The sequence below is a fragment of the Triticum aestivum genome, chromosome 7A (genome assembly GCF_018294505.1).
Source record: "Triticum aestivum cultivar Chinese Spring chromosome 7A, IWGSC CS RefSeq v2.1, whole genome shotgun sequence".
NCBI classification, from domain to species: Eukaryota; Viridiplantae; Streptophyta; class Magnoliopsida; order Poales; family Poaceae; genus Triticum; species Triticum aestivum.
The window spans coordinates 373,187,257-373,259,345 of record NC_057812.1 but is presented as its reverse complement, the minus strand read 5'-3'; positions in this window follow the sequence as shown (position 1 = coordinate 373,259,345).

Sequence of the window (72,089 nt, the reverse complement as noted above, 5' to 3'; positions counted from 1 at the left end):
GAAAGGGACACCGGAGGACATAGGAGCGCCGGAATGCAAAACAGACAATGGGGAAAAAGCTCGGATGCATGAGACGAACACGTATGCAAATGCGATGCACATGATGACATGATATGAGATACAAGACAAAGACAAAAGCACATGAAGACAAAAACCCGACAACGAGGAAATAACGTAAGTTAGTGCCGAAAATGGAAAGAGTTGGAATACAATTATGGCATGTTACATACGGGGTGTTACAGCTCATGAGGTTCATCTGATCTTGCCATGTCCTGTTGTGTCAGAAGTGCTTCGAAAGTAGTGTTAGGTGTGAAGGCAGCTTGGGAACTAGCCAGTTCCGGAGTAAAAGAACGAGTAACTGGTTGAGATGCTGGTACAATTGAAGAGGATGCTGCAGCTGGTGGAGCAGGTGATACTGTGTTTGTAGATTTAGCCGGTGGACTTGGACCTTCTACTGCACTATAAGTACCAGCAGAATCTCGACGGCAGAACCTTTTCCGTTTCACCCGATGAGTAATAGCACTCCCTACTATATTATTTTCCTTGCTCTTTTTTGACTTTGCCATGTCAAGCTGTACCCACAAAATAAAAGAATAAAATCACTCTTCAGAACTCATTGATGCATGATACAGACAAGCAATACTTTGATGTAAGACAACCGTATGAGGATGGAATATGTAAGAAAAACAGGACGGCATGACATATTCACAGCTACGATCTGCAAACTAAGCAGAAGGATTTTCAAGAAAATAGAAGTAATGCAAGCTAGACACCATATGAAAGATGCAACCAATATTACTCTACCAAGTTAAAAGTGTCTTGTCATAATTGGCAATTCGAAAAATTAGAAGCAGTACAACATAGAAATCAATGCAAGATGCAACCACTATCAAACTGCCATGTTAAAAGTGTCCAATCATGAGTGACTGTTGCGGGATAGACAACAGCAGTACTTTGATGTAAGAACATGGTATGATAGATAGATGCAGTGTATTCTAGACACAGAAAGCCATGTCATATGCACATGTATAACGTATAAACTCAGCAGGTGCAATTTAATCAAAATAGAAGAAATGCAGGCTAGACAACATATGCAACATGAAACCAATTATCACACTATCAACTTAGAGCAAGCACCTGTGATGGTTGAGTACAGGAGATGAACTCATCATGTAGACTTGGGACTTCAACTTCATTAGCAGTAGCAGTGGCAAATCTAGAGAGTCTCTGTTTGCGTCGATGCGGAGGACCACCAACATCCCCTAACTTACTCTTTTCCTTCCTATTTTCTGATATTGCCTTATGAAGTCAAAACCATAAGAAGATGAATAAAATTAGCTCTGCATAACTGGTTGATTCATGATACAGACAAACACTACTTTGATGTAAGGCAAGCGTAGGATAGGAGGATGGAATATATACAAAAAAAGGCAGCGTTTCATATTCACACGTACGATAGGAGGATGGAATATGTATGAAAAAACAGTAAGCGGAAGGCATTTCAACAAAATTAGAAGAAATGAAAGCTAGGCACCATATGAACATGCAACCAATATCACTCTATCAAGTAAAAAGTGTCTCGTTGTAAGTACCATTTCAAGAAATTAGAAGCAGTATAATCTAGAAGACAATGCAAGATGCAACCTACATCACAGTCCCTAGTTAAATGTGTCTTATGGGTAAGTGATCGTTGCAGGTATAAGTTGTAAGCTACGCAGATGCAATTCAACATAATCAGAAGCAATACAAACTAGACATCATACGGAAAATGCAACCACGTATAACAGTTCCAAGTAAGAGCAAGCACCTATGATGGTGGAGTAGGGGAGATGTGCTCATCATGTACACGTATGTTCTAGAAATAGGAACACGTATCATATTCACAGGCATTATGTGTAAAGTAAGCAGATGCAATTCAAGTTAGAAGCAATACAAGCTAGACATCATACGCAACATGCAACCACATATAATAGTGTCAAGTTAGAGCAAGCACCTGTGATGGTGGAGTAGGGGAGATGTGCTCATCATCTACACAGCTATGTTGACTATCCAGCCTTGTGTTGTCTTGTGAATCTTGTTGGGAGGATGGCAGAGTAGAATCTGTAGAGACCCCCTATTTGAGTTGCTCCGAAGGACCACCATCATCCACTGTCGGACTAATTTCCTTCAGCTGTAATGATTTTGCATTGTGAAGTCAAACCGATAAGAAAAAAGGAATAAAATTCGATCTTCAGAACTCATTCATGCATAATACTGACGAACACTACTCGGATGAAAGGCAAACACATGATGTGAGGATGGAATATGTATGAAAAACAGGATGGTGTGACATATTCACACCTATGATGTGGTAACTAAGCAGAAGACATTTCAACAAATTAGAAGCACTGCAAGCTAGACACCATATGAAAGATGCAACCAATATCACTCTGCCAAGTTCAAACTATATGGCGCTTCGACAAATTAGAAGCTGTACATGCTAGAAATCATATGCAAGACACAACCAATATCATAGTGGCGACTTAAAGGTGCCTTATCATAATATATAGTATGCACCAAAAACAGGAAAACGTGTCATATTCACATGTATCATGTGTAAGCTCAGCAGATGCACTTTACAGTAATTAGGAGCAATACGAGCTAGACACCATATGCAACATGCAACCAGATATCACACTGCCAAGTTAGAGCAAGCACCTTGGATGGTGGAGTAGGGGAGCGGAGACTTGGACCTTGTAATGCACTATCAGTACAAGGAGAATCGGTATAGATGCTCCGTTTACGTTGCTGCGGAGGACCACCATCATTGCCTTCCTTACTCTTTTCCTTCCTCTTCCTTGATTTTGCCTTGTCAAGTCAAACCCACAAGAAAAAGGAATAAAATTTTCTCTTCAGAACTCATTGATGCATGATACTGACGAACACTACTTTCATGTAAGACGAACACTACATATCACACTGCCAAGTAAGAGCAAGCACCTGCGATGGTGGTGTGGGGGAATTGCGGTGATCAACTAGAGAGCTAAGTTGACTATCTTCATTTAGCCTTGCCGTTTCTTGAGAATCATGTGGGGAGGATGACACTGCACTCTTTAAACGAGTATGGCATCTCACAGAAACCCACCCGGGTGACTGTATCATCATAAGTGATTGACGAGGGATACAAAAGAGCATTAGTTTGATGTACGAACATGGTTAATAGAAATATGTAGTATGTATCAAAAACAGGAAGGCATGTCATTATCAAAGGTATAATGTGTAAAGTAACCAGATGCAATTTAACCAAATTGGAAGCAATACAAGCTAGACACCATATGCAACATGCAACCACATTTGACAGCGTGAAGTTAAAGCAAGCACCTGGGATGGTTGTGTGTGGCAATTGAGATCATCAACTGCAGAGCTACGTTTACTGTCTCCAACTGCTGACACTGCACCCGTTAGAGCGCTGGAACGCTTAGTGCTTATCTTTGAATTACACTGGAGTGACTTCTGTCTTTTCTTTTCTGCATTCATCAACAATGCGTCAGAGTCTGAAATACCCATGCATAAAAAACAATAGTGTGAGTATGGGTGAAGTGTGTGAACAATAAGTACAATGTAAAGGTAGCAAATAGCAGGTCGGTGAGAAATAAATGACGGGAGGCATATGCTAGCTCTACAACATGCATGGCACACTAAATTACTACAGGATTCTATGAAAATAATAGTCAACTGAAAGCAAATAGGTCAGTCCATTTTTCTGCACCGTCCGATGTACAAAGACCGGGCAGATCGCCTTCATCTACCTCCAGCGATTCAGTGTTGATGATCTTCCTTGAAACGACAGCGACCACCGGCCCAATATTCCTCCCCTGCCTGCGCCCTCCCCTCGACCTCACCGCACTGCCACGCTTGGCACCGCGCCCCCCGGCCATCCATTCAAGCCCCGCCGACATCCAGATCGGGCGCAAGCAGCTCCTGGGCCCCACAGCCCTATGATAGACACCGATGCGCCGCTTCCCCGGGGAACAGGCGAACTAGATGTTCCGCGCGCCTAAGCTGGTGTTGCTTCTTTTAATTGCGGTTTGATTGACCCTGAATTGAAATCCAGGAGGGCTACTGACCTCTAGCAAAGGTGAAATAGTAAGAGGGAGGAAACCTTGTGCATTTAGTATCACGAAGAAGATGCATTAAGAAGCGCTCAAATAGTTTTTTCGTGGGATGAATACGGTGTGAGCGGAGACGCAAGATTTGCACGAATAAGGGAAGATAGTACCTCTTTCTGCTGGCAGTGATGTGTCCTCCTTCTGTTTTTCCGACGATCTTCTTGTTGTTCGCTGGAAACCAGAAGTTGTGGAGGACGGTGTAGCCTTGGACGAACCCATGGCCAAGTTGTTGAGTGTGGTGCGGTGGCCGTCTGTCGGCGGCGGGGAAGCAGATCTGAGGTGGCGAACGACGGCGTAGCGGGAACAGCTCCGGTGCGGTGGATGGTTGCGACAGTGGAGACATAGCAGTGAGGCGCAGGATGGCGTGGTCGGAGTGGTTCTGGTACGGCGCCCGTCGGCGTCGGCGTCGTGGAGGCAGCTCTGCCTCGGCTTCAGCTGCTAAGTCCTTGAGGGCGTTGCGGTTGCGGTTGCGTTGGACGATGATGACGGGGTACCGGCTCCAGCGTGATGGAGGAGGGCGCCGGTGGATTGGCCGCTATGGGGTGGAGGAAGGAGGAGGCTGGGGTTTCGCGGCTGGTGGAGAGGGCATTTTCGCGCCCACGGGGAATGAATGGGGAAACGGAGGGAGGCGGGGAACTAAGGGGGAACAATGTTTCGGTTTTAGATGCGCTTGTTTGAAATTTGGGGAAAGTTACAAACTTTCCCCCCATCTAAAATTTCGGACATATTGCGGGTTGGGTGTAGGACAGTCATGTCAGGTGTCCCAAATGTGGGCGGGATAGATTTCGGCCGAGCGCATGGGTAGGCGCCCATGGCGTATGAATGCTTCTCTGGCGTCTTGGTGAAGTTACAAACCTACCCCGGTTTAGACCTTTGGACATCGGGCCGATAGGCTACACGGGCCAGAGTTAGGACAGTAATTTCCTACCATCAAAACATTAGTCTCGCACGGTTTCAGGTGACCAGAGGCCTATTTGGCGCTTCGTTCAATATTTGGGAGCAGAAGCATTAAGGTTCTCTTGAATTGAACTTTCAGGATTTGTCAAACTTCACAAATCTTTACTCTTGAAAATCCTAAAGCTATGATTATTTTGGATTGGAGGGGGTACATTTGAATATACATTGTACATGAGTATATATTAAAAAATATGTAACTTACCTCAGCTCATGCATGGTTCCAGATATAGTCTCCTTGGTTGCAAAAAAAGTTAGATATGCATATGAATATATATATAGCATGTTCAAACTCACAACAAAGACTGATGCCCCCTTTTACATCTGATTTACAAATGCATTATCTCGGTTCAAATAGATGAATGCACTTCCTATGAATTCGAATCTTCGAAACCCCTTTATGTTGAATTCAACATGTATTCTATTTCGTAGCTAGCAATTTGGAATGTATCCATGCAAGTGATAAATGTATAAAGTGCTTCACACTAACAACATGGAGTGCACTAATTAATGTTTATATATGAATTGCAAAAGCATCCATTGCCTATATTTCAAACCGCTCTCACTCTATGGATCGATAATATGAAATAAACACATGCACATGCTAGAATTCAATTGCAGTTGAAGAAAGAGCCTACTCCTGGTACTGTATATTAGTGATAGGGGTGTGTACAAAGTACACGTGAATACCAGGCATTGTGCATGTGTGTATACTATCGACGAACTAGCCCCCAAGCTTGTATAACATAGTTCAGTATTTTCCAGCGACGTACGTTCAGTGGGAGGAGACGTTCCACTCGACTACGAGGCACCTATGGTGAGTTCGTAAAATCTCAAGATCATATATGCTGGCCCACTCTCTCAAAGGTGCTCATAGGGGTAGGGTTCGCGTGTGTGCGCTTATAGTGGTGAGTGCTTGCGCGTATATATGAGCCCTTGCATCTGTACCGTGTTAAACAAATATATCATGATTATACGGTCACTCGCTCACCCGTACAACTCCGTATTTTGTTGATTACACAATCAATTGACCAGTCAAACATTCCACGCGGCGCAACTGGTGTTGCACCATTGGGGCGCGTAACCGTGGGGCCCACCTGTCAGCCCGTATATGAAAGAAAGAAATGGTAGTTTGAGTCTGTACTGTGTTAATAAAATAGGAGTACATTTTAGGGTGATCATATGGACACTGGCTCACCATACAGCTCCATAATTTGTTGATAACACGATCAATTGACCAGTCAAACGGTCCACATTCAGCAACGCACATTAGCATAGGGCCCACCGGTCAGTGCGTATATGAAGGACATAAATGGTAATAAATGAGTGGTCGGTGGGTATTCGAAGTCGTGAGACCTCTGGTTGGCAGTCACCGGCGGTTGGGGGCGTTCATTGGGCGGTGGGGTGGGGATCCCCGGAGAAAAAGCTCGGCGGGGGGGGGGGGGGGCTAGAGGGATGGCCGGTGCGGCGGCGGACCGGCGGTGGGGAGTGGTTTCGGGGAGGGCGGGCCAGCCGCAGGCGGCGGGGGATGGCGGTTCGGCCGGTGGTGGCTGGCGGCTCAAGGGGGATTGGAGTTTGATGATAAACTGGAGGCCCATGATTTCGTATCCAACGGCTGGAAAATCTAATGACCAGAGATGAAAAAGTATGTCGACTGACGTGTAGCCTCACCCCGCACGTACATATGCACGCACACATGTAGGCGTGCAACACTGACACGTACAGACGCACGCATGCTGGCGTGCAACACTGACATGTACACATGCACTCACGAACACACGCACGTACGCACCCATGCATGCAACACTGAAACGTACCCTTGCATGCACGCAACACTCGCACGCCTGCATGCACACAGCACACGACGCAAGACACACGTTCAACCTATACATGCATGCACCCTTTGTTAAGGACATGGATTGTTACAGGTATTAATCAATCTTATCTGTGATAAGCAAAACATTGATGTTTGCAGCGGTCTTTATGAATCACAACGTATCGAACGGGCTATCAACATTGTAGGCTTATCTACATGAAAAAGATGACGTCACACTCAATGAACAATCATCGGTTTATGAAATGCCCGCTTCTGACCGCCCTGGCCCACCAAAGGTTCCTCTGTTGTGCGCTGCCTGCGTTGGGTCACTGACATGCATGCCATGCACCCAAAGAGCCCACATGTCAGTGGAAGAATGGCACGGTGTCCTAGGTCAGAGTCGAGGGCGCCACTCGCGGCACGCCCGGCTGAACACGCCTCCGTGCCGCATTCAAACACCTCCATGAAACCCGCCCGTGTGGAAGCCGAGAAACCCACTCTGGACACACGTCTCATGACCGAGCCGGCGTTAAACGCAATGCCGACCGAGCTCCTCCCGTCCGCCATCTATTTAATCTCCTATTTAAACGAGGCCAAACGCCGGCCAAGAATTGCACACCTCTGCCGCTCCCCTATCTCCTCCACCATTTTGTCCACTCTTACAATGGCTTACGAAGAGTAGTTATTCCGCATCCAAGCCGGCTGGGTAGCCCGCCGGATACGAGCTATGCAGCTCGCTGATCCACCTCCCTCCCCTCGCCCCACGAAGCCAGTTGCTACCCCAAGCCGGCGCGGGGTTCAGCAACTCGTCGCTCTAGGCCAGCTCGACGAGGAGCGGCGCACGGGCATCGTTGCTGCCGTACACGCCGCCGCCTCGTACCGCGTCTCCCATTTTTGTGGCTGAGACTCCCATGCCGGCGGCCGCGCCATGCAAGCAGCGACAGAAGCCGGGTGCGCGGAGAGCGACGAGTCGGTGGCCAGCGCCTCCGCGTCCGCCGCCATCATCGAGGAGAAGTAGAACACGGGAGGCCGCCGCCGCTTGGGTCCCATGAAGGCCACTGCGGAGGCGACGCCGGCGTACACAGCAGGTGTCTTGCCGGATCCTTCTTTTGCAAGGACCTTCGTCGACCCTGCATGGGCTCCACGGAAGAGGGGAATGTTAGGATGAACTCGAGCCAGTGTCGGCCATGGCGAAGTAGTGGCCAGTGATGAACTTGAACCGGTGCCGGCCACCATCATCTTCGGCACCAGCCAACGATATCAGTTGGGCAGTGGGGAAGCGAGCCGTCCTTTGCGCTGAAGCATATACCTCCGGGGCTCCCGGCAGTCCGGTGATCGTGCTGCCGGACATGAGGAACACAAATCGATCGGCGGGCGACCATTTAGGCCAGGTATTATATACCTGTGCTGTCCAGAACTAGCACCGCGTAGTTCATTTGAATGTAATGAAATCCGTCATGTTTGTATGAAAATCCGGTATTTTATATGATTTCCGTCGTTGTTTATATGAAATATCAGTTTGTCTACGTGTTTGCGTGAATTTCGTCCGGTTGGTTGAGTTGCTGTCATAATGTGTGCGGCTACGGTTGGATGGCGTAATTTGCGGGTCGCCGGTCGGTCTGCGGGCGGCTCGGGCGGCGTTGTGGGACAAAAAACACAGCTCGTGCGAGCTCGTCTCCAACGTGCGCGCTGGAGGATGCATGACAGCATGAGCACCCGAGCCATTCCTCGTTCATCGGTGGCAAAGGCACCGGTGGACAAAAGGGTCGCCAATATTTTGGCTACCCCGGGCAAGATCCAAACAGCCCCTCCCAATAGATTCAAATCCCTCGTTCGCCGTGGAATTTTGCCATGTGTTGTTTTCATGGACTAGCAAGATGCCCGTGCATTGCACGGAACATCAAGATGCATTTTTTTACAAACTCCCGCATGCATGCAAGGGATAATTAATGTCCTCCTTTGCTAGTACCACGAGGCAAACACCATTAATATTGCATCGATTAGTGTTAGTGGCCTTGTATATCTGCAAATTGTAATTTTGATAGTGGCCCCTTGTATATAAAAATGGAGGGAGAAAGATGAGAGATAAGGTGAGGAGGAGTGGGGCGTGGTGGTGACTGGTGGTCGGACTGGGCGGAGGCATGGGGATGGACGGCGCATTATGTCTAGGTTTGTATCTCTCTCACACACACCCACGTAGGTGGGGGACGTGCACGAAGAGAAGAGGTGCACGCACGGCGCACGTACTCCCGTCTCTTTCCCAACCACACCCGCGCGGGTACACGGTGGAGCTCATTTCTGTACGAAAAAGGCAGCCCACGTGGTAATTTGGCACGTGTACTGGTTGTCCACTTGGTGGAGGGAGGATCGTCTACCACGGGTGAACAAACAAATTGCGACTTGACGCGTTATGTTAAATTAAAAAAAGAGGCAAACCATGTGGGGCCTACCTTAGAGGCAAGGCTCTATACACTGGAGTACTTTTGATGTGTCCCGTCAACTCGCAGAACGAGGAGAAGCTTGCTTAGTACGCCGTCTCCCCCGCCCACGGGCGCGGTGGCTCGCAGGATGAGGTGAAGCTTGCTTACTACGCCTTACGCCCGCTCCCTCGCCCACGCGCGCGGTGGCTCGCAGCACGAGGAGAAAATTTTACTACTCCCTCCGTTTACTCCTCGTCCCTACTACGTACTTTGGTTAGTACTCCCTCCATTTACTTATACAAGGCCACTATAAAAAATACATTTTGCATCTATACAAGGCCACAAATAGTAATCGAGACAAAAGTTACTACTCCCTCCTTTCCAGTTTATGGCTCAATTTCAAAATCTCTCCAACCAAGGTAGACGGTGAGTGGTCGAATTAATTTCGTAGTTTGCACAAGTAATTAGTACGCTCGTTTTTCTCAAGAAGTTATGTTTACCGAGGCATTAATTAGAACGAATGCATGAATGACCACTAAATTTCCATGAACTTGTACATGCATTGGTTAGTTTCCTCTTGACACTGCTTGCGTCGGGTGATCTAACGCACCTCGAAATCCAACATGTAATGGTACTACTACTAGTATAGTAGAATTGAGACTTATCAAACGGAAAAACGAATGTTTTTTAGATGAGCCCTATAAACCCTAGTGGGTACGTACTCCGTAAAAACAGATTTTTCCAAAACTAAGTCGCTCCCTTTCATGAATTCTGTAGTATACTCCTCCGTCGACGCTCCCTTTCATGAATTCTGTACTTCCTGTCGCCGACATGTGGGACATATAGCAACCGGGTCGACGTGTCAAGCACCAAATAACAGTGCAGAACAGCAGGGGGACGCACCCCACTCGTACCGGCCCAGTAGTAGTAATGAGCAATGAGACGTCAAATCACAATGCCGCACTTTCCCAGACGGACGAAGCAACCATTATTTCACACTTCGGTTCGCCATCATCTCAAACCACGTACTAGTATTGCTTCTGCCTCAAGAGGGACACGCGCATCGCCTTGGTACATCATGACACGTGGGACCGCATGACAGGCCATGCTCCCCCGCCGATCGCTCGGTAAAATCACCTCATTTTTACTATACTTCCTCCGTATCGGTTTACTACATGGCATGCACGTCGTTCTAGGTTGAGAATTTAACTGGCTATATATGTGATGAACAGTACTCTAGCCTTTTAAAAAATGTATACTTTTGTACAGTAGTACTATCGATGGATTGCGCCATGGAGCAAAAATTGAAATTAAAAAAAGGTGGTACATATAGAGAGCGCTCGTCGCCAAATTATGCATATAGTACTATTAAAAAAGCTAGTACGTGCTTAATTGGGGTGCTAAATTCTATTAAAGTAATACTAGTAGTATGTACATACTGAAGAGTTAAAGTAACGAGAAGAAACATAACATAGTTCTGCTGGGGGCTCAGCACAACACACCCCTCAAATTAAACTAAGCACACCTGAAATTAAACTATGCAACTAATCCGGTAGACACTGCATTAGAAGTTTAGAACCACCATGAGCAACGACACTGCCACCTTACTCGGAGTCCTCGTCCACGTCCTCGACTTCGTCCTTGTCCCTATTCCTCTTGGCCGATACTTCTTTGCTTGAACCGCACACTTGGCTGTTGCTCTTCATCCAACCCTTGTAGATATTGAAACAAAGGTAGCCATCCATTGCAGCGTAGTGGATGTGGTCTATATCTAGTACATTCCGCTGCCATGCATGACGATGAAACGTGTATGGAGGTTTCTCCAGTTTACCGTACGAAGGATGAACCATGGCTCCTGCCAGGGTCAGCATTGAAGGCTGACGAGAGGGCACCAGCCGATTCTTCTGGAGGTCGAAGGGGTTGCCTACAACGAGGCCTATCCGACCCAGGACTTCTTCGTCGTTCGTAAAGTCTACAGTAACGAATTTCACTGTTTTGTCCTTGAGGAAGTTCTTAAAATCCTGGCACTCAACGTCGGCATGGCATATGTGGTAGACCAAGCAAACGTTATGTACGCAAACCTGGATCACGGCGGGCTTCTTCCTCTCTTCGTCCTTTAGATCCTTCTCTCGTCCCAGGACTGTGGTGTACTCAACATCTAGCCCAGCGACCCACTCATCATCTGAGTTTTCGAACATGCGTCTGAAGCGAGAAAGGCATCCTTTCACCGTCGCGGAAGAACGGGTGTAGATGACGTCGAACTCATCGCCGGTGATGGTTCTAACCTTGTACTCACCGCCGATCGTGGAGATTTGGGACGCCATGGATTTGGGAGGAGGGTTAGGATTAGTGGAACTGCCGTAATGTGAATGGACGGGACGACTAGGAGCGAACCGCCGTAGTATTGAAGGACGTGCGGGGACGAGTAGGAGCGAACTGCCAGCGTGCGAACGGCAGGGTAGTGGCTTTCCATTCTCCCATGATACGGGCTTCCGAGAGCCCTTGGATCTGAGATCGAACGGTTGCATGGCGTGATTCTAGACCTATGGGTGAATATCCTATCCTGGAGGGTTATTCTGCAAATTTTCAGCAACTTAGCATGCGACCGTTTGATCTCAGATCCAAGGGCTGCCAGCAGCCCGTATCATGGTCGCGCCTACCACGACCGTCGCGTCGCTCGCGCGGTCGCGCCCTTGGAGATTTAACACGGTGCGTTAGGCTATCTGATGTTGGCATGTCATACATAGTCATCACTTAGTCACTCATACTACAACAAGGTTGGCTATAAGTGTATTTTTTTACTCCTCTCTATCTCTTTCTTCGTACTCAAGGAAGAAACGGTGCTAAGCGCGTGTATTTATTGCATTTGCCAAGGAGTGACCTCTTCCAATGAAATGGTGTTGCTAAGTTTGCTTCATTTAATTAGCTATAGACTCAAAATTGTCTTTTCACCTAGGTACACGCGCTTAGCACCGTTTCTTCCTTGGGTCACCAAACTAGTCTCTCTCTTCTTGATTAACTTGCCACATCAGACTTTATGCCTATGTGGCAAGCTTAAGCACCTGTAGGAGCAAGTAAAAGTAAGTACAATAGTGCGCTTTACATGGCATTTTTGCATATGTGGAGGAAAGAGAGGCAAGGAAAAAGTGGAGAAGTGGGCTCTCATGCAAGAGCCAGCCTCTACTACATGGTGGAGCATTGGGAGAGGCACCTGTATGGAGGTGGTCAGGAATCTGGGAGACTCACGCCGGTCGTAGCGCCGCAGTTAAAATGATAATGGCAAGTCAAATCACGGGGCCCCACCTGTCCAGCAGTAACTCGCTGTCAAATCACACAGCCCTACGTTTGCAGCAGCCTACTCCCTCGTCTTCTCGCGTCTCTGTCGAACCGACTAGGCGGAACTGCCCCGCCGCCTACCGCGCAGGAAAAGCCCCGCCCTCGACTTTTAAATACAACTACATCCGCTTAAGAATCCAATGATATACTTTTTGTGACATAGTAACTCATATTTAGTTAGTCAAATGGATGACCTAGAACTACGTGCAGGCCCTATAAACCGAGACGCCTAAAAATAAAAAAACCGAGACGGAGAGGGTAGTTCAGCACGTATCTTTTTAGATCAATATAGTCGGGATTCACTAAGGAGCAAAACCAAGTGGTAGGCTGCTCCTGTCGTGTTGGCGTAGCAACTCAAGCAGGGTCAGTCCGCACACGAAATGGCGACACACTTAACAGGACCCCTTTGGCCGACATGTGGCTCATCCACCGTCTTGTTCCACGTGCGATGCACCAAATTACAGTTCGGAGCAGCGGTTGGAATTGGAGGCACCCCGGTCGTAGCACCGCAGTAGTAGAAAATGAGCGACGAGGGGTCAAATCACAAAGCCCCACCTTTCCCGCATTAAGCTGGACGGACGAAGCAACCATCATTTCACTCTAGGGCGCAAGAGCATAAAGAAAAGAGAAAACAATGATGCGTGCGGCAGCTACCTAGGGCACCCTAGGGTAGGGGTCTCCACTACAGATCCTTTTTTTGAAAGCGCCTCCACTACAAATCGGCTTCTCCCTCGTCCTCTTGAAGAAAACCGATGATGAGTGCGGCGGTAGGGTTTGTAGGAGTACTACGGCGTGCGGGGCCACGTCGTAGTAAACGGGTTCGAGCCGACGCCTTAAATATGTGTGGGCCGCTTGGTTTTACGGGAACGAGGCAGCATTTTGGGTTCGGGGACCAGTGGAGATATAGTACGTACAAAAAATTGTGGACGTAGGTTCGACCGAAAGGCAATGATGCATGGGCCCTGCATTTTGATATACCCGGGGCCGCGTGAAATTTGCTACTCTACTCAAAACTAGTAAGGTACACATGTATTGAACGCATGAGATTTCGAAACCAAATTATGAATAAATACACACTATAGCATGTAAAGCTTTGAGTCATATATGCATGATGTAGATGTTCGTTTAGTTCTTATAGTTCATCTCATTCAAAATCAATAAGTTTTATAAAAATGTTAAGATTCATGGGGTTGTGCATTGTACTCCCTCCGTTCCAAAATAGATGACCCAACTTTGCACTAACTTTGTACAAAGTTAGTGCAAAGTTGGGTCATCTATTTTGGAACGGAGGGAGTAAATCATAAAGTAAAAAACAAATAATGGCAATTCATTTAGAAAAAATAATCAATTATGATACAGAAGATTCTAGAACAAAGGAGAAGTGCTTGTGTTTTGAGGTTTGTGCATTATGCTTAAGTTCAACCATGGAGTCTTCTAAATTGTACATGTGGCAGATCTGGTGGAATGTTGATGATATCCAACGGCCAGTAGTGCTCGGATTTGCCTATCTCTGCACTGTCGGGTTAGCTTCATCCAGCGACCATCTTTCAAAGTTATTGGCACACTATATAGTTCTTGTGCCATAGTTGCATGTTTTGGAAAAAAGCTACTAGTGGGTTGTACTATCTATTTAGGAATAGAAGATGTATACATGGAAGTTGTAGGGAAAGAGATGACATGGAGCATCTCAATTCCTATGAGTAGGGATTGGAAAAGAGATGTCATTTGGTTCACATCATAGGAACTTTTCTATTGAATCTAGAGATGACATGTTTCTCAATTCCTATGAGGAGGGATTAGAAAAGAGATGTAATTTGGTTCATATCATAGGAACTTTTCTATTGAATATACGCTAATGTTTATTTTCCTTTGAAATTAAGGGAGTATAGGAATCCATTCATATGAACCAAGTGGCTCTAAAGCTATAGAAATGATATCATGTTTATTTCCTTTGAAATGTGGAGTATATGAATCTATTCCTATGAACCAATTGGCTCTAAAGGAAAAAATCCTATAAAAATCATATCATATAGAGTTCCTATGATATTCCTCGACACTAAAGGATGCTTGAAATTGCTGCGGGTGATACGATGGTCTTTCTTTGTAGACTCCTCACCCAACTTTATAGTTACCTCTCGAAGATGAATGAAATGATATATACATGGTATTCTACATGTGCAATTTGGTACACGAAAACTCGGTAAAAGTTTGCGAGGTTCGAATTTTCAATAAAGCTATATGCACTGCATTTCGGAACGGAGGGAGCATACGGCAGTTGCTAACACTCACGTGGAAGATTTGTGTGTAGGAGGAGTGGCTGTTCTGTTAAATGACATGGCAAAACTGACACTGTCGGATGCCGATCTAACGGTCCTTACGGCGTTCGTCAGGAAAAGGCTTGTGGCGAACGTTTGTCGGATAATGATTTACGGACACATGCATTGCATTGATACGTGCCCCCCTCTCTCTCACGCACACGCACCCTCACGAGTCACGACTCTCCCGAGTCCTCTCGCAGACTCGCACGTCGCACCCACCGTCTATCTGCAGGTAGACGTCACGCACATATGTGCTCTTCACACCCTACCCTCAGAACTTCTAAAAAACAAAAGACGGCGCGCACATTTTATTTTAGCTCACACGTCACACACTTGTACTATTACTCTTGCGGCGAACGTTCTTTGGGCATAGTATATTGTACTCTCACGAAGAGAAGCGGTGCACGCACGCACTAGTTCTCTCACACCCACTCGCGGGTACACGTAGGAGCGCATTTTTTTGAAGCTGGTACAACAAAATCACTCCACTATATATAAAAGCAGGAGCCTTAGCGCTTGCTTTACTAGGGTTCCTCTCGTTCACTCTCTCATGCTCTCCAGATCTAAGCAACACATAGGTGGCCACACTCTCTCTCAGCTCACGGCTGGTCACAAATCCGGCCGGACAACCTCGACCGGGGCAGGGGTGTAGGTGCATCGTTCACGCTGTCGTCGGCGGCGAGGGAGGAGACCAACGGCTGCCCGCGCGTCCCGATCGGCGGCCGTGCCGTTCTCTCCGAGAGAGCGCCGGCTCGGGAGGGCCTCCGACCCCTTCTTCCTCCCTGCGGTATTGTGGCCAAGATGCGGCCTCCCGACGCCGTCTTTGCGACATGCCGACGACCCTCAGGTATATATTCCTTCGAAACCTGCCTTGCTCTACTGCCCCAGCTCCCTTCGTGTGGATCCTTTTCTACTTCCGTCCGCTGTTCCAAAGCCACCTAGACTTCTACTATTATTAGAAGTAAAGCTATTTCATACAGTCGACTCAAAGCGTTGGTTCAAACAGGGAAGAAAGTGGGAAAGCTGTAGCATGAATCTGGGACTTGGTTCTAAGAGGAAACGGGGGAAGTAGTAATATCTGTCACTGTTTAAATAACCGTATTTCTTATTTGCGCAAACAGGGATGTCTGTCTCCATATCGTTTCGGGATGTCTGTCTCCGTATCGTTTCTATCCGCGCAATCAAAAGCACACACCTCAGTTTTAGTACAACTGCGCAAAATGAGATGGCTATCCCTCGCTGTCGTCGTCTAACCTCCCGTCTTCAAGGTATCCCTACATTGGTAGTAACTAAGGTAGAATGACCAACGCAATCTAAAAGAAGCTGATTCATACGTTTTACTTCCTGATTGCAGTGCAGGGACGAGCGAAAACAACTGCATCCTAGTCCGGAATGCACTTTCTACCAGTTCATCCATGGACCAAGGACTAGCTGGCACGGCTGCACGGCGGTTTTTTGGACAGGTGCGCGGACAAGAGGCATTGTGGTCTGCTTATTTCTGCAAATAGCGGTGCTTAAATTTAGTGGAATGCACAAGCATTTCAGCTGGTCAGTACACTGCATGGTTCAGTTCAGCATTCCAGCTGAGACCACAATTATAATTGGTTATTCTGGAATGAGAGAACCTAACCCTGAATGGTGGCAACAAGAAAAAACCAGAGTGAACTCCAGGAAATTTAAGCCTGCCGGGAGGCCCTTTGCTCAGAGAGAAGCCTTGCTTGTTTTTTCCTGATTTGTAAACCTTCTCACAACTTTGTCTTTTGCTGTGAACTAGTATATGTTTGTTATGTTCTATGAATCATTGAGATGTATAAAATTGCTTAACTTATGCTTTTCAAGTTTTTTATGAAGACGAGTTTAATGTGAGTGTTCCACATGAGCGCTGGACTAGCGTGTGAACGTTTGGAATTTATTACATTGTGGCCTCAATTAACTGCATGAACCACTGTAACAAGATACATAGTTGCTTATATGTCAGACAGCAGATTGTTGATTGTTAGCTGGTCGATAGCCTAGTGTTGAAGCGAGCTGAGCCAATGTGTCGTGTTTTGCACAACTGCTTACAAGTGGGGTAGCACCAACAGTGTTTACAAGTACTTATGTATACGTCGGCGCACGGTTCTCGAACGAGTGCTCTATTTCATCAAAACACACACTGCTCGTATGATAAACCGTGACAACTTATGTCTTACCATGCCATATTCATGAAAAAACTAGTGAGGACGCATCTGTTTCGGCAACAATTACGATGGTTCTCACATGATTCACGGGCACACAAAAGTAGCAGCAGTTCCCATAGACGGATTCAAACAGAGTACTAGCCCCAGAGGGGTCGATAACAGGCAAGGTTCGGATAATTAGACACAATCCAAACTACTATTAAACACTAGCTGGGGCAACTATTTCATGCCTCGATCTAATTTGGGCTGGACACAAGACGGACCTTGCCATGAACATCATCGAGGACGTCCCGCAGCAGCTCAATCCTGTGAACCTTCATGAAGACAACCTTGTGGCCTTGCCACTGATAAACTTGTTTGTGGAGGCATGCCACGTCATCTTCCTGCGTAAGCTTGACAAGAACAGTATTCCTCACAAACGAAGGAGTAGCTTTGAACTTCTTGTGCTTCAGTACACCCTGGACAACACGCCTGACAACAGTGAGGCTGGAATACAACTCTTCATTGGTATAACCGCAAATGGCTTCCAGGATCCAACAGCCTAAGAACTCTGTTTTCCCAGTGCGTATATTCAGGTCGTCCGCCTCATAGCGAGTGACATGTACAACCACACAATCCTTGTCTGCATCAGGGCTCTAATTGAAACAGAAACAAATTCTGAATTACTTTTCAGTATAAGAAACACAAGTTATTTAAACCACTACGTATACCATGGCATCGAAGCTAATAAAATTTTGCATTATTAATCACCACATACTTCCTTTTCTACAAAAAATCACCACATACTTAGATGAAAAACCACAATCGAGATCGGCAAAGAAGGAAATCACCTTGGGCAACTCAGCAGGGGGGGGACACATCCTCAAAGGGGGAAACTGCTCCTGCAGTACCATGGGGGCTGTAACCTCAAACGGGGCGTTGACCATCTCAGTATCTGGGGTCGCCTCGGTGGTTGCCTCCATCTTCTTGGAGCTCTCTGTCTCGTGGGGATCAGCCTCCGCGTCTGCTCCAATATCGGCAGATCTTTGCCTGGTTCTCCTTGGTCCATCATGAAACTGACGAATACTAGGAGACCACTAAAAGGAAAACACAATCGCAATGACAATGAAACAAAAAAGAGAGTGAGGATCGGTTACTGCTTTGCAAAAGTTTTTTTCCTCTGAACGAAAATATACCAACATCACGGATCCGCTTACCTTCCCTTCGTTCGGAGAGAAGAACAGTGGCAGATGCAAGTGTTGCCTTTCTTGAAGACGGTGAGGGAGAAGGGGATTCAGCGAAGAGTGAAATGATGGTTGCTTCGTCCGTCAAACTTAGACTGCGGGGAGGTGGGGTTTTGTGATACGACGGCTCGTTACTGCCGCGCTACGACCGGGGTGACTCTCCGCCTGCATACTGCCTTCTAATTTGGTGGATGGCATTTGGGCCCGCGCGCTGCATGGCCCGCATGTCGGTGAACAAAAGTATAACGACATTCAGTAGAGGGAGACGTTTCAATGACCTAGGAGGAGCCAGAAGCGGTAGAGTGTCTCCACTGTACTAGTAGTAATTGTTTTTCTGGGTAGCTGTAGAGTGTCTCCACTGTACTAGTAGTAATTGTTTCTCGGGTCCCAAGACAAAACAGCCCATCCACACTAGTAAATAGTAAAATCAATTCAAAAGCCCATATATTTACTGAATGAGAGGCGCTACCCACACCTAGCACACCCCCCCCCCAAAAAACCTGGGTGCTCTTCTTCCTCCTCGCTCCCACCCACCTCACGTCAGCTCGCTCCACTCGTACCCCCAAATTCCTCACCTCACTCCTACAGAAAACCCCAGCTCCCCTTCTTCCTCACTCCTACAGAAAACCCCCAGCTCCCCTTCTTCTTCGCTCGCACTACAACTAGGCTCGTCATTCGTTACTCTGCTCAAATCCGTGAGCGCGACGCGACGCCCTCGAGGAAAATGGAGTCGGCTGACCCCAGCGCCAAGAAGATGAGGCTCCCGCCAGCGGCGACGCCTGTTGTAGATCCCGCACCCGGCAGTGCGGGGAGAAGCGGCGACCCCGCCCCCACCGGATCCCAGGAACCCGTAGAATCTCGGGTGGACCGCATCAGCGATCTCCCGGACGCCATCCTTGGGGAGATCATCTCGCTTCTCCCCACCAAGGATTGCTGCCGCACCCAAGTCCTCTCAATTCGGTGGCGCCCTCTATGGCGCGCCGTTCCCCTTAATCTCGACTGTCGTCAGCTATCTCTCTTCAATGATTTTGAAATCCCCAGAGCCATCATCTCCTCCCACCAGGGCTCCGTTCAAAGCCTCTGCATCCCGTCATGCTACCTGAGCAAGCATACCATGCCCTGCACGGTGGACGCCTGGCTGGAATCCCCTGAATTCACACAACTACAGCTGCTTGAGTTCTACTATTCCCCTGGAAATCACATACCACATACCGAACGCCATGAACTTGTGCCCTCAGCACCGATGTCCATCTCGGGGTTTTCGTCCTCTCTCCACACCGCCACCTTTGCGCAGTGCTACCTACCAGACAATCTGGTACTAAACCTTCGACTCCCATTTCTCAAGAAACTTTCACTTGTGCGGGTTCGTATATCGGAGGCCTCATTGCACAGCATCATCCACTCCAGTTGCCCTGCGCTGGAGTGCTTGGTGCTTGTTTTCACAGTTAGAATCGGTTGTCTCCAAATAAAGTCGCCTAACCTTGTAAGAATTGGAATTTCTTTTGACGGAAGGCAGCTCATCATCCAAGATGCCCCTTCACTTCAAAGGTTGATCCTTGATTCTAGTTATTCACCGTTGCAAATAACCGTCCTCTCTGCGCCTAAACTGGAGACCTTGGGTGTAATACATGATCTCTGTGCTCATTTCAATATGGTGTTTGGCTCCACAGTTCTTCAGGTACTTTATATTATCATCTACACTTGTAACCATAAGCTGCATTTTAAATTTCTGCGCATAATTTATATATCATCTTGGAGTACACATTTTGTACTAATATTATGTTCTATGCTCAATGAAGAGTTTCTCCATGGATGGCCTATCAATGGTGCTGGATTCTGTCAAGATCTTATATATCCAAATGAATAGTTTTGATCTGAACAAGATTATTGGCTTGCTGCAATGCTTTCCATGTCTGGAGAAGTTGTATATAAAGGTGATAATTTCACGCACATTGGAAGCCCGCATATAGTGTACTAGAATTAACCGTTCAGCTGTTGCTCTTTCGACACTCTTCTTTTAGACCTTAACTGTTTTCAATCTTCATGTCTATTTAGGCAACAGGACGGGGTAAGAAAGTTATAACCAATCGGTGGATTCGTAAGCATCGGGATTTTCTCACTTCTCATGAGATTCGATTGAAGACAATAACGCTAGAACGATATGTAGCCAACCGTGCAAACACAAGATTTGTCACATTCTTCCTGCTGAATGCGAGGTTACTATTGTCCATCAGGCTTAAGTTTATCAGCAGCATGGTTTTGACGGATGGGTATGTCGAAGAGCAAAAAAAGGAGTTTCAGGTGGGCAAAAGAGCTTCTGAACGTGTCGGGCTTCTATTTACAACATATTGTGGTCATAATCCAGTAAATTTTATGACCCAGGATGTTCATTCTATGGACCTGACCGATCCATTTGACTGTGACTGCCGAAAACAGTGCTGGAGTTAGATGTTGTTGCCCTTTTCAATCTGGTTTTTTTGTAAACCTGATGAACAATTAACCCTCGTGCTTTTGTACAGTTTGTAAGCTGGAGTTAGATGTTCCTGCCCTTTTCAACTCGGCTGTGACTGTCATATTTTCTTTGAAACAAGGCAAATGGCTTGCCATTCGTTTAATTTAGAGTGAAATATTGTAACAAATCCAAACCAAGGGAAATAACATCACTCTCGCCGGCTGCTTGAGCTCACTGTGCATTACAGAAGCCAAGTGATTAGCCCCCACCAGCACCCACAAACTTATTTCGAACTAGCACATCAAATGGGCTGTAAATTTTCATAGGAAAGGCTGCATGACCGTGACAGATTTGGATTCTGACATTTGGGACCCGCGAGGAAATAGCCTATCCAAGGTGGTGTCGACTTACTAGCCAGTCAACAAACGATTCTGCCTACCAGCCGTTGGATTGACATCCAACATCTGTCGTGTATCTTCTATCTCTTGTCTTCTTCTTCCTCCAATCGCCCAAACCAAACCACCCCGTCGGCTCCGCCTGCTCCCGCCTCCCATGGCTGGTTGCGCCTCCGCCGCCCTACCGTACGTACCCTCCAACGTTGGCCAGTCCCTCCCTCTATTCCCCCACACGTCCTGTTATTCTCCGGCGACGTCAGCCCCAACACGCACCCGCGCCCGAACCAGTCAACCCTCGTACTCCCCTCCGCCTGCGACTGGACCGGCGCATCTTCAACGGCTCCTGTTCGTTCCGTCCGAGGCCTCGCCGTCGTCCTCCGCCTTGCGGCCTTGGTTCGCTCGCCGTGCGCGGTGCGCCGCCCTCTTGCGTTGTCAACGTCGTCAACAACCGAGAGGAACAAGGAGATGACTGTACGTGGAGAGGATGACAGTAGGGACCCACCAGCGTCATGGCAGTACGCAAGCAAGTGCCTCTATAGTACAAGCCCAAAAATATGGTTCCTCCTAATGGTTGGACATCTGGGGCTCACGCCATTGTCAACGTAGTCAATAAACGAGAGAATTACACTACGAGCGGCTGACACCAGGGACCCAGCAAGTCGCGCAGTTTTTTTTGAGGAACAAGCAGTTGTTATTTATACTAGTTTTAGCGACGGATCAGGGTAACAACGGGGCTGTGCGGGGGCTGTGGCCCGTCTAGCCAGGGTTTTATTTATGTTTACCACATCATGAGCCCAGTTGTGTTTTTTTCTTGCTGAAAATGGCTAGCCCAGTTCTATTTTTTTAAAGAAATACCCAAACAAGGCCTACTTGCTTTATCGGCCCTGCTGGGCTGCAAATCTTTCAAGACGAGGAGAGTTTCATTCGGTTTGCCCAGAAATGGGTTGTACATTTTTAAAACACATCAAACCGGGAATTAGTTTCAATTTTTTTCATTACAAGATCTTAAATTCCATTGATTTTTATGCGTGGACAATTATTTGGATTTTATATTTATATAAATTATTTTTCAAAATAGTTTGAATGTGAATCGATATTTCTGGATTAAAAACAGTTGACCGCACCGAAATATGCAAAATTTCGTATACTTTTTAACCGTGGCCACAATATGGGGTGTGATGCTAACAAAAAGAAGATGGACTCAAAAAAATCCTTAAGAATTAGCAAATGGGGTGTACATTATTAGAAATAATGGCAGATGGGATGTATGCTGTTTTCCACAAATTTGAGGCTGACTTGTGCGCCTACTACTGGTTGACGCGTATGCTTTCATAAAAAAAGGTTGACGCACACGCAACGCCCTGTCAACTTAGTCAACACACGAGAGCAGTGACTGTTGGATGTCCATCCAACGGCTGTCGTGCTTCTACAATCTCTACTCTTCATGCTCAAGCTGCTCAAATAAGCGTCGGCAGGACTGCCTGCTCCCTCCTCCCGCGGCCGGCTATGCTGCCGCGCAGGCCTCACGGCCCCACCGTACTCCCATCGATGGCCTAGCCATCCCTCTACTCACCCACACATGTTGTTATTCTCCGGCGATGGCAGACGAACTAGTAAACCCTCGTACTCCTCCGCGTGGGAAACAACTGCCGAGTATTCCCTGGCTCTGTGTCATTCCCTTCCTAGGCCTCGCCGTCTTCCACCGCCCTGGTGCTCTCGGTGGGGCCTGGTCAACATGGTCAATGAACGACATCCATCGGAAGTGGACTGTACGTGGAGAGGCCGACCGCTAGGTCCACGGACGCATGCAAGGAAATGCCTCCTTATTACGCGCAAAATAATGATTCCTCCACCTGACAGCTAGGACCCACAGGAAGGGCCTCTGTATTTCATGAAAAAAACGTTCCCCCCGCTGACAGGTCGGACCCACCAGCTATATCTTCGCACACAAGGAAGTGCCTCCTTATTACGCCCAAAAAAATGAATACCCCCCTGCTAGCTGGGACCCACCATATTGTTGGGCTGACTTGTGGGCCTACTAAGTTGACAGGGACGGAGAGCTTTGTCAACTTAGTCAATACTCCAGTGACCGTATGATGTCCATCCAACGGCCATAGTGCTTCTTCAACCTCTGGTCTTCTTGCTCCAGCCGCCCAAAGCAGCGCCGGTCGTGCCGCCTGCTCCTGCCTCCCGTGGCCGGCTGTGCTACCGCGGAGGCCTCACCGCCCCCATACTACTCCCACCACTGGCCAGGCCATCCCTCCACTCACCCACACCCCCTGTTATTCTGCGGCGACGGCAGCCTCACACCGCAGCCGAACCAGTGAACGCTCGTACTCCTCTCCGCGTGGGCATCCACTGCCGCGTCTTGCACGGCTCCGTGTCGTCCCCTTCCTAGGCCTCGCCGTCGTCCACCGCCGTGGTGCTCTCGGCGCGGCGTGGTCAATGTGGTCAACGACCGACTTCCATCGGAAGAGTACTGTACGTGGAGAGGCTGACAGTTGGGTCCACGGCAGCCGCAAGGAAGTGCCTCCTTATTACGTGGAAAATAATTATTCCTCCACCTGGCAGCGGGGACCCACCAGACGGGCCACCATTATTTTGCGAAAAAATTATTTCCCCCTGACTGCTGGGACCCATCGGACGGGCCACCTTATTTTGCGAAAAAAACGTTCCCCCCGCTGTCAGCTCGGACCCACCGGAAATGCCTCCTTATTATGCACAAAAAAATGAATACTCCCCCGGCTAGCTGGGACCCACCTTGCTGGGAGGCTGACTTGTGGACCTACTAAGTTGATGGGGATGAAGGGCTTTGTCAACTTAGTCAATATGAACGATTCTAGCTCTAGTGACCGTACGATGTCCATCCAACGGCCGTAGTGCTTCTTCAACCTCTGGTCTTCTTGCTCCAGCCGCCCAAAGCAGTGTCGGTCGTGCCGCATGCTCCTGCATCCCGTGGCCGGCTATGCTGCCATAGAGGCCTCACCGCCCCCTACTATTCCCACCGCTAGCCAGGCCCTGCGCGACAGCAGCCTCACACCGCAGCCGAACCAGTGAACCCTCGTAGTCCTCTCCGCGCGGGCTTGCCGTCGTCCACCGCCGTGCTGCTCTCCGCGGGGCGTGGTCAACGTGGTCAAGGAACGACTTCCATCAGAAGAGTACTGTACATGGAGAGGCTGACAGCTGGGTCCACGGCCACAACCCAGTTTTTTTGTGATTTGCCAAGTAAGTCGCTTTGTCAGGCCTGTTGGTCTGCAAATCTTTCAAGATGAGGAGAGCTTTCATTCGGCTGGCCGAGAAAATGGCCCATCAGTAATGAGAAATGGGTTGTACATTTTTAAAACACATCAAACCGGCAATTAGTTTCAAATATTTTTTTTCATTTCAAGATTTTAAATTACATTAATTTTTATGCGTGGAGAATTTGTTGGATTTTATATTGATATACATTTATTTTTAAAATCAGTTTGAATGTGAGTCGAAATTTCAGGATTAAAAACAGTTCAGACCGCACCGAAATATGCAAAATTTTGTATAATTTTTTAACCGTTGCCACAATATGGGCTATAATGCTAACAAAAAGAATATGGGCTCCAAAAAAAACCTTAAGAATTAGCAAATGGGCTGTAAATTATTAGAAATAATGGCAGATGGGATGTATGCTGTTTTCCATAGATTTGAGGCTTTCCTAAAAAAAGGTTGATGCACAAGCACTGACTATTGAATGTCCATCCAACGGCCGTCGTGCTTCTTCAATCTCTACTCTTCCTGCTCCAGCCGCTCAAACAAGCGCCGGCGGGACTGCCTGCTCCCTCCTCCTCGCGACCGGTTGTGCTGCCGCGCAGGCCTCACCGCCCGACCGTACTCCCATCGTTGGCCTAGCCATCCCTCTACTCACCCACACCTGTTGTTATTCTCCAGCGACGGCAGACGAACCAGTAAACCCTCGTACAGTCATACTCCCCTTTGCATGGGAAACAACTGCCGAGTCTGCCCTGCCTCCGTGTCGTCCCCTTCCTAGGCCTCGCCGTCGTCCACCGCCCTGGTGCTCTCGGCGCGGCGTGGTCAACGTGGTCAAGGAACGACTTCCATTGGACGTGGACTGTACGTGGAGAGGCTGATAGCTTCGTCCACGGCCGCAGCAAGGAAGTGCCTCCTTATTATGCGGAAAATAATGATTCCTCCACCTGACAGCTGGGACCCACCGGACGGGCCACTGTATTTCGCAAAAAAAAATGTTTCCCCCTGACTGCTGGGACCCACCAGCTACATCTTCGCATGCAAGGAAGTGTGTCCGGGCAAAAAACGATTCGCCCCCTGACTGCTGGGACCCACCAGCTACATCTTCGTAGGCAAGGAAGTGCCTGACAGTCGGGACCCACCTGGTCGAAGCATACGTAGCGTTGTCATTCTGGTCGCGAACGTGTACGTACATACTGGTCGATGTAGAGGCGCGCACGTGTCGTAGTAGAGGCGCGCATGTAGCATGTACACGTACGTACAGCGGCCAGGGTGCAAGAAAGAAAACACGGCCACATATGTGTACATATGAGCGGGGTCTCGAACGCCTACTCGCGCATATGTACGGCCAGGGCTCGTGTACATGGCTGGGTCGGAGCGGAGAAACAGCGTCGTCGTTGTGTTCATGGGAAGGCAACGGAATGCATCGTGTTCATGGGGAGGCAACGGTATGCGTGGGAGCCAACCGGCTGGGTCAGACCGGAATGTGAGGTCGTGTTCATCGGGAGGGCTTGGACGGAACAGGCGATGGAAACGAGGCCTGGCGTACCGCACAATGGAGGAAACGGACCTCCTATGTTCGGAACGTGGTCCTGTTGATCAGGAGGGGTCTGGCGTACCGCAAAACGGAGGAAACAGACCTCCTACGGTCGAAACGAGGGTCCTATTCATCGGGAGGGGTGTGGCGTACCGCAAAATGGACGAAACGGACTTGTGTTGGAGCGCTACGGTCAAAACGGGGGTCCTGTTCATCGGGAGGGTTGTGGCATACCGCAAAACGGGACTCCACGGGATACTGTTCATCTCCACCGTCAACCCCCTCCAGCCTCCACGAGCTACTGTTCATCCACCGTCGACCTCCTCCAGCCTCCACCTGTGACTGTTCATCCACGGGCTCCTGTTCATCCAGCCTCCACCGCGCGCTACTCCACCGGCTACTATTCAACCAGCCCTCTCCACGGGCTCCTGTTCAATCACCCCTCCACGGGTTATTGTTCATCCTGCCCTCCACCGTCTACTGTTCATCCTGCCCTCCACGGGGTGTCCTGTTCATCTAGCCCTCCACGGGGTCCTGTTCAACAAGCCCCAACCGGCTCGATCGATTGGGGTCCTATTCATCCAAAGGCAACACCATGGGGTCCTATTCATCCACCCCCACCGGGAACTGTTCATCCAACCCCCCCCCCCCCCCGCAACGCTCACTGTTCATCCAGAGGCAGCATCGATCGGCTTCAGTTAGCAGAAGTAGCGAAGGAATCGCTCGATCGGGTTCAGTTAACAGCCATCGATTGATCGCTCGGGTTCAGTAACGCGTAGCCTGTAGTGCAATCGCTCGGGTTCAGTTAGAGCCCAACGCCTCGCTCGGGTTCAGTTAGAGCCAACGCCTCGCACACACGCGCATACGTGTACGAGAGAAACGCGCATCGCTCGGCCCCCGACCTCCCCCCGTAACCGGGAACTCCCCGAAATTTTCCTCGCCCTCGCTTCTACCATGGTTTTTTCCGTCATGGACGGCCCAAAGAATGTCATGCAGCTGCGTCTCCGGCCCGCCCAGGACGAAAAGCCCATTTTTGTCATGATTTTTTGTCATAGAAGTAGGAGCCCACCACATCTATGATGATACCGGGTTTTGTCACAGTTATCGTCATAGAAGTGCCATATGTATGACAGGAAAAAAATTCGTTCGGCCCAAAATGTCATAGATGTGTCTGTTTTTTGTAGTGAGTTCTGACCCAGCGACTACCTCGGTGGTTCTCCTGACGGTGCGGGTGAAAAGGGGGCATCCGATGAGGAAGCCACCCGCGCGAAGCCGTCTAGCGAGCATGCTGGAGAGTCAATGGAGCAGGAATCGGTCTTGAGGGGTTCGAGTATTGCTGGCCCAAGGGAGAGCCATCGGCCAATCACTCTGTCGCATCACCGTCAACGTGGCCAACGCAAAGCCCTCGAGAAGAGGTGCCTGTAAACTGGACCGGCAACTTGAATATCCTGAGTTGGAATTGCCGAGGAGGCGGGAACTCCCGGACTGCTCGTGACCTTGTGAGCTTGGTGCAGACCCACTCCCCTTGTATTATTTTCCTTTGTGAAACTAGGCAGTCAAAGGATAGAGAATGAAAAGATACATGTCTCAACTAGGATTAAGTGGCTTTGAAGCAGTTGATAGTGTTGGTCTTAGTGGAGGCCTTGCTTTATATTGGCATGAATCATTGAACCTCGAAGTCAAATCTATGAACGAAAGACATATTGATGCTTATGTGAGTAGTGCTACGGGCCTTGGAGGCTTACATGTGTCTACAGCGAGCCTCGGACGGAGGATTGACACAACATGTGGTCTCTCCTCCGTGGTATTCACCAACAAGTGGAAATGCCATGGGCGGTCATTGGAGACTACAACGAGGCCATGTGGGGATTTGAACATCTATCCCAAACACCTCGCTCGGTAGGTCAGATGATTGATTTCCGTGATGTTTTGGAGGTGTGTGGTCGCGGTGATCTTGGCTTTTCTAGGGTGCCATACACATCTGACAACCTCGTTTTGGACGGGCAAATGTGAAAGTCCGTCTAGACCATACGGTGGCGAACAACCGGTGGCGGGACATTTTTTCCGAGGCTAGCGTGGTGCATCTGGTGGCACCGAGCTGGCACCACTCCGCCATCCTTCTCAAGTGTGAGGTGGCGCCTCAACGACAGGAGCCGACCGAAAAGTGTGTGGGAGCGTGATCCTGTACTTCCAGAGATCATATAGAATGCCTAGACAGTGGCAGGTCGCATGAGTGACTTGGGTGATGTTGCTACTGCCCTTGGAGATCTCATGAGCACCCTTCATGGCTGGAGCAGAAAGAAATTTGATAATGTGGTAAGAGAAATAAATAAATCTCGTACTCGTTTAGAGGAGCTGATGGTTATGAATGCAGACCAACGAGAAATACGAGAAGCTACCGATCACATGAATGAACTCCTCTATAGGGAGGAGATGCTCTGGATGCAGAGATCATGTATAGCGTGGCTGCGAGAGGGTGACTGGAACACCAAGTTTTTTCACAGGAAGGCGGTGTGGAGAGCATAAAAGAACCACATCAAGTTCCTTGGTGCATGAGGCTGGGATTGTATAGAACGATCAGGCAACCATGGCGGACATAACCACTACATACTTTGCAAATCTATTCACGGCTGATTCATCCCTACAATCTGAACTTGTCTTAAACCTTATTGATTCACGTGTTACTGACAATATGAATGAAGGCCTTTGCGGAGATTTTTCTGAGAAGGAAATATAAGACGGCCTGTTTCAAATTGGTCCCCTCAAGGTGCCCAGATTGTATGGATTCCCAGCAAGAATGTTTCAGCGGAACTGGGTGGTCATGAAAGAACATGTGATTGCAGGGGTCAAGGAGTTCTTTCGGACTGGATTGATGCCAGATGGAATCAACAATACTTCTATTGTCCTCATTCCAAAAGTTGACAAGCCAGCTAAGCTCTCTGATTTTCGTCCCATTAGCCTCTGCAACGTTACTTATAAGGTGCTGGCAAAGTGTCTTGTTAACCAGTTACAACCCATATTGGATGATATAATTTCGCCTGCCCAGAGTGCCTTTGATCCAGGACGAATGATCACGGATAATGCCTATATTGCATTTGAATGCATTCATCACATCCAGCAGGAAAAAGATCTGGAGAAGAGATTTTGTGCATACAAACTGGACTTATCAAAAGCATATGATAGGATTGATTGGACCTTCTTGAAGCAAATGATGCAAAAATTAGGTTTCACTCACAGGTGGATCGACTGGATAATGTCTTGTGTCACCATTGTGATTTACAATGTGAAATTTAATGCAACCCTTTTGGATTCAATTGCACCAATGCAAGGGCTTCGGCAAGGTGATCCACTCTCCCCTTTTTTGTTCCTTTTTGTTGCTGACGGTCTCTCGGCCTTGTTGAAGGATGGTGAAAGGAGTGGGAATCTGGTGCCACTGAAAATCTGCCGGCGTGCCTTGGGGAGTCTCCCATTGTTGTTTGTAGATGACACGCTACTCTTTTTCAAGGCTGATAGTGAGCAAGCTGATGGGATCCGTAATATCCTCATGTCCTACGAGAAAGCAACATGCCAGTTGATTAACCCAACAAAATGCAGTATCATGTTTGGGAAATCATGTCCGGAGAGAAGCCAAGCGAGTATTCCTTCGACCCTATAGGTTGAAAGGTCGACCTTTGAAGAGAGATATCTTGGGCTGCCTACACTGGATGGGCTGATGTCGAAAGGAAAATTTCAGAATCTTCAGGCATAGTTGACAAAAAGGATTATTGCATGGGGTGACACACTTTAGTCGGCAGGGAAAGAAGTGATGATCAAATCCGTTTTGCAGGCAATCCCAACCTTCGTGATGAGCGTGTTTAAACTTCCAATGTCTGTTTGTGATGACTTGAACCGCATGGTCAGGAACTTTTGGTGGGGATCCTCTAAAGGGAAGCACAAAACACATTAGATCTCTTGGTCAAATATTATGGCGCACAAAACCAAGGGAGGCCTTGGATTTAGAGACTTCCGCTTGTTTAACCAAGCCCTGCTAGGCCGGCAGGCTTGGCCCCTCCTAACTAAACTAGATATTTATGTGCGCAGGCTCTAAAATCTTGATACTATCCTAATGGGCGCATTGAGGACACAGTTTTTTGGTAATGCTTCGGCATCTTGGCAGGGCATCCAGCACGGCCTCGAACTTCTGAAGAAAGGGCTGATTTGGCGCGTTGGTAATGGCAAAAATATTCGCCTATGGCGAGATAGGTGGCTACCGAGGGAGCATGGAGGGAATCTCATCACATTGCAGGGCACGTGCCGACTGAGGCGAGTGGCAGATCTTCTTAATGAGTGCGGTGCATGGTGGCTGGACCTTCTTTGTCGACACCTCCTTCCGGTCGACATTGACGTCATCACGCGCATCCGTCCATGCCGTCGTGGCTTCAACGACACCCTTGTTTGGGCGTTAGAGAAGAACGACATATTTACCGTTCATTCGGCATACCGCCTAGCCATGGACGAGCGCGAGGGCCCATCAGCATGTGCAACGAGAAGGGCACCAGATGGTCATCGTGCCATCTGGAAGATCATATGGGGGTGCCCTGCTCCCCCTAAGGTATGTGTCTTTGCATGGCGGCTCGCGACTAATTCTCTAGCCACTTGGTCCAACAAATGTTCTCGTCACTTGGAACCATCTAATATTTGCCCTGTGTGTGGAATGGAATGCGAGGATGACTTCCATGCTATGTGTAGGTACCCTCGTGCGGTGGACCTATGACGTGCCATGGCGCAGGATTGGTTGCTGCCAGATATCAGCTCTGTTCGCAACACAGGGCCAGAGTGGTTGTTCGAGGTGCTGGAGCCGCTCACCGACACCTCAAGAATGGCTCTACTGATGACTATGTGGCGCTCATGGCATGTCCGAAATGAGATCACACATGAGAAGGAGGCTCCACCGACTGAGGCATCACGCAGATTCTTACACAGCTACATCACGTCCCTCCTTTGTCTCCAGCAGCATCCCCAAGGTGACCATGAGAAAGGCAAAATGTTGGTGCAGTTGTCGGTGCCCCATGTGGCTGGAACGTCGTTCAGCAAACCGACTAGTAGGGGCGGGGTGTTACGACAACCGGACAGATGGGAGCCGCCTCCCACCGGCTGGCTGAAGCTCAACATCGATGACTCTTACTCGGAGCAAGCAGGGAATGGCGGCATTGGGATGGCCATGCGAGACACGGAGGGCCATATCGTTTTTTCTTCTTGCCACCACATGTTCACGCGCAATAGTGCACTAGCAGCTGAACTAGAAGCATGTAGAGAAGGGGTTTCCCTTGCTATGTAGTGGAGCTCAGCACCATTCATCCTAAAGACGGACTGCAAAAAGGCTGCTGCTATGCTCATGCACAAGTCTACAGACCGGTAACCAAATGCAGGCCTTGCTCATGAGATTAAAGCGAGTATGCATGGTGGAAGAGAAGTGAAGGTTAGAGCCATTAGGAGGGAGAGTAATCAAGTTAGTAATAAACTACCTAGAATACGACGTGCCTGTGTTAAAACAGTCTTTTGGCTGCGATCTGCACCTGAAGAGGTTGTAAACTTATGCTCCTTGGATCATCCTTATCCAGACTGATTAAAAGAATGTCTTTCACCCCGCAAAAAAACACCTTTAAGACTCTTATTCTGGTAACACCCATCTTATTTCGCTAACACCCGGACGACACACACGAAAAACCAACCCCACCGGCCAATCCCACCCACCACTCTCTTCTCCACCTTCCTCCCCCGATCCACAAACCCACCTGCCACTCCTTCCCTCCAGAGGTAAAAGCACCCCAAGCACCCAAACTTGTAGGGAATGTGATGATTTAGTTCCAAACTTGTAGAATGCAACTCCACCATACATCAACTTGCACTGGATGTGACGATTTGGTCCTAGGCCTATCACAGCGCGACAAGTGGCTGCCACATGGTGGACCGGTCTTTGCCTGCAGTTTTGCAAAAAATACCCTATCATCTTGTCTAATTAACCCGCACTATCAATGATAATGTCCAACCTTCTCTTAATCATTCGTTCAATTACTCGTCATTGTTATGATATTTTTTAGGCTCAATCATCAACTCACAGCTTTCCCAACATGAATGCGTCGAAAAAGAGGATAGGGTGTTCTTGCATTTGAGAAACTTGGTCCAGAACATTGCCAAACAAAACAGACCCAGTTCAGATCACAGCTCGGAAAAATCAAGTCATAGATTAGAATGCATCTCAACATTTTTGACAGATCATAATCCCTAATGATTTACGCACATATTCATTCTCTGAAGCAACATTTCACACAAAAGAAGTTCCATGTGGATTGTGAAACGAAGGCGGGAAATGCAGTCTTAGACCATCCGAAGAGAAAGATCAGCAGCGCATCCCAGAAACATGCAGATAATTGCAGATCGATCAAGATGTGCAGCGGGCAGGCATGAAGATTAGGCGGTTGCCGGCGCTACGGGGGGCCGTTGACCGGCACGAAGAGCAGCGACGGGTCCAAGTACGGGTAGCGATAAAGCATGGCGCGCCTCATGTTCTCCAAGCCGCACTCGTACCCTCGCAGCTCCCGCTCTGCCAGCGCACGCGTGCTCCCTGCTGGACCCCCAGAACCACCGCGTCACCGCTCTCTCCGCGTTCGCCTTGGTCGCTGCGAGCTCGGCCTTTGCCTTGTCCAGCTTCGCCCGAAGCGCGTTCGACTCGGTGGCGTCGCGCTCCCGCTGCTTCTTCTTCCTGTCCAACTCCTCCCGGAGCCCACGCGCTGCCGCCGCCACAATCCCCGCATCCGCCTTGGTATCGGCGAGCACAACCTTGGACTTGGGTAGCTCCGCCCGCAGCGCATCCGCCTCGGCTGTGTCGCGCTCCCACGCCTTCATTTTCCTGCACAGCTCCTCCCGTGCCGCCGCCTTGGTTGTCTCATCAAGCTCGTACTAGTATTATACGTCCAAGTGCATGCATGCATGAGCCATCAGACATAGAACTCGAACCCGTTCAACTTTGTTGCAGGAGTTTAAAATTGAAATGATGAGAAGAGGCATCAAAATGTCAAGGAGACAACAACAAGCAAGTAGTTGGCTAGTACTTGTCCTCCAGCTCCAGAGCGTAAGCGAGAAGGCCACCTCTTTCGCCGTCTATGCCCCAGCATGTATGGCACCATGTCGATCGATCAATCCAGAACAACAAGTCATCCAAGAATAATGCACACGGAACAAGGAGCTCACTCGGAGCAGTGACAGGTAGCATGAGGCGACGACGTCGGTCGGCTTGTACGTGGCAAGCTCGCGCTCCTGTGACGGTGTGACGATGCCCTACAGCAGCCGCCTCGCTGCCTTCTAGTCAACATCGTTGCTTGTCGCGGGCGGCGACAACCAGGGGTCGGAGAAGCCCGAGAGGAAAGAGGGGTCTGACGCCGAGCTCTCGCTATCTGCACGGTGCTCCCCCACCTTCCTCTTCTTACCAAGCGACGACACGCGAGGCGTCACTTTGCAATCAGGCTCGTTCTTCACATTCATCCATAGCGACATGAACAGGCGCGGCTACAAATCACAGATCAGTACAATCCACAGCAAACATCTTTAATCGTTCTGAATTCTACAATGCCGGAGGTTTCACCTTTATTAGTTGGCGGGGGAGATGACACCCCGGTGATGTTGGCTGCGACCATGTTGTGCTGGTGGAGATACGTGAAGAGATCGATCGGGGAACTCCCTCGAGCACGCAGCAGGCTGTCTGCCATGGCCTTCTCCTACACGGTGAGCGACGTATTGAAGGTGGACGACCTGGAAGGATCGCCCCACTCCACCGGGCACGGCCATGATTTTGCAAAACTGTAGGCAAAGACTGCTCCACCCATGTGGCTGCCACTTGTCGGCTGTGATAGGCTCAGGACCAAATCATCACATCCAGTGCAAGTTGGGGTATGATGGAGTTACATTTTATAAGTTTGAGACTAAATCATTATATTCCCTGCAAGTTGGGGTACATGACGTGCTTTTACCTCTTCCACCACCCCCTCATGCCGCGACCACGGCCGACCAATGACCTCCGCGCGCCGTGGATACCCCGGTGGCCCCACTTCCTCTCAAATCTCGACCCACCCCCACCCATGAGACGTCTCGCCCTGCCGTGGTGCACCATCCCACTGCACCTCGCCCCGCCGCGGCCCGCTGTCCCCGCGTCCCTGCACCCCCGCCCTGACCACCTTCCCCACGAGCGCCGCCCCAGATACCCCCACCTCCACCGTGCACAGCACCGGCTGGATCCGGCCGACAACCACGTTGTATCTCGCCAGCGAGCAACTCCCACATCCACATCGCCGCGCCTCTAGGGAGTGGAGGTAATGGATGGTGCTCAGGGGGCAGATCCCACAGGTTCGCCTCCTCTCTTCTCGGAGCTCGAACGCAATAGGGTCGCCAGCGGCTACCTTCTACCCTCCTCCCCATCTTGCTTGGGATCCCATGAAAGGAAGGTCAACGTCAGGTCGCTGGTCTCCTTCCCCTCCTACAGGTTGCCACGGCAGCCCATGCCTCCGGCGGTGGTCGGGGTCACCGCTGGTCCTGGTGCCGGTGCCTCAGGTCGTGGTCGCTCTGCCGGGGAAGCCCTCTGGCGGCTCGAGGGCAGAATTTCATCTTGCATTCCACACCAAGGACACACGCGGGACAATCATTGACTCTTTGTAGCTCACTATTTTTTTCCTTCAGTTCTTTGCGTATGAAAATTGACCAATTTGGTAGTTTTTGACTTTCTGTGTTTTAGATTTTGACGTGCGTTGCAACTCGGTTGTGCACGTGTAGTCCACCCATCTCCTCCACTGCATCCCTAGCGGCGGGGGCATCAGAGTCCACATCGACAGCAGATGAAGCTCCAGCCAGCGGATTTTTCAGATTTTCTTTTTGCCGTGGCCGGCGACAGAACCGTGCGGCTCGAAGTTCCCACCGATTGCCCTGCAGTTCCTTCGGCACTGACGGGTGCTAATAATGTGTGTTTTCAGCATATTTGCATTGTTCATGCAGTGCACATGTGCACCTTCTGTAGTGCGGTAGACTCGTTCGTGCAGTGCAAAACGGGCGCTAATTAAAAATACGGGGGAACGTATCTAGATAACTATTCATCCAGTGTAGAACACATGAATGGAAAAAAGAAAAGAAAAACTTCCCTGCAGTGCATAACACTCTCTAATTTTTCTTTGTAAAAGAAGTGCGCTCGGTAAACCAAAGAAGTATGATTTTTCAAAATATTGAGTTCATTGTTAAAAAATTATGTGCTTTGCTTTATAAAATCGGTGTGTTTCACTATGCAAAAAATCAGTACACTTGAACCGTTCTTGCAGGTTCATTGGCCTCAGTCATGTAGTCCAAAATGCCTTTTGAAAAAACAACAAGAAAAAACCATGCAGCTCGCTTCGATTTGTGTAGTGGTTCACTCTTTGATGCAGAGCATCCTACGATCATCCCCATGTACACTACGACTTCTCCCCGAGCCCCAAGTGCCCACATGTTTAGACCTTAAGCATACGTCATTTGACACAAGGTGAACTCGCTCCTTTCCAAATCTTCCCTTTTCGCATGTAAGACATGGATGCTACCTCAAGCGTGGACCTTGTGCATACTTAGGCACACCAGAGGAGACCATGGAGAGCCTAAGGACCAAGGCCAAGTGTGTGCGGGAGCGAAGGAAGGAGAGGGAAGAAGAGCGAGCTGCTACAGCGGCGGGACATCCGGCCCGACCCTGGAAATCCGGCCCCTTCCTATACAGAGAGCTCCGGAAGCGACCCTGACAGCCCGGACATCTGACACCATGCCTCGAACATCCGTCTCCTCCCAAAGTACCGGACATTTGGCCCCTTTGCTCGGAAATCCGGCCCCTCGTCACAGAATGCAACCGAAGCCAGCCAAGTCCATCCCGGACATCCGGCCAGAGGCCCGGACATCCGGCCCCCATCCCGGACATCCGGCACCTCCCTGTGCACAGAGATCGGGCCAAGGGCCCATGTATCCCGCCTCTCACTTACCCCTTCGTGGGCTTGCACTATATATAGACCCCCTCCTCCTAGTTCGGGTTAGCATTGTGATAGCTCATATGTGAGATAGAGCCTCGCTCATCCATCTGGATCTACTTCACCGAGAGAGACCGTCACCTCTTCGGAGAAGATCCACCTTGGATTCAAGACCCTTAATGGGAAGACCTCAAGACATCCTCACACAGAAGAACTAGTTACCCATGTATCGTCCTTTGTTGGATTCAGACCATGTATCTCTTTGTGTTTCGAGTATCTAGCATATGTGTGATCGAATCTTGTTGGTTTGTGATGAGGACATCGATACCATTGTTACACCCACAGCCCCTGCTGCCATACATACTGGACCAATTACTAGAGCTCCCGCACGCCAATTGAATTATCAGGTACTTTCGTTTCTTGGTAACGATTCTGATGCTCTTGAGAATATGATGCTGCCTAAATTGGATACATTTGTTTTGCTTACAAATGAAGGTCCTAGCTTGGACAAGAAAGATGAACCTTGGAGCAAGTTCAAGCTTGTAGATGATGGCATGCGCAAGGGGAACAAGAACGGAGTTACAAGTGCTGATTCCAGGACTTTGAAGCCACCATAATGAGTGCATGAAGCCTTGGACGAAATATACAAGATGCCACTTCATAAATTTCGTCCAGAGGCTATTCTAGGTGCCGCGTCACCTTATTATTGGGCCAGGCCCATGTATTTTCGAAATACTTAAGTATAGGCTGTTTTTAGAGTCTGTATGTGTGGCGAAACAAGAGTTAGGGTTTGTTTCGGACCCCTCCACCAAGGGCCATGAAATTCCTCCTCTCTCCTCCATATATACAGCGCTTGGGGCATCGTTTAGACTTTGGGTTTTGTTTAGATTAAAAGTTCGCCATAGCTGCAACTTCGCATACTTCGTTTGTGTCCAACGACCAGACCAAGACGTCACAGAACCCCACCTTCATTAATAAAGCTTTCCTCTTTTATTCGCAATATCCAGATTGCAATCTCAGTTTCTTGCTTGTTCTTCGTTTGCTCGCAGGAAATAGACCCTCGTGGTCAGGTTGATCGTGCTCCGGCGTGGTCAATAACCCTCGGAAGTTGGTTTTAGCGATTGGTAAGGCGCGACGTCTTTGCACGATCGTAGTCGGATCGTCAAAGTCGACTCCCACGGAAAACGATATATATCTCATCGAAACATCGGGACACCTTCGCCTCTATCAAGTGGTATCAGATTTCCAGGTTGCTCAGTGAGATTTTACAGTTTTTCATAGTTTAGATTGAGTCTGTTCTTCATACCTACAGTCCACGAAAAAGCCAAAAAAATAGGGTTAGGTCATCATATCCGAACCAATCTGAGCCTTTGCATAATGTTTTTAGGGTTTTGCATTGTTGAATTTGCGGTTGCATCGTCGTGTCTAGTTGTTAATCTTAGCATCTTGTTTCCTTTAGAGTTTCGAGTTCTGTTCACAAGTTGTCACGTCGCCGCTGCACCATCGTCATTGTTCCTACCACATACCACCAACATATTCCTTACCGCTGCCATATACATACGTCTGTCCACCACCAATCCGAGTCCACATATACATCCGCCAGTCCACCGCCAATCCGAGTCCAGATATACATCTGCCTATCCACAACCAATCCGAGTCCACATATACATCTGCATGTCCACCACCAATCCGAGTTCTTTTCATATTAGGTTTGTTTTCGAGGTCCATCTAGTTTTCGTTTTGTGTTTCCTTGCCTGAGTAGGCCTTGGAAAAAAAGATCTGGACACCCCGGGCAGTTTTTAGGCCAAAATTTTGGCGACCAAAAATATTTTTCCCTATCTTATTTTTAGGCTTTTCTGAGTCTTTTGAGCCACATGCCATCATAGTGATTTTTTGTCGTACTTTTTCGTCGTCGCTGCCCTAATTTCTGGAAAAAAAAAGTCAAAAAAATTGCGTGCCCATCCTGTCAGTTTGATGAGGGAAGAGTTTTGAGACACTCGCCATTATAGTGATTTTTCGCAAAAAAGAGACGAGCGCAAAAAACAGAGCGAAAAAAGTTCCAGAGTGTGCTTTTCCCTTGTTTACATGCAGCGCGGTGATTTTGTTAGTGTTCTAGGCTCGCGTCTCTAGCACGGTATAGCCTAGGACTAGCACAGTACCGTTGTTGAGCGTTTATTCAACTTTGCATCTCTGAATTGATTATTGCTGACCCTTTTTGCTACCATATTATAAGCCTTCCCAGCTCCACATACATCTACGTCATGCGTTTGATTTTCCCTGGTAATCACTCTATCCAAGCTTTGAGAGTTTTGACTACGACGGGTGCCGATCATCGCCTGCTGCTGGGTAAGAACTGGTAAGAATTTGAGATTTGCTTGACGGATTTGTGACACCCACCACCACCTCTTGTTAGTAGTCTGTAGGATCATATTCTTGTGTGTTTATATTGCTGCTAACCATGGCAGGATCACAAGTCGACGAGATTGACTGGGAGAACATGACGAATAAGGAGTTGCATGATAAATTTCAGCAAATGATGAGTGGACATATGCAAGATGTGCTAAACAGATTTGAAGAGGCCATGGAGAAGATAGATGGCATGGAAAAGACGTTCGAAACAAAGCTCGATAACAAGTTTAATGAATTGCTCGCGCGTCTTCCACCACCACCACCGGCTGCCCCTAACGCACTCTACAACAACAACAACAACAACAACGTCGCTTTCCAAATCAAGTGGGACGAGCACAACGCGTTCCCATTGACCCTGGGCAAAATTCTAGTGCCGCTGTTGATGCTTATGTCGCTCCTGCTGCTACTGCAGAGGTGGAGGACCATTACGAGGATGAGGTTGATCAAAATCAGAACTACGTGCAACCACCAGCACCACCACCACCAGGTCGTCCTCAGGTATATCATCGCAACGGTAGGGCTGCACCACCATATGAGGTCCGAGATCTTGACCATCTTCCTAAACTGAAATTGAATATTCCACCATTTGAGGGTAGATATGTTCCTGATATATATCTTACTTGGGAGTTAGAAACTGAACAACGTTTTACATGTTTACAATATCCTGAGGAGAGACGTGTTCCTGCTGATGTTTGTGCTTTCACTAGCTTCGCATGTGTTTGGTGGTCTGAACATTGTAGATTATATCCTATTCCAACTACTTGGGCTGCTTGGAAAACTGTTATGCTTACTCGTTGGGTTCCACCATATTATCAACGTGAATTACTACAAAAATTGCAGCGTTTAAGATAAGGAAAAAATTATGTAGAAGAATATTATCAGGAATTACAAACTAGCATGATTAGATGTGGTATTGTTGAGGAGAATGAAGCTATGTGTGCACGTTTTATGGGTGGATAAAATAGAGAGATTCAGACCATTCTAGAGTATAAGGAGTATACTAATATCACTCGTTTATTCCATCTTGCTTGTAAAGCTGAACGTGAAGTGCAGGATCGACAGGCATTGGCGCGAACTAACTTTTCTGCAGGTTGATCTTCATCATGGACACCACGCGCATCCTCTACTTCCACTACACCAGCACCTCCATCAGGTGCCACCTCCAGCCGTGATACAAGAAAGTAGGCACAACCACCACTATCTGCCAAGATCACACTAGTCGGGCCTGCGCAGAGCTCTTCTTCTTCCATGGCATCAACAGGGCACACAAGTGATATTATTTGTCGTCGATGTTAGGGAAGAGGACATTTTGCGAGAGAATGCAAAACTCAGTGTGTGATGATTTCTACTGAGGATGGTGGATATGAGTCCGCTAGTGACTATGATGAGGAGACTTTGGCTCTTATTACACATGAAGCACACGGTGGAGATGATTTTGATCATGAGACGCAATACATGGCTGCTGAAGATGCTGACATGTATGAATGTTTAGTTGCTCAACATGTTTTGAGTGTGCAGGTTACATAAGCTGAGCAAAATCAGAGGCATAATTTGTTCCATACAAAGGGAGTTGTGAAGGAACGTTCTGTTCGCGTCATCATAGATGGAGGGAGCTACAACAACTTGGCTAACATGGATATGGTGGAGAAGCTATTTCTCACCACAAGACCTCATCCACATCCTTACTACATCCAATGGTTCAACAATAGCAGCAAGATTAAGGTAATACATACTGTTCGTGTGCATTTTAGTATCTCTACATATGCTGATTATGTTGATTGTGACGTGGTACCCATGCAAGCATGTTCCTTATTACTTGGTAGACCATGGCAATTTGATAAAAAATCTGTACACCATGGTAGAAATAATCAGTATACTCTTGTTCATAAGGATAGCCATATTACTTTGCTTCCTATGACTCCTAATTTTGAAAGATGATATTAATAGAGCTAATAAAGCAAAACAGTAGAAAAATAAGAGTGCAAATCAGATTGTGGCAAAAGAATTTGAGCAACAAATGAAACCTAATAATAAACCATCTGGTGTTGCTTCTGAAATTAAATTGAAAAATGCATGTTTACTTGCCACAAAATCTGATATTGATGAGCTAGATTTCAGCAAATCTGTTTGCTATGCTTTTGTGTGCAAAGAGGCATTATTTTCATTCAAGGACGTGCCTTCCTCTTTGCCCCCTGTTGTCACTAACATTTTGCAGGAATTCGCTGACATCTTCCGACAAGATGTGCCACCGGGATTACCACCTATTTGAGGGATTAAGCATCAAATTGACTTAATTCCCGATGCATCGCTACCCAACCGTGCACCATACCGTACCAATCCAGAGGAGACGAAGGAGATTATGCGTCAAGTACAGGAGCTGCTCGACAAAGGTTACATGCGCGAATCTCTTAGTCCTTGTGTTGTTCCTATTATACTAGTGCCTAAAAAGGATGGTATGTCGCGTATGTGCGTTGATTGTAGAGGCATTAATAATATTACTATTCGTTATCGTCATCCTATTCCTAGGCTTGATGATATGATCGATGAATTGAGTGGCTCTACAATTTTCTCCCAAGTTGATTTGCGTGGTGGATACCATCAAATTCATATGAAATTGGGAGATGAATGGAAAACGGCATTTAAAACTAAGTTTGGTTTATATAAGTGGTTAGTCATGCCTTTTGGGTTAACTAATGCACCTAGTACTTTCATGAGACTAATGCACAAAGTTTTACGTGTTTTCATTGGATGATTTGTGGTATTCTATTTTGATGGTATACTGATTTATAGCAAATCTTTGGAGGAACATTTGGAACATTTACGTGTTGTTTTTATTGCTCTACGTGATGCACATTTGTTTGGTAACCTTGGGAAGTGCACCTTCTGCACCGACCGAGTATCTTTTCTTGGCTATGTTGTTACTCCACATGGAATTGAAGTTGATAAAGCCAAGATTGAAGCTATTGAGAGTTGGCCGCAGCCCAAAACGGTCACACAAGTGAGGAGTTTTCTTGGCCTCGCTAGATTCTATAGGCGTTTGTGAGAGATTTCAGCACCATTGCTGCACCTCTCAATGAGATTACAAAGAAGGTTGTGCCTTTTGTTTGGAGTACCGCACAGGAAGAAGCCTTCACGGTATTGAAAGATAAATTGACACATGCTCCTTTACTCCAACTTCCTGATTTTAATAAGACTTTTGAGCTTGAATCTGATGCTAGTGGAATTGGATTAGGAGGTGTGTTATTACAAGATGGCAAACCTGTTGCATACTTTTCTGAAAAATTGAGTGGGCCTAGTCTGAATTATTCTACTTATGATAAAGAATTATATGCTCTTGTTCAAACTTTAGAGACATGGCAACATTATTTATGGCCCAAAGAATTTGTAATACATTCTGATCATGAATCTTTGAAACATATTAAAAGTCAGGCTAAACTGAATTGTAGACATGCTAAATGGGTTGAATTCATTGAGACTTCCTCTTATGTTATTAAGCACAAGAAGGGTATAGAAAATGTTATTGCTGATGCATTGTCTTGTCGCTACACTATGCTTTCACACCTTGACTTCAAAATATTTTCTTTGGAGACCATCAAAGATCAATATGTGCTTGATGCTGATTTTAAATATGTAATGCAGAATTGTAAAGAAGGAAGAACGTGGAACAAGTTCTTCGTTAATGATGGATTTGTGTTCCGTGCTAACAAGCTATGCATTCCAGCTAGCTCCATTCGTCTTTTGTTGTTGCAGGAGGCGCATGGAGGAGGACTAATGGGACACTTCGGCGTGAAGAAGACGGATGACGTACTTGCTACACATTTCTTTTGGCCAAAGATGAGATGGGATGTTGAGCGTTTTGTTCCTCGCTGCACTACATGTCAAAAAGCTAAGTCACGACTCAATCCTCATGGTTTATATATGCCTTTGCCTGTACCTAGTGTTCATTGTGAGGATGTATCTATGGACTTTGTTTTAGGTTTACCTCGAACAAATAAGGGGAGGGATAGCATATTTGTTGTCGTCAATAGGTTCTCGAAAATGGCACACTTCATACCATGTCATAAAAGCGATGATGTTGTTAATGTTGCTGATTTGTTCTTTCGTGAAATTATTCGCTTGCATGGTGTGCCAAATACTATTGTTTCAGATCGTGATACTAAATTTCTTATCCACTTTTGGAGATGTTTATGGGCTAAGTTGGGGACTAAACTGCTTTTTAGTACTACTTGTCACCCCCAAACCGAAGGACAAACTGAAGTAGTCAATAGAACATTGTCTACTATGCTTAGGGCTGTTTTGAAGAATAATAAGAAAATGTGGGAAGAATGCTTGCCTCATATTGCATTTGCTTATAATCATTCACTGCATTCCACTACTAAGATGTGCCCTTTTGAAATTGTGTATGGTTTCCTACCTCGTGCACCTATTGATTTGTTGCCTCTTCCATCTTCGGAGAAGGTCAATTTTGATGCTAAAGAACATGCTGAATTGATTTTAAAAATGCATGAGTTAACTAAGGAAAACATTGAGCGTATGAATGCTAAATATAAACTTGCTGGAGATAAGGGTAGAAAACATGTTGTGTTTGCACCTGGAGATCTTGTTTGGTTACATTTGCGCAAGGATAGATTTCCTAATTTGCGCAAATCAAAGCTAATGCCACGTGCTGATGGTCCTTTTAAGGTATTAGAGAAAATGATAATGCATATAAACTTGAGCTGCCTGCAGATTTTGGGGTTAGTCCCACTTTTAACATTGCAGATTTGAAGCCTTATTTGGGTGAGGAAGATGAGCTTTCGTCGAGGACGACTTCATTTCAAGAAGGGGAGGATGGTGAGGACATCAATTCCATTGTTACACCCACAGCCCCTGCTGCTATACATACTGGACCAATTACTAGAGCTCGCGCACGCCAATTGAATTATCAGGTACTTTCGTTTCTTGGTAACGATTCTGATGCTCATGAGAATATGATGCTGCCTAAATTGGATACATTTGTTTTGCTTACAAATGAAGGTCCTAGCTTGGACAACAAAGATGAACCTTTGAGCAAGTTCAAGCATGGAGATGATGGCATGCGCAAGGGGATCAAGAACGGAGTTACAAGTGATGATTTCAGGACTTTGAAGCCACCATAAGGAGTGCATGAATCCTTGGACGAAATATACAAGATGCCACTCCATAAATTTCATCCAGAGGCTATTCTAAGTGCTGCGTCATCTTATTATTGGGCCAGGTCCATGTATTTTCGAAATACTTAAGTATAGGCTGTTTTTAGAGTCCGTATGTGTGGGGAAACAAGAGTTAGGGTTGGTTTCGGACCCCTCCTACAAGGGCCACGAAATTCCCCCCCTCTCTCCTCCATATATACAACCCTTAGGGCATCGTTTAGACTTTGGGTTTTGTTTAGATTAAAAGTTTGCCATAGCTACAACTTCGCGTACTTCGTTTGTGTCCAACGACAAGACCAAGACGTCACAGAACCCCGCCTTCATTAATAAAGCTTTCCTCTTTTATTCGTAATATCTAGATTGCAATCTCAGTTTCTTGCTTGTTCTTCGTTTGCTCGCAGGAAATAGACCATCATGGTCAGGTTGATTGTGCTCCGGCGTGGTCAATAACCCTCGGAAGTTGGTTTAGTGATTGCTAAGGCGCGACGTCTTTGCACGATCGTAGTCGGATCGTCAAAGTCAACTCCCACAGAAAATGATATCTATCTCATCAAAACATCGGGACACCTTCACATCTATCAGTTTGAGTGTTTTCTCGTGTTTCCCCTCATGATTTCTCCTCGTGTTCTTCGTGTTCATCACGGGATCCGCTCCTTTCGTGAAAGATCGCCCATCTAGGGTTCCACCCTACATCATCTTGGATCAGAGCCAGCTTGCTCATGATCATCTTTGTATCATGAGCCACGTTGATCAAGATTTCGGAGCCTCCCCTCTTCGTTTTCTAGCCTTCTTTTGTTGATTTCGTCCTAAATTCGAAAATCCCCACCAAAAAGAGCCCCCAATTTTTTTTGTGATTTGTTGGTGTGATGAAGTTTTGTTGATTTTGATCCATGGATTCATTGTGTTACTAGTGGATCTATCTTTTCCCCAAGTTTCCCCTCCTTCCATCCATGAAATCTCTCGAATTTTGCCTCCAAAGTCATCAATTTCCGCCCCCAAATCGAGTTCCTCGAGTTCATCCTCGGATTTAGAGCCCGAACATCTGCCTCCCCCCCGGACATCCGGCCCGTAGGCCCGGACATCCGGCTCCTGGAGCGCAAAATCTGACTAGGTTCGGACATCAGGTCCTGGATTTCTGGCCAAATGATAACCCACAAGTATAGGGGATCAACTGTAGCCTCTTCCGATAAGTAGGAGTGTCGAACCCAATGAGGAGCTAAAGGTAGAACAAATATTCCCTCAAGTTCTATCGACCACCGATACAACTCTACGCACGCTTAACGTTCGCTTTACCTAGAACAAGTATGAAACTAGAAGTACTTTGTAGGTGTTGTTGGATAGGTTTGTAAGATAATAAACAGCACGTAAATAAAAGCTAGGGGCTGTTTAGATAAAGACACAACTAAGTTAGTTTCAGTAGAGAGCTTTTTGTCATGAGAAAGTTATTTGTTCCTAGACAATCGATAACTAGACCGGTAATCATTATTGCAATTTTATTTGAGGGAGAGTCATAAGCTAACATACTTTATCTTCCTGGATCATATGCTCTTATGATTGTAACTCTAGAAAGCATCCGCAACTACTAAATATCATTAAGGCAAAACCCAACCATAGCATTATAAGGCATCAAGTCCTCTTTACTCCCATACGCAAACAACCTACTTACTCGGGTATGTGCTTCTATCACTCACGCCACCCACGATAAGAAAATCATGAACATATTGCAAACTCTATAGCGGTGATCCCTCACGCTTGACAACACCAATAATAAAAACATGCAACTCAAACCAATCACGATCATCAATTAACCCATAGGACAAAACAGATCTACTCAAACATCATTGGGAAATAATATATAGCATTGAGCACCATGTTTAAGTAGAGATTACAGCAAGTAAAAGAGGGGTTACACCGCTGCATAGAGGGGGGAAGAGTTGGTGATGACGGCGGTGAAGTTGTTGGTGTAGATCGTTGTCGCGATGATGGCCCTGGCAGTGTTCCGGCGCCATCGGGAGAGAGGGGGAGAGAGACCCCCTTCTTCTTCTTCCTTGACCTTCCCCCTATATGGGAGAAGGGTTTCCCCTCTGGTCTATGGCCTCCATGGTGGCGGAGGGGCGAGATTCCCTCCGAGATTGGATCTATCTCTCTATTTCCTTCTGTTTCTGCACTCCCTGATTCTGCCCTTTCACCGTTTCTTAAATTCTGGGAGATCCGTAACTCCGATTGGGTTGACATTTTGACATGATTTTTATCCAGATATTGGCTTTGTTGCGGTGAAAGAAGGGCACCAACCGCCTTATATAGTGGCCACGAGGGCCCAGGGCGCGCCCTACCCCCTAGGGCACGCCCCTCACCCTTGTGGGCCCCTCGGGCATCGTCTCGCGTTGATTTAACTTCCCAAAATTCACATATATTCCAAAAACAATCTTTGTAAGTTTTTATCCTGTTTGGACTCTGTTTGATATGGATTTTCTATGAAATAAAAAACATGCAACAAACAGTAACTGACACTGGGCACTGGATCAATATGTTCGTCCCAAAAATAGTATAAAAAGTTGCCAAAAGTATGTAAAAGTTGTAGAATATTGGCATAGAACAATAAAAAATTATTGATACGATGGAGATGTATCAGCATCCCCAAGCTTAATTCCTGCTCGTCCTCGAGTAGGTAAATGATAAAAAAGATAAGTTTTGATGTGGAATTCTACCTAGCATAATCTTGATCATGTAATCTAATCATGGCATAAATATTAAGACATGAGTCTATCATTTGACATTAAGACAATAATACTTCAAGCATACTAATAAAGCAATCATGTCTTTTCAAAATAACATGGCCAAAGGAAGTTATCCCTACAAAATAATATGGTCTGCCTATGCTCCATCTCCATCACATAAAATATTCAAATCATGCACAACCCTGACGACAAGCCAAGCAATTGTTTCATACTTTTGATGTTCTCAAACCGTTTCAACTTTCACGCAATACATGAGCGTGAGCCATGGATATAGCACTATAGGTGGAATAGAATATGATGATGGAGGTTGTGTGGAGAAGACAAAAAAGGGAATAAGTCTCACATCGACGCGGCTAATCAACGGGCTATGGAGATGCCCATCAATTGATGTTAATGCGGGGAGTAGGGATTTCCATGCAACAGATGCACTAGAGCTATAGGTGTACGAAAGCTCAAACTAAAACTAAGTGGGTATGCATCCAACTTGCTTGCTCATGAAGACCTAGGGCACTTGAGGAAGCCCATTGTTGGAATATACAAGCCAAGTTCTATAATGAAAATTCCCACTAGTATATGAAAGTGATAACTCAAGAGACTCTCTATATGAAGAACATGGTGCTACTCTAAAGCACAAGTGTGGTAAAAGGATAGTAACATTGTCCCATCTCTATTTTCTCTCATTTTTATTTTTTTCTCTTTTTTGTTGGCTTCTTTGGCCTCTCACTCTTTTGGGGGGGGGGGCTTCTCTGGCCACTTTTATTTTGATAACCTCACATGGGACAATGCTCTAATAATGATGATCATCACACTTTTATTTACTTAGAACTCAATATTACAACTCGGTACTAGAACAAAGATATGACTCTATATGAATGCCTCCGGCAGTGTACCGAGATGTGCAATGATCTAGCGTGTTAATGAAATCAAAAAACGGACAAGACATGAAAACATCATGCTACCTATCTTATAATCATGCAAAGCAATATGACAATAAATGATCAAGTCATGTATATGATGATGATGGAAGTTGCATGGCAATATATCTCGGAATGGCTATGGAAATGCCATGATCGGTAGGTATGGTGGTTGTTTTGAGGAAGATATAAGGAGGCTTATGTGTGATAGAGCGTATCATATCACGGGGTTTGGATGCACCGGCGAAGTTTGTACCGACTCTCCAGGTGAGAAAGGGCAATGCATGGTACCGAAGAGGCTAGCACTGATGGAAGGGTGAGAGTGCGTATAATCCATGGACTCAACATTAGTCATAAAGAACTCACATACTTATTGCAAAAATCTATTAGTCATCGAAACAAAGTACTATGCGCATGCTCCTAGGGGGATAGATTGGTAGGAAAAGACCATCGCTCATCCCCGACCGCCACTCATAAGGAAGACAATCAATAAATACCTCATGCTCCAACTTCATTACATAACGGTTCACCATACGTGCATGCTACGGGAATCACAAACTTCAACACAAGTATTTCTACAATCCACAACTACCCACTAGCATGACTCTAATATCACCATCTTTATATCGCAAAGATATTGCAAGGAATCAATCATATCATATTCAGTGATCTACAAGTTTGATGTAGGATTTAATGACTAACCATATGAATGACCAATTCTTGTCAATTCTCTAAATAGATATAAGTGAAGCAAGAGAGTTTGATTCTTTCTACAAAAGATATTCCCACACTCTAACAAACATATGTGAATCAAAAGAGCATTCTACAAATGGTGGTTTTATATGTGTAGGAAAACAGGCAATCCAAACTTCAAATGATATAAGTGAAGCACATGAAGCATTCTATAAAGCCATACTCAAAAGATATAAGTGAAGTGCAAAGAGCATTCTACAAATCAACCATGGACTATCTCATACCAGCATGGTGCATCAAATAAAAGTGAAAACTAAATGCAAAAGACGCTCCAAGATTTTTACATATCACATGAACGAAACGAAACCGAAAACATACCGATACTTGTTGAAGAAAGATGGGATGCCTTCCGGGGCATCCCCAAGCTTAGACGCTTGAGTCTCCTTGAATATTTACTTGGGCTGTCTTGGCCATCCACAATCTTGAGCTCTTGCCTCTCCTCCTTCTCCTCATATTGAGACCTCCTCGATCCTTGATCACTTCATCCACACAAAACTCAAGAGAAAGTTTGGTAAGATCCGTTAGTATAATAAAGCAAATCACTACTCTAAGTACTGTTGCAAACCAATTCATATTTTTTTTTTGCATTGTAGCTACTGTAATATAACTTTTCCATGGCTTAATACACTGATAGAAATCGATAGTTTCATCAAAACAAGCAAACAATGCATCAAACACAGAATCTGTCTTAAACAGGACAGTCTGTAGTAATCTGAATATTCACCAAACTTCTGGTACTCTAAGAATTCTGAAAAATTTAGGAAAAATAGAACATTTGTATAGAAAGACAGTGCAAAAAGTTTCAGAACAGTTTGATGTTCCAGTAAAAAAAATCGCGCACTACAGCCAAAGTTTCTGTTTTGCACCGCACAAACCAACAAGCAATGTAAACATCTTAAAGGCAAATCTTGGCACATTATTTTTATAATACAATAGAATTGTACAAGGGGGTAATTATTTTTGTTGACAATTTTTGGGTTCCCCTCTTTATTTTTTTGTTTTTAAACTCTATAAAAGCACTCAACATAAATAAGTGACTGTCTAAAACTTCCGGGTTGTCTCCCTGGCAGCGCTTTCTTTAAAGCCATTAAGCTAGGCATAAAGTGCTCAAGTAATGAACCCACCCGGATCCCAATGTATATCAAAGCCAATTTGAATTAGAAATGATTTGGCATTTAGTAGTGAGCACAAAGCAACATATATCAAGCAATGACGAAGTCTAACTCTCTTCCTATGCATCGGCATGTCATACAAGAACAATTCATGCACATCAAGTAAAGGCCAATGCATAGCATAAGAAGTTTCTTGCAATTTTATCATGTTGGAAACATAGAGAGGCGGAGATGTAGTTCCTCTCTCATAATAATTACAAGTAGGAGCAGCAAGCACATGCATATTATATTCATCAAAATTATCATGTGCAACGGTAAAAGGCAACCCATCAATATAATCCTTAATAAGTGCAAACTTCTCCGATATAGTGTAGTTTGGACAATTCAAAAAGATAATAGGACTATCATGTGTGGGTGCAATAGCAACAATTTCATGTTTAACATAAGGAACAATAGAAAGTTCATCTCCATAAGCATAATTCATATTGGCATCTTGGCTGCAAGAATAGCAAGCATCAAGTTCATCGAAAAGGGATATTTCAAACGAATCAACGGGATCATAGAAATTATCATGGCATTCATCCTTTGGTAAGAACGAAGGGACATTAAATAATGTATGAGTTGGAGAGTTACTCTCATTAGAAAGTTGGCACGGGTAGCTAATCTGATCTTCCTCCTTTTGTTCTTCGCTCTCCTCATCATCTTTTTCATCCAATGAGCTCACAGTTTCATCATTTTCTTCTTCCATAGACTGCTGCAAAATATTATTCTCTTCTCGGACAGTGGAGACTTTCTCAATAAATTCATCAATGTCATAATTGTATTTATAATTCTCATAGCAATATTTAAGGATAGCTAAATTTTTAGGTCTATAAATTGAATCATCAAAATCTTCAAACTCTTTAAACAAAGATTCAATTTCACAAGCACCCTTAAAAGCAACAAATTCTTCTATTCATTCCACATCATAGTAATCACATATACAATTAGCATAAGAAGCTAAGGTTTCATTATCATTGAATTTGCATGAAAAGGGGACGTGTGGAGCCTTCATCCTAGAGCAACAAGTATAATCATATCTCAAGCATAGTTACCGATCATACCAATGCAACATATAAATTTGATCCCATAATAGTTTCCCTTTTTGAGTCAAGCAATAATCCATAAAGTATTCACGTTGATCCAACATGTCTCCCATTATATAATTGAACTAGTAGTGTGACCCGTGCATTTGCGCGGCTAGAATTAATTGTGTTTGATTCACTCTATCATATTGAAATGTAATAATCGTATGCTTTCATACTGGCTTTTCGCTAAGTCATCATTCACACATTCCCTAAGTTTCTTGACCAATAGTCTAAATCATTACATTTGTCATATATACTATCTAATGTTATATTATATGATTTTCTTTTCTTACAACGTTTTTGCTACAACACCATCCCTCGGTCTCTTTTTTGCGAGACTTATTTCTCTGAGAATCAGCTTTTGGTCTATCATCATAACTTATTCTTTCTAATCATGTCTATGTTGTTTTCTTATTTCACTTATCTTCTATGACATGCACAATCTTATAGGAACTCTGAATGTCGGTTTATTTTTTCGTGGTAAAGAATTTGGGTTTACTTTTTCTATACTACCGGGGTATCTCCCATGGGTTTTCATTCAAGAAAAATTAAAATACCAGTGTATCTTACTTGGAAGTTTTACCATGTTTCCTTGACTATGTACCCCTCTGAAAGCTTGTCCCCTAGGATTGTACCCTTGTGGTTTTAATATCACATATAACTTTTAGCATGACTGAAATGAATTATCACATAATGATCATGAAAATTGGCATGCTACTTCAAACCTTTAGTTATGTAGTCACAACATCATTTTTCTTCAGTACGATATGTTGCAAATATTATACTTTAGTTATGTGAAATTTGATTGTGTCTACTATAACAATATAATTCCCGATTGAGGCTAGTAGCAGAGTAGCCAAATAATATTTTTATTGATGATGTCATCAAGTTGATACTAAATTAACTCATACACCACCCGTACTGCTAGCTCTTAATAGCATGTCTTCAGAATTTTATGTATTGATTTTTAATCTCAGTCGTTATAAATTGTACCAACTTATAATTAACAAAGTGACCCACCCAGTTCTGTGGCAATATTATCAATTGTTAATCTTTGTCATGATAAGATACCGCGGAATGTCATGTGGTGGGCCTTGGAGAAACACAAAGTCCCAGCAAAGTACATTACCCTCATCAAGGACATGTACAACAATGTTGTGACAAGTGTTCGAACAAGTGATGTCGACACCGATGACTTCCCGATTAAGATAGGACTGCATCAGGGGTCAGCTTTGAGCCCTTATCTTTTTGCATTGGTGATGGATGAGGTCACAAGGGGTATACAAGGAGATATCCCATGGTGTATGCTCTTTGCGAATGATGTGGTGCTAGTTGACGATAGTCGGACGGGGGTAAATAGGAAGTTAGAGTTATGGAGACAAACCTTGGAATAGAAAGGGTTTAGGCTTAGTAGAACTAAAACCGAGTACATGTTGTGCGGTTTCAGTACTACTAGCTGTGAGGAGGAGGAGGTTAGCCTTGATGGCCAGGTGGTACCTCGGAAGGACACCTTTCGGTATTTGGGGTCAATGTTGCAGGAGGATGGGGGTATTGATGAAGATGTGAACCATCGAATCAAAGCCGGATGGATGAAGTGGCGCCAAGCTTCTGGCATTCTTTGTGACAAGAGAGTGCCACAAAAGCTAAAAGGCAAGTTCTACAGGACGGCGGTTCGACCCGCAATGTTGTATGGCGCGGAGTGTTGGCCGACTAAAAGGCGACATGTTCAACAGTTAGGTGTGGCGGAGATGTGTATGTTGAGATGCATGTGTGGCCACACGAGGAAGGATCGAGTCCGGAATGATGATATACGAGATAGAGTTGGGGTAGCACCAATTGAGGAGAAGCTTGTCCAACATCGTTTGAGATGGTTTGGGCATATTCAGCGCAGGCCTCCAGAAGCTCTAGTGCATAGCGGACGGCTAAAGCGTGCGAAGAATGTCAAGAGAGGGCGGGGTCGACCCATTTTGACATGGGAGGAGTCCGTTAAGAGAGATCTGGAGGATTGGAGTATCGACAAAGAGCTAGCTATGGACAGGGGTGCGTGGAAGCTTGCTATCCATGTGCCAGAGCCATGAGTTGGTTGCGAGATCTTATGGGTTTCACCTCTAGCCTACCCCAACTTGTTTGGGACTAAAGGCTTTGTTGTTGTTGTTGTTATTGTTGTTGTTGTTAATCTTTGTCATTTTTTCACCCTCATACAACTTGAATTAATTGTTTCGAAACATATCAATATTTTCTTCGAAACGGAATCTTGAGTTTAATACATGGCTAAATGAAATAACTTCTGTAAAAGCTCAAAAGTATTTTGATGTGTGACAATGGATGGTCTAGAGATATTTAAGTGGCAGTGTAAAGTTATCGAGTTTTATACAAATATAATATTTAGCTTTATGTATTGTAGTTTTTTCCATCCTACCGTCTATGTTTTAGGATAATACTTTTGTACGACACTTTCAGAAATATTTTAATTTCAATATTAATCATTTGTAGTTACTTGAAGTATTTAGCCTATATGGATGACTATTTCTTCTAGACACGTTCTTTTTTTTGCGGGTCGAGACATTCAGAAATATTAATCGTTTGTTGTTGACGATATTATATATCAGAATAATCTGACTTACCTCTACATGAAAAAGGATTAATATGATTGAGCGTGATCAACAATTGTTTGTTACTAATACGCCTTATAATTTGGGAAACTATGGTGTATTTCCATGAATTATTTTCCATGGAGCATACTTAATTTATTCTAAGAATTTGCATGCGTTCTTTCTTTGTACTGATGTTTATAACTTTTTTGTAGGATATATTTAGAACATCACTATTGTAATTAGAGCGCACATCACGATTCATTGGAAGTTTCTTTTTTTGCAAGATAGGAAATATGAATTATTGGCATTCAGATGTTCACGTATTTTGGGTCTCAGCAGTCCATAATGATTAATTAGCGCTAATATCGTATTCCTCTAGTATGGGCATACTTCATCATTATTATTATTTTCTGCCTGTGATACTTCATAATTATTGTTATGATTTGCAGGGCTTACTTCATCTTTATTATTAAATAAAATCATTTATTCACAAAAAACAAACAAAGCATTTTGTTATTCTTTTGGCCCACTCTTTTTGTTATGCATACATATATATTTTCTTTTTTTCTTATATCTAGATAGAAAAAGTTTATTTCTACCGTGAAGCACTAATGTTGTAGTCCTATTTGAATATTTTAAAGAAAGGAAAGAAGAAGACCGTCCAGATAGAATAATTTGCTGAAGAGTCTGGATTGATTCATCGCTTGTATTCTGCTTGGACTCCGTTTTCTTGCGTCACGCTCAGACTCTTCGTTTTTCTAGAGACTCTTCCTTAGCTGCTGCCATACTTTTCTATAGGAAAAAGATAGTTTCCAAATAAAAGAAGCGTGTCCGATACTGCCACCACGTGTTTTCTTGCTGTTTTCTTGTCCGAACACAACAATACGTACGTGTGCTTGGCATTGTAATTTTTTCTTTTAAAAAAAAGTAAAGTCTGCTGCTCGTAACGTGCTAGATGCAACATATGTGTACATGATTGTTCAATGTAACTTCTAAGACCTTGTACGTGTCAGTTCAATACACATGACTTTATATCTTTTTTCATGTAACGTAATATCTGTAAATCTCAGCCGTAAGTATTATCAATCAACGATGTATGTTATTTTGGATTATGTGGAAGAACGTGGTGTCTTATTTGACTTCTGTTTTAATTATATAATAGATAGATGGGGTTTTCTCAGGATTATTAAAGTAGTGCATAATAGCTTGCACATAATGAGCATCGAAGGCTTTAGGAGGTTCCCCAGATCCATGAGTAGCAAGTAAACCTAATTTTTTTGGTATTTAGTGTTTCATATCCATAACTAAAGATAGAGAAGAACTTAGAACAACAAATAAAATCCACTTAGTGATAAAGCAAACAAGCACACACGAGAATGTTCACCCCACACTATTACTCCTCGACAGCGGCGCCAGAAAAAGGTCTTGATAACCCACAAGTATAGGGGATCAATTGTAGCCTCTTTCAATAAGTAGGAGCATCGAACCCAACGAGGAGCTAAAGGTAGAACAAATATTCCCTCAAGTTCTATCGACCGCCGATACAACTCTACGCACGCTTAATGTTCGCTTTACCTAGAACAAGTATGAAACTAGAAGTACTTTGTAGGTGTTTTTGGATAGGTTTGCAAGATAATAAAGAGCATGTAAATAAAAGCTAGGGGCTGTTTAGATAAAGACACAACTAAGTTAGTTTCAGTAGAGCGCTTTTTGTCATGAGAAAGTTATATGTCCCTAGACAATCGATAACTAGACCGGTAATCATTATTGCAATTTTATTAGAGGGAGAGGGATAAGCTAACATACTTTCTCTTCCTGGATCATATGCACTTATGACTGGAACTCTAGAAAGCATACGCAACTACTAAAGATCATTAAGGTAAAACCCAACCATAGCATTATAACGCATCAAGTCCTCTTTACTCCCATACGCAAACAACCTACTTACTCGGGTTTGTGCTTCTGTCACTCACGCCACCCACCATAAACAAATCATGAACATATTGAAACCCTACAGCGGGGATCCCTCACGCTTGCGCGACACAGAGAGCACCATAGGACAACACCAATAATAAAACATGCAACTCAAACCAATCATGATCATCAATTAACCCATACGACAAAATGGATCTACTCAAACATCATAGGATAGCCATACATCATTGGGAAATAATATATAGCGTTGAGCACCATGTTTAAGTAGAGATTACAGCGGGTAAAAGAGGGTTACACCACTGCATAGAGGGGGGAAGAGTTGGTGATGACGGCGGTGAAGTTGTTGGTGTAGATCGTTGTCGCCGTGATGGCCCCGGCGGTGTTCCGGCGCTACCGTGAGAGAGGGGGAGAGAGCCCCCTTCTTCTTCTTCTTCTTCTTCTTCTTCCTTGCCCTTCCCCTAGATGGGAGAAGGGTTTCCCCTATGGTCCATGGCCTCCATGGTGGCGGAGGGGCGAGAGCCCCTCCGAGATTGGATCTCTCTATGTTTCCTTCTGTTTATGCGCTCCTTGATTCTTCCCTTTCACCGTTTCTTAAATTTTCGGTTATCCGTAACTCCGATTGGGCTGAAATTTTGATACGATTTTTATCCGGATATTTGCTTTCTTGCGACGAAAGAAGGGCACCAACCGCCTTACGGAGTGGCCACGAGGGTCCAGGGCGCGCCCTACCCCCTGGGGCGCGCCCTACCCCCTGGGGCGCGCCCCTAACCCTCGTGGGCCCCTCGGACATTGTCTCGCGTTGATTCCACTTCCCAAAATTCACATATATTCCAAAAAAATCTCTGTAAGTTTTTATCCCGTTTGGACTCTGTTTGATATGGACTTTCTTTGAAACAGAAAACATGCAACAAACAGGAACTGGCACTGGGCACTGGATCAATATGTTTGTCCCAAAAATAGTATAAAAAGTTGCCAAAAGTATGTAAAAGTTGTAGAATATTGGCATGGAAAAATCAAAAATTATATATATGACATAAACGTATCACCAAACCCCCGGATGGCAGGCCCCTAACATTTCAGCCTTCGGTGTTTCACCATTTTGACCATAACTAATTCATCCGGCGTCCGATTTTGACGTTCTTTAGCTCGTTTTGAAGCTATTGACATCCCTCATCCCAAAAAAATACTACCATCACCATTTGAATCCATCAAAATTTTGGAACTTTGGCATCTTTGCCTAGGGCTTCCACCATTTCATCCACAAAACCACCATAGCCTTCCGCAACCTAACCAATTTTGTTCTCCTTAGCATTAGTGGTTGTTTGAGTTGTGATTTGAGTCTCCTAATGTGTTTAGGCTACTTAGGGACGGTTGCTTCTTCATCAACCACCACTATAACTTCCGAATAGGTTTGCCCACCATACACCTCCGCCACCCCAACTTAACCCAATTTTGTTAGTGTTGTGAGTTGTGTCTCCTAAGGTGTTTTGGCTACTTAGGAACCGTGCTTTCAACTCCGACACCGTTTATAGCCCATCATGCCCTTCCACCACCATAACCCATTTTGACCAGGTTTCCACCAATACTTCCGCAACCACCACCGCATTCCCGCTACCACCATTTTGACATTTGACATTTGTGATTTTGAGTTTGCGGTTTTTCCATTTTCTAAGGAATTAGGAACGGTTCTACATCAAGAACATTGCCACTCATCATCGCAAAGGACGGTAACCTCGATGACACCATTGTATTTTTCCCTTGCAATTGCATTGATAACCCCTAGCCCATTTTGCGTCACTTGCCTATCAAGACTAGCCATTTGAGTATTGTCGGCAACGTTACTTGTGCACATTAGTGATCTACACCATCCATTGCATACATACCATATAACATTGGTATCATCATATCATCTCTTGTGTCACAAGTTGGTTCCCACATATATACAATTGCTATCTTGGTTTGTGCATTTAGCATTGTGGCTAACAAAAAAAGAGAATAAGCTTCTAAGCAACAAAAAAGAGAGCAAACAAGCTTGTAAGCAATAGCCATAGCATCATACAACATTGCATATAAAATTGTCATATCCGATCATCTTTGATCATCTTGAGAGAAACACCGGGAACATCATATATACATAGCATAATTGGGATAGAAGTCGTTGCATTTTTGTCTCCTATAGGTTGTGCACAAGTGTCGTACCCGCCCATTGAGCAATCGTGCTAGTGTCTCTCTAGAGTTTTGCAACAAGAGCATTTTCCGTGGATTCCACATTTTGAGTTCATTCCTTGGTTGCACGACCCCATTTATCTATCCATGTGTGCGTTTCCGTGTGCCACATATTGCTATTGGTCTACTTGTTTCACTTGCGAATTTGTGAATCTCTTTCAACATTATTGACTCTTGCTAACATTTTGCATCAAATTTTTGTGCCACTGTCCTCAACAAGCTCCGCCATAAGCCTTATTTGTGTAGGTGTGAGAAATTGACGAGATCGATACCAATTGTGCTATTTCCTTGTTACATCTTTGAGTGATCATTGATCCATTTTCAGCATCGGTCAAGGTACATTTGGTATAGTTCTCTCCTTTGTTCCACTCATATTTGCTCGAGTCTTGTGACAGATAGGAAAGGCATTTCATCTTTGGTCTTCCACGACAACGACGGCGCGAACAACTACATCACCAAAGCGTCCATCTTCGGCCTACAACAACAAATGCAAGGCGCACATTCTACCTTGCGAGAGTGCATCGAGAACCTTCCCATCGACATTCGTCACTCCGAATCAAGGAAAAGGGACTACATCGACAGCAAGCTTTCCACACAGAAGGAGGATCAAGATGCAAGGATGGAGGAGATTCGGACCTTGTTGATCAACCGTTCTTCCCCTTCATCATCCTCAGGCGACGATGAGCAATTTGATCCTCTTCGGAGCGCCCATGCGATGCAAGCACAATTTGTCCATGTCCACATCTCCATGGCGACCACCATCACGTTCGTGATCCACATCGTCATGAAGGGCAAGTCACCTCCAAGCAACATGTGCACGGCATCTACTACGAGCTCTAGTACAACAACGACACCATCAACATGAAGATGCTCGAGACACACAAACGTACAAGTCCCAACATGCCCTACTTCACGCCAAGGACAAACTTCATGAGCAAAAGAGAAGACCGCGAGACAAGCACCACCAAGAGGATACTACGACTACTACCACCACCACTTCGGCATCTTTGCCAAGTGCTATCAAGGCATCTCCTCCTTTCGACGTACGACATCTTTGCCTACTTACCATGAGTTCGCCTACATCAACATCTTCAACAACAAGGTGACCACCTACAAGCGAGGGCGACGCTTCCATGTTCGGAAGCCCCTCAAGGAAGATGGCCGAGCATGGAAAATTCCCTTCGGTCATGGAGACGAGCTATGATGTGCCACCTCATATGGACCTCCTACAACAAGACGACGACAAGAAGGTCGATCTAGGGCCATCCCCTTCGACTACGACGATGAGCATGAACCTCTTCAAGAACATTAAGACTGCGCCAATATTGGACTCATACACCGATTCAAGCTACGAGACCGCACATGAGACATTATCTTTGGTCTCGGAGGAGAGTCATGTTTTGCCACATCCTACAACAATCATCTTTGGAGGCGTTATGGATGAGGAGGTTGAGCATGGGACTATCCCTTCAACCAAGGTGGCGATAGGAGTTGAGCATGGAGACATTTGCACCAACATCTCTCCGACACCCACATATGAAGAGATGCCCCAATTCCCATGTGAGGAGAGCCACCACCACATGAGTGATATGAGTGACTCCACCATATGTGGCACTGAGTGCATTCCTTATGAGAGGGTGAGTGTGAACACCACTAGCCCCACACTTGAGAGCATGCCATAAATCCTATGTGAGGTTGAGAGCCATTTGAGTGACTCCACCAACCATATGAGTGAGAGCATCCAAGAGGGAGTGAGTGAGCCACAACACTTAGTGAGTGAGGTAGTTGACACGGCATGTGAGGCCACTATGATTTCTAACGACTTAACCTCTACTCCGAGTGTGTTTTATTCTTTGGTGCTAGGTCTCCTACATGTACCTCCAATGGAGACGACGGTGGCCATGGTGGAAGATGATGCACCACCCACATGGTTCCATCAAGATTAAGATGACAACGAGTGGATCTTCGACACCTCACCTACAACACATGCACGACGCTCCAAAGGTAACATAGGTGATGGTGCTTCTATTGTCCCACTAGTGGACTCTCTTGACATCGATTGCTCCCATGATGTTGATCACCCTATGGATTCATCACATACTATGTCTTGTTTCGATATGCCACCCATTTATGATGAATATGATGCTGAGCATGTTGATTTGCCTAGTTGTGATGCTATGCTCCATAGGATATCATGTGAAAATTCTATTGGTCACTTCATGTTTGAAAATCCATTAAACTTGTCATATGCTATGAGTGAGATCTCCCATATTGCATCATTTTAATCTCAACATAGTAACTATGCATGTCCAATTAAAATAAATCCCATTTCACTTATGGAATAGATGATGAGATGATGGTCATTGGCTTTTGTTTTTCATGTGATGATATTGCTATGCTACCTTTACATGACTTGTGCAATTCATCTACTATGCCATGCCATGATCACATTGTTCCAAATATGCATTGTTTTGGATGTTGTCAATATTCCCCATGTGATATTTCCACTAATGATCATGAGGAGACCCCCATAGTTTCCTCATACATATTAGGAGATTTTGATGCATTCCATACTTTGCATGATTCCCATAATTGCGTGCACTATATGCATTCCATGAATAACAATGCTCTACATATCTCTCACAATGCATTACATAATTTGAGTCTCCATTATGCTATACATAAAAACAAACCTCTCATGATGGATGACATGTTTCTATATCACGCATCTCATCTATTTGAGCATTGAATATTTTGTGCTAACCAACACAAGCACGTGCGCATCAAAATGGATGATGTGTACATATACCACGCACACACAATTTTCCCTTTGTCTTTGTTTTGTGTAGGTACTCAAGAATACTTGTCAACTTCACAATCCCATGAGTTGACAAAACGAGCTCTTGAGAGCAACGATGACTTGGGATCCCATGGACTATTCTTACCACTGTTCTATTCGCGCAACGACTTCGCGCATTCCTTTCACTTGGCTCTCACACGGCTTTCGGCTATATATCACTTGTTATGTTATGCACATTTTCTCGTGTTCACTTTGCATGCTATGCCTCTTTCTTTGATTTTGCCATGCAATTGTGACCCTTGCGTGCATTTACCCATGATTCACTATTATACTACTTCTATGTGCATTTGCGCTTGGTGGAAATCCTTGTTGCTATTGCCATGTTTACCATGTGCCACATACTATTGTCGATTCTTGTGTTGGGAGAGTCATATTATTCAATTGCCATTTACATAAGACTTCTTGCCAATACATGGATGATATTTTGCTCATGTCTTGCTTTCATGCTTGTGATATGTCATGTGCATTATTCATGACCACTATTTGCACACATGACATGCTTGCCATGATTCCTTCTAGTATGTTGCATCTTCGCACTACTAGCTTGCTTGACTTGATCACTATAATTGCTTGCTTTGTCGCATCACCCATGTTCCATTCTTACTCGCTTTCTTGGGTTGATGACATATATGTTCATGCCTTTCACATGATATATCTTGATCATTGTCTCTTGTGTTCATTAGTTGCTTCTCTCATATCCACTTGTAGTGAGTGCAACCATACTATGCTTATTGATATCAGAGACTTTGACACCTTACTTGTGATGCATGCTTGTTTGATTGAGCCTATTGTATTTGGTTGTTCTCACATCTAATGCCTCCATACTATGAATACTCCCTTGTACTTTCTTATGATGAGCATGATGCATAACTTGTTGCGTATCTCACCACTCGAATGATAGGTTTTGCATTTCCGCTAACCTCATTTGTTTTTCCGAGTGTTTGTCATGTTCTTTCATTTTGAAGGATTCTCAAGGCATTTCCATCACGAGACATATTGGGTATGTGAAAGGCGTACATGATGCGCAACACCAACATTTTCGACGTCCTCATAAAGGTGAACTCATTCCCTTTGAGCCATTCTCAAATACACATATTGAATGGGCCATTCTTTCATTGTTCCCTCCTTCTTGTTGTCTACATGACACACCTACTGGATGGAGGACTGACATTGGAGATGCACCCTATGGACCTTCAAGTTGAGGAGCGCTCTGACTTACTGGATGCACCTACGGAACTCCAGTCATGCCATGTCATCGAGTATTGGTACATCAACACTCCTTTGAGACATTGCACCAACACATACACATTTGTTGATTGTACTCACACATGTCATGCTCGATGGACATATCATACTCACCACAAGTTTGCACCCCATGCATGGATTGACTCACATTATGCTTGTCTTGTTGCATCTATTTCCATGTTATCCATGATATATGAGCTTGTACACTTTCTTAGAAAATTTGTTGTGATTTTTCTTGATGGCATATTCATACATCATGATCATATTGCCGACCATCAATTACATGATCACATAGTAACATTGAGCACCAATTACCATGTTCATGCTTTTGATACACCGTCCCATTATGACATCATTTTGCACAACGGTTGCATTGATCACATTCACAATACATTTGTGTGCACAATGAATGCTCTTGCTCCCATGAATGCTTTGCATATCATTCTATATCATCTTACTAAGCTTCATGCGCTTTGTCACAAACAATCTTGCCGGACGGACTCATGTTTACTTGATGGACACCTTGTGTGCACTAACCATTGTATTTCCAAGTGTCATTTGTGTTTGCTCTTTTTGTGTACCACTCCGGAGACACCTTGGAGTACTTGTATTGCGCCATGTCTTCCACTTCGTCCAACTACAAGTCCATCCATGACAACCGTTTCCATGGTGATGAGGTTTTCGATCCGAGGTTGGATCTTTCCCAAGGGAGGGGAGATGATGCGGAGCATCCTACGATCATCCCCATGTACACTACGACTTCTCCCCAAGCCCCAAGTCCCCACATGTTGAGACCTCAAGCATACACCATTGGACACATGGTGAACTCACTCCTTTCTAAATCTTCCCTTTCCGCATGTAAGACATGGATGCTACCTCAAGCGCGGCCCTTGAGCATACTCAGGTACACCCGAGGAGACCATGGAGAGCCTAAGGACCAAGGCCAAGTGTGTGGGGGAGCGCAGGAAGTAGAGGGACGAAGAGCCAGCTGCTACAGCGGTCGGACATCCGGCCCGACCCCCGGAAATCCGGCCCCTTCCTATCCGGAGAGCTCCGGAAGCGACCCTGACAGCCCGGACATCCGGCACCATGCCCCGGACATCCGACTCCTCCCAAAGCCCTGGACATCTGTCCCCTTCGCCCGGAAATCCGCTCCCTCATCACAGAATGCAACCAAAGCCAGGAAAGTCCATCCCGGACATCCGGCTCTTCGTGAGCCGCCAGACATCCGGCCCCTAGCCCGGACATTCGGCACCTAGCCCGCACATCCGGCACCTGCCTATGCGCAGAGATTGGGCCAAGGGCCCATGTATCCACCTCAAACTTACCCCTTTGTGGGCTAGCACTATATAGAGACCCCCTGCTCCTCCTAGTTAGGTTTAGATTATGATAGCTCATATGTGAAATAGAGCCTCTCTCATCCATCCGGATCTACTCCACCGAGAGAGACCGTCGCCTCTTCGGAGAAGATCCACCTTGGATTCAAGACCCCTAACGGCAAGACCTCAAGACCTCCTCACGGAGAAGAACTAGTTACCTATGTATCGTCCTTTGTTGGATTCAGATCGTGTATCTCTTTGTGTTTCGAGGATCTAGCATATGTGTGACCGAATCTAGTTGGTTTGAGTGTTTCTCTCGTGTTTCCCCTTGTGATTTCTCCTCCTATTCTTCGTGTTCATCGCAGGATCTGCTCCTTATGTGAAAGATCGGCCATCTAGGGTTCCACGCTACATCACTTCTCCAAAAAATTGCACTAATGTGTTCTAAAAAGCAAAACGCATCGGGAGTTGCAGTGCACTTCATCGTCGCATGCGGTTCACTACACTCGGCCTAGTAGTTTAGATAAAACTACAAAATAAAATGTTAGAAAAATATTAATAATGCAATTTCCTTTGTAGACATTGTAGTGCAGTTTTGAGTCTTAAGTAGTGTGTTCTTAAATTGCACTTGTGTGTTAAAAAAAAGCAAAATGCATCGGGAGTTGTAGTGCACTTCGTCATTGTGTGCGGTTCACTACACTCGTCCTAGTAGTTTAGATGAACCTACAAAATAAAATGTAGAAAAAAATATATAAATAATGCAGTTCCCTTTGTAGACATTGCATTGTGGTTTTGAGTCTGAAGCAGCGCATTCTTCCGTCTGATGCAATTCTTTGGTCGATTTTGGTGTCGCAAAAAACGGAGTGTCTGCATTTCGGTAATTTCAAAACTGATCTTAAACCGTAAGGAATTAGAGAAAGTGGTCTACATGAAAAAGTTGTATCTCATTGATATCTTTCCAACGGCGTATCATTTGAATCATCCTGAGCAACAATTTGGAAAAATTTCACGAAAAACGGCCGCTATCACTCGTCGTCCACCGCACGATTGTCAAAATTAACTTAAAACCATAAGGAATATAAAAAACATTTGTACATATGAAAGTTGCGCCTCGCCCGTAGCTTTTCAATGGCACATCACGCACCTCGTTTTGACAAATGGTTAAAAAAACTAGAGCGAAAACAGTACCAAAAAATTGCAAAAAAATGAAAAACAAAATTCCGCGATTTAGTAAATTTGATACTGCTCTTAAACCGTAAAGAATTAGAGATATAAATGTATATGAAAAAGTTGCACCTAGACGATATCTTTCCAGTGGCATATCATTTGCTTCATTCTGACGAGCGGTATAGAAAAAACGTGAAAATACGTTCGCTGCCACTAGTAGGGTGCCACACCGTTTTCAAAACTGCTCTTAACCCATGAGGAATCTCAAAAAACTTTCTACATGGAGAAGTTGCGTCTAATTCATAGCTTTCCAATAGTGTATTATGCGGCTCATTCCGACAAATGGTTTAAAACTGGAGCAAAAACAGTACCAAAAAAATTGCGTGCAGTTTTTTGCGACGGGAAGTTCAATCGCTTAAGTACTGCAGTGCTCTTACATCAATAGTGACATGCACTTATGTTTAGCCTGCAGTTCGGAAGTGTTAGCAGAATAACTATTCTGCTAATATTAGCATAATAGACTGGACCCTAACCCCATCTGTGCTTATCTCTCCTACTCTCTCTAAATCTTTATATGCATTCTCTTATCCTTATCCTTTATGCCGGAATCCGGAGAAGACGGAACGACCGCCTGTTATACCAGGTGTACGTGGGTTCATGGCATGGTTTTTAAATTGTTGCATGCGTGCCACGCGTCGCCCAAATGTGTAATGCCAGGGGTAGCTGAGTAATTTTGCTGCTCCACCTCCCTCCTTATAAATACTCAACTGTCGCGGTCATTATTTCCTTACTCCCCTCACTATCTCGCTCAAAACCATAGCGCTGTTTCTAGCTCTCATCGTCTCCAGAGACGAAGCACTTCGCTGCGACGACTTCTCCATCATCGTCTTCATGCTGGTCACGGACCTCTTCTTCCTGCCGCAGCCATAGGTGTCTTCCACCGCCAAGTTAGGGCATGGGAGATCGAACTGCTCGGCCTCCGTCCCACCTTGTCCACCGGTTCCTCATCTGTTCTTGAGCGGTAAATAAAAGCATACTTTTTACCGTTTATTTGATCCAATGAACTTTCTAAATCTTCAGAAAGTTGTTTTCTCACTTCCAAATCTGGATCTTCCTTCTCTACATCTCATTATTTGCAAGTACTTTCACTTATGCTTCACAACTAGTTTGATTCCTCACTTGTACCTATTTGTGGATTTGTACAAATCTGGAACCAACTTATCTCTATAAGTGAATGTCTTGGCATTATGAGGTCAATATCTTCAAACTGAACTTATCTTCAAAATCCTCTGAGAATGCATATGACCTCTCCTACTCCTGTCGCATCTCTAATGTTGTCACAGGTACATGTTCGTGGGCGAGTCTCTTGGTTCTCATAGTCTGAATTCATTTGCAGACTTCTTATAGCATCATATCAAATCTCCTGAAGCCAGTTCTTGTCTGGCAAGCATAGTGAAGCCAATCAGTTTTGTGAAGCCAATCAGATTTATGAAGCCAATGGCCAGTGGTAAATCTACTAAGAAAGGGGGCACACAACACCGTGATAATACTGCAAAGGATCTACCTCCGGATCTGTACGAAATGTACAAGTCTGATTCTGAAGAAAGTTATGGTGAGCACAAGTTACGCGTTCAATGGATTCACAGGTACTGGGTAGAGCAGTGGTTTCTATACAATTTTGTGACTCCTAAATATGCTAACAAGAACACTGTGAGGCCACCCTAGGCTGACATTGTGTACCGAAAGCTTCACCCCAAGACCAAAGTTGAAGCCAGTCAGAAAGGCTTCTTTCCTTGCATGGTCAGAGGACCAATGCCTTAGAATGCCAACCCATCCAGCCTACGATGGTGTCATGAGGATGACTTGTTTGAAGCCAATTTTCAATTTGCAAGAGCTTCAGCTGTCCAGAACAAAAAGGACCCAAGGATTGACTTCAACCCAGGTCCAGCTGAGCCAAGACCAAATGGCAGTCGTGAAGCCGAACCCAATCTCATAGGCCCGTTTGAACATTTTCCTGCATACCATGTGCACTGTGGTGCACAGAGAGCCAGTGTTGAAGTTGTTCCTGAAGAGGAAGAGCAGACTGCTGCTCCTGAGCCCAAGAATCCTACCAAGAAGGCAAAGGCTTCAAAGCCTACAGCTGCACCAAAAGCTTCAAGAGTGAAGCCACTGAAAACTGCACCTCCTGAATCCATTGTGCATCCTGAAGACTTGTCTTGTACCTCTACAAAGACAAACAAAATCTCAGGGCAAGGCCTTACTCCTGCAAGCATCCTGCACAATGAAGAGGATGTCATAGATCTCTCATGTGATGAAGATCTTGCAAATGATGCCCTTGAGCTGCGGATCAAGAGCAAACCGGAGGACAAAATCTTCAAGGATTTGCCTCTGTTTGATGCTAACATTTTGAATAACTTCATTGATGAATGGTTGGAAGACACTTCTCTTACCATTGATGATCTACAGTTGCCCATTGGCATCCGTGTGATGTTCGAAGGCTGCATTGCCAAAGAGCTCGCCATTGCTCAAAAGGTCATTGAGCAGAAAAACAAGATTGACCATGAGAAGGTAGTCTTCAAGAAGCACATGGCCAAGCTCAGTGTCACTGATGTTTAGAACTTCAAGTTGATGATGGCTAACCTCAAGGCTAAGTTCCTCAAGCACGTGATGAAGCCAAGGGCTCCCGAGAGCATCTTAAATACAATGCTGAGAAATGTGTTCAGGCTCACAATGAAGCATTGAAGAGAAAGGCACTTGGGCGTCCAAGCATTGACCCCAAGTTGGCTGCCAAGAAAAAGAAGCCAGCTGAAGCTGAAGCTGAGGCTCCAAGGGAAGAAAGGCCAAGGATTGTCTTCCCTGCTAGCATGAATGGCTCAAAGCCAAAGGTTCCATCAGCTACTTCTGAAAGCAAGAAGACCAAGCTAGCAGAGGCTGAAGCCAAGAAGCGCAAGCATCAAGAAGCCTCTTATGTTGCTCCGTCTCAGAAGAAGCTGAAGACAAAGTCTTCAAAGGCTTCAAGAAGGGCACAAGCGCCAACAACTTCATCTGCTCCTCAGGAGTCGCTGCTTGTCAAGCCCATTTCAGTTTCCCTATGTGGTTGAGGGACTAATGTGTTTGTGAGATTCAAAGGAGAACATAGGTAGAAGTACCTCATTGATTCGGTTTAGCTATCAGAGATGACCCCTAAAAATGTATGAAGACAATGGTGGATCGTGAAGATATTCACATTGAAGATAATGACGTGTGAAGACATTCACTTGAAGACAATGGAGTGCGAAGACATAGTTTCTTTCGTAGTTTCATTTTCTTCTTTCTTGAGTCATAGGAACCACTGAACTGTCAAGTGGGGTCCAAGTGAACAAAGTCAGAAAATTGATGTGATGCTCAACCCAAACCCTATGTCTTCGAGTGAAGACAATGAGAGAAAATCTTATCCAGAGTTGGATGAGCCAGCTTTGCTTGTAGTCCAAGTCAAGCTCTTGTATGTGTTTGAAATCCGACCGTTGGACACATGTCGGTTCCTTAGTGACCCAGGGTCATTTCGGACATATCACGTCGGGCTGCCTCCTAGCTATAAATAGCCCACCCCCTACACCATAAATTGGTGGCTGCTCAGAGTTAGTGGACGGCTTTTGTTGTTTGAGAGCAATCCACCTCCGAAGCCTTTGAGAGAGAATCCTTGCAAGGACAAAGCCCAAAACACCTAGAGCCCAAAGAGTTGTTGGCATCACTGAAGTCTTTCTGTCCGCATGATCTAAAGACTTATTACACATGAAGACTGTGATCTTCCAGTCGATTAGGCGTCACGTTCTTAGGATCCAAGAGTCATTGCGGATCGCCGGTGAACGAAGTCTGTGAAGGTCTGGAAGTCTACCTTGAAGACTTACCAAAGTGATTGGGCGAGGACTAAGTGCCCTTATCTCAAGGGGAATAAGGTGAAGAAGTGGTCTTCTGAGTTCAATCTCAGCCTGCCTAGCCATACGTACATTTGTCACACCAACTGGATTTGGTCTACCAAATCCTTGTCTTCGTCAAGCATCTGGTTTTATCTCTTCACCCACTACTTACGGTTTAGCTTCATGAAGTCATTGCTTGCTTGCCATGTTTGACTTCATGGTGTGAAGACATTCTTCTTTGTTTGCATATTTGGCTTCATATTGTCTTCCTATTCTAATCCACTCTACCTAGCTGCTATTTGTCTTTGTGTTTACTCCCTACTATCTCCTTGACTATGGCATGGCTAGTGTAGTTTATCTTCCGTTGTATACTGTTTAGGTTTCATTTGGTTGTCTATCTTCGAAGACATTGCCTGTCTTGAAGACTTTCAGAAAAATCGGCTATTCACCCCCTTCTAGTCGATAACTAGCACTTTCAAAAACCTAGAGCCAAAGTTATTGAGCATCACTAAAGAGATTGATCTGTGTTATCTGACGCATGTTACCTTTGAAGACTGTCATTCTTCTAGATGGTTAGGCGTCAAGTTCTGAGTTCACCAGGAGTCATTGTGGTGTGCCGATGAACAAGTTTGTAAAGGTTTTGGAAGTCTACCTTGAAGACTTACGATAAGTGATTGGACGAGGATGAAGTGACCTTAGCTCAAGAGGAATACGGTGAGGACTGAGTGTCCTCTGAGTTGCGACTCAGCCGAATCAACCAGACGTACAGTTGATGCAGCAACTGGAACTGTTCTACCAAATTGCATTGTCTTCATCGAGCCAACCTGGTTTCAAATTCCTCACCCTCTCTTACATTATTCCACTGCTGAAGAATTTGTGATATATCCTCTGATGAATTTGAATCAAAGAATTTCATCACGCTATCTTTCATTTCATCAGTTCTCATTCCTCATGCTTGTATGATTGCATGTTCTTCACTCTTACGTATCCTGATTACAAGTACTCTGATTCTACGATGACTTAGTTTCCCTTGCATCTCTATTTCTTCACTCTGATCTTCATCAAATTCTTCAGAGTTTGACGAAATTCTATGAATCTCCATTCAGCTCGCCTCTGGGAGATAACATGTGCTTTCAGTTTCATCCACAAAGGTGACATGTTCCCTACCGGAACCATGGGGCTTCTTGTGAGAAGCTCTGGTTTGTGAGAAAGCTTATACCAAAACATGCCCCAAATGGGACAAAAAATTTACCACATCATGTTGGGGCCATTTCATGATACCATGCTAAATTCATGAATTTCATACGAGTTTTGGATTTATAGGGATTTAAAAACCAAGTTTTTCAATGTTTGCGGCTGGGACACGACGCCGAGGTGTTTGAAATTCATTCCCATTTCTTTCATGGCACCTAAACATACACCCAAGGACACATATATGTTTTTTCAAAACATTTTGGTGTAATGGAGCATGTGCATGTAGTTCAAATTTGAAGTGTGCACATTAAATGCCTAGAAAACTCAGTTAATGTATAAAAATGTCCAAACTAACCCAGAATAATTCCAAATTATAACATGACACTCCTATTGGTCTATGTTCCCTCTAGAAAAATATTCAACGGGAGAAGAGGAAACCAATGTTGTTTCGTCCACAAAGGTGATACGTTCCCTGCCAGAACCATGAGGCTTCTTGTGAGAAGCTCTAGTTTGTGAGAAGCTTATACCAAAACCTGCCCCAAGTGGGCAAAAAAATGCCACAACATGTTGTTGCCATTTGATGATACCATGCCAATTTTCCTGAATTTCAGACAAGTTTTGGATTTACAAAAATTTAAAAACCAAGTTTCTTAATGTTTGTCGTCGAGCCATGATGTCGATATGTTTTAAATTCATTCCCATTTATTGCATGGCACCTAAACATGCACCCAAGTACACATATTATTTATCACAAATTTTGATGCACTAGAGTATGTGCATGTAGTTCGAATTTGAATTATGCACATTAAATTCCTAGGAAACTCAATTAATGTACAAAAATGTCCAAACGAACCCGAAATAATTACAAATTATCACATGACACTCCAATTGGTCTAAGTTGTCTCCAGAAAAATATCCAAGGCAAGAGGAGGCAACGAATGTGGTTTTGTCCACAAAGGACACACATTCCCTACCATAACCATGAGGCTTCTTGTGAGAAGCTCTGTTTTGTAAGAAGCTTATACCAAACCCTACCCCAAATGGGAAAAATTACCACAACATGTTGGTGCCATTTCATGATACCATGCGATGTTTCATGAATTTTCGACGAGTTTTGGGTTTACAGGAATTTAAAAACCAGGTTTCTCAATGTTTGCAGCCAATCCACGATCCCGGGGTGTTTGAAATTCATTTTCGTATTTGCATGGCACCTAAAGCTGCACCCAAGGACACATATATGATTTTTCAACCCATTTGGTGCACTGGATCATGTGCATGTAGTTCAAATTCTAATTATGTACATTAAATGCCTAGAAAACTCAGTTAATGTATAAAAATATCTGAACAAACCCTGAATAATTCCAAGTTATACTCATGTTGGTCTATGTTGCCTCTAGAAATATACTCAAGGCGAGAAGAGGCAACGAATGTCATTCTGTCGACAAAGGTGACACGTTCTCTACTAGAACCACGAGGCTTCTTGTAAGAAGCTCTGGTTTGTGAGAAGCCTATACCAAAACCTGCCTCAAATAGGATAAAGATTTTACCACAACATGTTGGTACTAGTTCATGATACCATGCCAAGTTTCATGAAGTTCAGACATACAATAATTTAAAAACCAAGTTCCTCAATGTTTGTGCCAAGCCATGATGCGAAGGTGCTTTAAACTCATTTCTATTACTTGCATGGCACCTATACATGAACCCAATGAAACATTTGATTTTTTAACCGATTTCAGTGCGCTGGAGCATGTGCATGTAGTTCAAATTTGAATTATGCACATTAAATGCCTAGAAAACTTAGCTAATATATAAAATGTCCAAACAAACCCAATAATTCCAAATTATAACTTGACACTCCTATTTCAGACGAGTTTTGGATTTATAGGAATTTAAAAACTAAGTTTCTAAATGTTTGTGGGAGAGCCACGATGTCGAGGTGTTTGAATTCATTCCCATTTCTCGCATGGCACCTAAACATGCACCTAAGGACACATTTGATTTTTTAACCCATTTGGTGCACTCGAGCATATGCATGTCTTTTAAATTGAATTATGCACATTAAATGCCTAGAAAACTCAGTTAATGTATAAAAATGTCCAAGTGAACCCTGAATAATTCCGAAATATAATTTGACACTCCTATTGGTCTATGTTGCCTCTAGAAAAATATTTAAGGCGAGAAGAGGCAATTAATGTAGTTTTGTCCACAAAGGTCACACGTTCCCTACCGGAACCACGAGGCTTCTTGTGAGAAGCTTTGGTTTGTGAGAAGCTTATACCAGAACCTGCCTCAAATGGGACAAAAATTTACCACAACATGTTCCTGGCATTTCATGATACCACGCCAAATTTCATGAATTTCAAATGAGCTTTGCATTTATAGGAATTTAAAAACCAAGTTTCTTGATGTTTGCGGTCGTGCCACGATGCCGAGGTGTTTGAAATTCATTCCCATATCTTTCATGGCACCTAAACATGCACCCAAGGACACATATATGATTTTTCGAACCATTTTGGTGTACTTGAGTACGTGCATGTAGTTCAAATTTGAATTATGCACATTAAATGACTGGAAAACTCAGTTAATGTATAAAAATATCTAAATGAACCCTGGAAAATTCCAAATTATAACATGACTCTCCTATTGTTGTATGTTGCCTCTAGAAAAATACTCAATGCGAGAAGAGGCAATGAATGTCATTTCGTCCACAAAGGTGACACATTCCCTAGCGGAACCACAAGGCTTCTTGTGAGAAGCTCTGGTTTGTGAGAAGAAGTTCATGTGTGTTCTAGTCCAGAACCTCAAACGGCTGAGTTTTGCCAAGTCATAAGGTCACTCACTGAAGGAAATATGCCCTAGAGGCAATAAAATTTTGTTATTTATATTTCCTTATATCATGATAAATGTTTATTATTCATGCTAGAATTGTATTAACCGGAAACTTAGTACATGTGTGAATACATAGACAAACAGAGTGTCCCTGGTATGCCTTTATTTGACTAGCTCGTTAATCAAAGATGGTTAAGTTTCCTGACTGTAACACCCCGGATGTAACTTTCCCTATTTGTACTCCAACTCTTGCGGTTTCCGGCGTTAAGATATTTTATTTTCCCGGGTTCGGGTTTTGCCTCTGTGTGTTGTTGTCATTGTCATGCATCTCATATCATGTCATCATGTGCATTGCATTTGCATACGTGTTCGTCTCATGCATTCGAGCATTTTCCTCGTTGTCCGTTTTGCATTCCGGCGCTTCGTTCTCCTCCGGTGGTCATTTCTAGCTTTCTTTCGTGTGTGGGGATTAAACATTTCCGGATTGGACCGAGACTTGCCAAGCGGCCTTTGTTTACTACCGGTAGACCGCCTGTCAAGTTCCGTACCATTTGGACTTCGTTTGGTACTCCAA